The sequence below is a fragment of the Ambystoma mexicanum genome, chromosome 2q (assembly GCF_040938575.1).
Source record: "Ambystoma mexicanum isolate Mex_15411 chromosome 2q, UKY_AmexF1_1, whole genome shotgun sequence".
NCBI classification, from domain to species: Eukaryota; Metazoa; Chordata; class Amphibia; order Caudata; family Ambystomatidae; genus Ambystoma; species Ambystoma mexicanum.
This window is the reverse complement of record NC_090924.1, coordinates 447,536,681-447,608,769: the sequence shown is the minus strand read 5'-3', so window position 1 is coordinate 447,608,769 and position 72,089 is coordinate 447,536,681. Positions and strand designations below refer to the sequence as shown.

Sequence of the window (72,089 nt, the reverse complement as noted above, 5' to 3'; positions counted from 1 at the left end):
GCAACCAGAGGAAGAAAAGGTCTGCAGGGCTGATGAGAGTGAAGCGAGGAAAAAGAATCTTGATAAAGATGGAAGAGGCAGTGGATGCGATACCAGCAGAACACAGACTGTTCAGCAGAACTGAAATGTTTTGCTTTGAGGATTTTGGCTTTCTATAGTCTTATCTGTTTCTGGTATGTGAATTTGTCCTGTTGGTCGTTGGGATATTTTTCATAGGTTGTTTTACAGGTAAAGGATGGCTGTATGGGTCGATGGTGAGGCCATCAAATTAAATGAAATCTTTAAACATTATTAACAATTTATAGTGTAAACATATATGGGCCAAAATAACTAACTATGTGTTTTTGTGACGTAGGTTATGGAAAAGACATTTAGGCGTACGTGCAATGTAAGTTACATCAAGATGGAAAAATGTACTAAGTCACACACAGCAAACTCGCGGTACTTACACTTTGCACAAATCTCAAAGTAAGTCACACTTGATTCACCAAGAACAAAGGACGTATGCTACAAAATACGATACAACTACTGTCGGCGGATCACATGCCAGCGCAAGTGAAGGCAGAAAGCAAATAATCAGCCAAACATGACAAATATTTTCACTTCAAACACGAAAACAGTTTTCCCATGCACCCACACAATTTTGCCATCCATCTCTGTTGTCACCGCGTGAATCCACAAACTATGGTACATCTTGCAGAACACTTACACCATCAATTCCATGGACTAAGTTATGACACTTCACACATACCTCTCAACACCTGTGTTTGCTTAGTAACTACCCTCAAACGTACACTTACATGTACGCCGAGACACACAACACCCCTGACACGCCCATCAAAACCGGAACACACCCATGAACACACGCCAAAAAGAATGGACACCTCCACCGACACATCCACCAAAAATAGTCACACACCCACGAACAAGCCCACAAATCACAGGACAGAAACGCCCATACCACGTGGACCGGAGAGTCAGATATGCCACACAAAGCTCGCCACCGACATGTGTACATTATATTTAGGACATTCTGACTCAGACATTACGACATGACATAGCAGAATATCTGTCAAATGTCACATAAATGCCAGAACTCCTCTGACAATGGCAACATGGACAATACAAGACAAGACAGACACAGCACCGACAGGAAATACACATCACACAGAGACACAGACATATACCAACACATACAAAGAAACAAATACACAGAATTCACTCAAAGACCTGACCACACATCACCCCATCAAGACACCATGGATCCACATTCATCAAGCAAGGAAAAAACTCAGAAAAGGCTAGTGCTCTGACCATATGGTGGTCTGAACACTTTTGCACTCACTCAATGCACTCAGTACACACGGTTGCCACTACCAAACAGAATGACATACCCATCGCAATTAGCGTCAAACACCTCCACCACCACCATTGACAATCAATACAAACCATCACACCAGTGGCCCGAGTCGCTGCAAAGGTCTTGGTGCCAGCAAGATGGAAGGTGCAAAGGACGTCCAGTGAAAGATGAACTTCACCGAAGGAAAGTTGGACCTGATAGTGTAGTTCATCAACCGTAACCGGACCACCATGATCTGGACCCATGGACACTGCACCACACAGTCTCAGCAGCACTCCACTGGGTCAGACTCATTCAGGAGATCAAAGCCCTGGGCTTCGAGCAATGCACCCTGGATGAACTGAAGAAGAAGTGGAGGGACGGGAAGCAACGGATGAAGCTGAAACCCAGCATGTTCACTGTCACCCAAGCTCTCGGAGGAGATCCACCAGGCCCCATGGTTGCAACTGACACCCAGGGAAGAGACAACCCTGATCCCGCAGGAGGTGTGAATTGGCATATGAAACACTTTGACAAACACAGACTTCTGTGGGAAGCACATCACCTTTGCACAATCACTTACATCCACATCTCCACCACCCAAGCAACACTTGAACAATGATGGCAACTGTCTCAGAGGGAACACAACATGAATGTACACAGGCCATGACCCATACCCATTCCAAGTATACCACATCGTCCAACAGTGCGAAGGACAATCTACATATTGCCCTGGATGCAGATGCCTACAGAGCACCCATTGCCATTCCACACACTGGCCTCAATCCCTCATGAAAGACAACACCACCACACGCACATACATCACTTACTCCACAAAACCACACATAACTAAGGCACATGGACATCTCAGATGCACACAAAGGGAGCATTCCACCACACCACATGTGCCACTTGTGCACTGCCACAAATGAACATATCCCTCACCACCCCTACATGTGCCCTACACCACCACCACCAATCAAACCATGCACACACATGAGCCATACCCTGGCACACTCAACCATCCAACATCAATCAACCTGCACACATGGTACACGGCAACCACATGCAATGCACCTTCCCCTGCACGTATAGCCATACAATGAGCCTTTGGCCTGCCACTACACTAACACATAGAAACACCTGACACATACCCACATTGCCTTTACATGAACCACGCATCACTAGTGGCAGAACCAATACGTCCACAGGGGTCAATCATACATGGACGACAAAAGTGGGTTGTTGGTGCAATGGGAAGATACGTGTGCGACAGAAGCATGCCAATATATTGCAACATGTCACAACAGTATGTTCACACATGGTTAGTATGTGATAGTCATTAGGAAGACTGGCCTTCAAAATTAGGGTGAAAAGGCTGGTTTTACTGATGATTACAGCAGAAGTAGCATGGATCGTCCCTGTGTTTGCCAGGTTTGCTAGGTATTTGGACCCAAGCGTCTCATGAATGGCCATTTCATTAGGGCAATGCACATTGCACACCCACACAGCCCAGGCAGTGTGGGTGCAGCACAAAGTGGTTTCATTTGCTTTTAATAGTTGCATATTCATGTGGCCTTCCTTGTCTACATCATCAATATTCACGTGGCCTTCCTACCAGGCTCCCTGTGCTGTGCATACCTATGTGACCAGGAACACCTGCCCTTCAGCCTACTGTGATGATGCTTCCAAGATTATTAATCTGTCATCTTTCTACCCGGGCAGACTGATTGGCTTGCTTTCCCTCACTTTCTTGGCTGATACTACACTGCCATTCTTCTTGCATCACTGAGGAACCTCCTCCTTCTTGGCCACCACAAAGTAGCCCAAAGCAACTGGTGAGCAACATTTTAGGGTTCTGCGAGCAACATGTTGCTCCCGAGCTACACCTTGGGGATCACTGGGTTGGAGGATCATGCTGATCTTTTAGATGAAGTTCAGCACTCCCAATCCCTACACCGCTTGGAGCAGCAGCACAGGCTGGACCAGGTACATAATTTGTCTAGCAAGGTCCGTAATAAACTGGGTCTCCCCTTTCTGTACCCCAATAGGGTGGAATAGGGATGCTAGCAGAAGGTTGGCAGGAGCATAATTGACAAATTAGTGTCATGAAAGCCTAACTGTCCTCAATTACAAAAGTTCCAATTGACATTTTTGTACATACAAGATTGTTTTTTGTACCAATCATTTGCATAATTTGGTAGAAATATTCCATACTTCAATGGTATGGTCTGCTGTTTGTATGATCGTTTTTTATACCGAGCAGTGTACACTTTGCAAAGGCATCTCGGCGCTGTAAGAAACCCTCAAACCAGATACCTGGACCTACCTAATTACTGTAAAAAAGGAGCATTTTGCTATTAAAGCAAAACTCTGGTTTGATATATAGCAGATGTGAGTGGATAGATGCTTCCGCCATTTGGCTGCTTGTGCTAAAAAGGAGCAGCCACCCCATTTAACATATCCGGGCATTGGTGCAGTCAGCAAACCATTTGCTGCTGAATAAAGGGCTTGAGTTGTGATTTGGATAGGCAAAATAAGTGACCCTGTGCTGTGTGTGCCTTAATGCGTAATTGTCTTCTTCTGTTCCTATGAACAGTTAACATGTGGATCATTGACAAATAGGTGAAATGCATTGCTAACTTTCCATCCTTGAATTATTTGCATATGCCAAATTTGTACAGGCAAGATTTGTGTTTGAGGCAATCACGTATATTTATCAAAAATGTTCCATACTCCTTGGCAGTGGCTGCTCCTCACTTTGGGCGTGAGGCACTGCCACCATGCTTGAGTGGCTGGCTACGTTTTACTTGTAATGCATTGGCCGTTGGGCTCTGCAAAAAACATAGCTCACAATAATGAGAGGCAAGCAGGTTGTTGGAAGCCTGGTCTGACTCCTCTCATTATTGTGCAACATGTGCATACCCTGACTGAAAGGAGAACTAGGTACAACCAGTCTCGATATACATGTATTCTGTGGCATGGCATTTTCTATGGGTTGGAAATCTTGTATGGTAATACTAGCATATACTAGTGCAATCTGCATGGACATTTACGGGCAAAGCCAGCATGAAAATGTTTTTTATATTGCCATATGTTGTCGGCAAAGACATCATGACAATGCATTGGAAAAAAACTGATTGCAAATTGTGTGGCTTTTCACCCACATTTTCACAGAAAGTGTGCTGTAAAATGCACCATTTTAGCCTATTTCTTTAAAAATGTTGGTTCGGGCTTGCAAACAATTACTACCCTCCAATTTAAAAATTCACCAACCACTGCTCCCCATTATTGTCCAAGCGAAAAAAAAACTTCTGATACTTTGACGCTCGGGCATTTGGATAATGTGCAAGAAAGCAAGATAACCAAATTGTGCATGATTGAATACATTCTAAATGCCAATTACTTTCTTGTTTAAAATGTCCAATTATAATGCCAATACATTCCTCCAAATATCAAATGCTTGTATCTCTCTTGGCCTTGGGCAATGCTTGCAACACTCTTTGGCTTTGGGAAATACTTGATTCAGTCTTGGCTTTGTTAATGCTTGTTTCACTCTAGGCATGGGCAATGCTTGTTCCCTAAACTCACAATTAGTAATGTTCATTTACTTAACTTCAGTGTCACATTGTTTTTGACTGCTTCACAATTGTTTTTCGGTTAACCTTGACCCCAGAATCGCTTTTAGGCAAACACGGCCAAACTTTCATCTGTTTGCAAAGGTTTTAGTATTCAATGAACATGTTTTAAAGCATTTTACACTTACGCGCGTGAAATTAATGAAGTTCACTTATACACTTCTCATTGGCCGACAATCACCAGTCAGTTTAATATAGCTTTCACTCGTATGCAAGTGACTCGGCTTGGATACAGTTGCCTGCCTTTGTTCACGCAAGGGATCAGTAACACTAACGGGCTTCTGTCTTGCTCCCTTTGTGTTCTGCAGGGATGGGACTGCTTCGGGCCTCGTTTGGACACGCCCCCCCTCGGTGAAGGTATCTTCAGTCCTGGAACACAGTCAAAGAGCTCCTCTCGCTCCTGGGACCCCCGGCTGCATAACACTTTCCAGAAAGGGTGTCCGGCACGCTTCCTGCTGCGCAATCTCTGGAATCAGGTTCACATAGGGAAAAGCAGTCTTCCTTCAGATTTAGGGGAAACGGGATACTCTCAGGGCAGGCAGATGAAATCTGCTTAGTCAAAGTACTGGTGTCCCTTCTTTTCACCCACTTCTGCTTGGATTGCCAACACTGTGCTCTGCTTCTGCTGCTGCTACTGCTGCGAACACTCCAGCTACAGCTCCATCTAATGGGCTGCATTTGAGGGGCCCTTTTAATCCTCTCTGCTTCCCTCAGGTATGGGTCATTATACTTAACAGGTTGACTACTCCTGCATCATTGCTCTTGAGCCCCCTTCCTCGTCCCAGTGTTTAGGGTATTATGGGACTTGTAGTCCCAATCACTAGAACTAGGCTTTCTTGTCAGCTTTTTAATTTTAAATGTAGATGTAAATGTATTTCTCATATATGCATTTAAGGAAATGTCACATTTGTTTATTTGGAAAGAGGAAGGCAGTATTTTCAAGCTATTATTTATAGGTTTCCTATCACTATACCTCTGGGAGTAAGGGAGAATTTTGACCTTAGAAGTCTCAAACGGTCTTTCCTTCCATGGCGTATTTAAAGATGTCACACCAGCTTTACTCGCGTCCACAGGCTTAATGTGTGTTTCAGATATATCATAATGACAATAAGCCATTACTGTGTCTCATCGCATGGTATCACCTCACCATTCTGAGGTTTGTCTCCTCCCAGTTGATCCTCCCGCAGTACACTACCACCCAAGGTCAGGAACTGTCTGCCTTTCCCTGGCAACCCGGGAGACTTTAGGCAGGGTTTTAGTGAGGGATCCGCAGGATTCCTCACAATCCTCCTAGGGTTTCTCCATGATGTTTGTAGAAAGGAAACATCTTATGCCTTTGCATTCTCTTGCCTGCTTCTTTTTGTTTTTTTCTTAGATACTCAACATTTCTTCAAATCAGGTTTTAGGCTGTTAGCAGCTTCTGTCACTTTACTAAGCTCCTGGGGATCTGGATCTGCGTATACCATCAGGTCAAGTCAGAAGAGGTCACATAGAAATGTACTCAAGCTGAAAATGACCCAACTGTCTGTGTTTCTTGGGTGGACAGTGATATTGTCTATATAAATAACCCCTGTGAACCATTCCAAGAAGAAAAAATGCACACAATTGGCATCCGAGCCTCAGCTGGCTATCGGACATGCAACCCGGGAATATGCCCTGATCAAATATATCTTTGTTAAAGCGATCAATCTTCTATCAACCATTGTGAAGGAAGATAAGCTGAATAGAATGTATCCGACTCTAATCTAATGGAAATTAACCAGATGATACTAATCAAATAGACCTCTTTGTCACCAGGCAAACTTAAGGTGATTTCAGTATGCATGTTTGCTTGGAGCAGTCTGGGTTTCCAATGGTGACACAGTACTCATAACCATGATCAGAAGGGGCCTTTATGCATTGCCACTAATTCTCATTCTTCACAATGCAACAGAAGTTCAGCAACACCTACAACCACTCTGTGATACTCATAGCCCAAGCGTTTCCTGTCCTATTTTGGCACTGTGACCTAGATTAACCAGCAGAGGTAGATGTCTTGACCCAGAACGGGCACATTTCCTAACGCCTCTTGTCCATCACTACGCTTGATAGCTTAACTGTTGGGAATGCAATTTCACTCAAAAGACTACAATGAATCCAGTAAAATGTTGTGGGTGGTGTCCATTGGTTGTTCAATTAAAACCTAAATCCTGGGTTTTGCTCAACCAGAGGTTGATATGCCATCATTCATGATGAAGCAAAGACAGGGATTCATGTGTAAATCTATAACCATTACTTTGACTGAAGCTTACAGAAATACCTCATATTAGTACAATATTTTATTTTGACAGCGCCATTCGAATCAAATATCCTACATTCTTATCCTTTTCTAAGGTGTCCCTTCACACATTTGTAACCTTGATGTTAAAGTAGCCCTTGAGTTCTACATTGAAAGGACAAATTAAAAGAGTTCTGCAAGTCTTTTCATTATGCTCAGTAGAAATGCCATATTATCTAAACATGTTAGACATATGTTTCTAAAGGGTTATGGTCTTGTTTACTTGCTGGTGTATCTGGTAAGGATAGTTTGGCCTTTTTGGCAGAAATGTTGCTTTGTAGGGAGGTTTTGTCAAGGAGTACCTTTTGGATGTTGGCACACCAAGTGGAATCTTTGAGGCAGCTTTCTGGGGGAGTGACAGGGGGATTCGAGTTCGCGCAGGAGGAAGAATAGTTCTTTTGTACCTGTTTTGGCTTTGGCTATGTGCTTGTAAGCATGACTCTTCGCCTGAATAGTAGGTTGTTTGTTTGTTTTTGCTGCTATGAGGAACTGCTCTTTATTTGCTTTTGAAGGCGTGGTTTTCCAGGTGGCCTCTGCGGTGCGCTTAGTGGCCCATAGAGTTTTCAGGTCTTATCTACTAGGAATGCCTGTAGTGGTGTCCTTCATGCCCGATGTGGTGCAGGGTTTTCTCAGACAAGCCCCTATCACTTGGAAACTGATCTCAAATCAAGGGGCACCTAAAAAGGGACTGACATAGCCAACAGTACCACAGGGCTTATGAAGATTCAGAATATAAAGCAACCTGATGGGTATCTTGACCTCATACCACTTCTGATGCTCTCGGCTTTATGTGGTGCAGCTGGGGTTTAAGTGGCATGGCGCGCCTAAAGCCTGGCACAGGCAGGGCTTGAAATGTGGGCTTGAGTTGGGACACTGATTGGCAGAATCCACCCACTTCTGTCTACATACTATCATTGCCACGGCAAGGCTCCTCCTTCAATGTCTGGAGGTATACCATCACATTAACACACCTCTGTCATGGATCAGTGCAGAGTGCTGCCATAAGGAAAACCTTCACTTTCTTTAAATGTGGCTTTTTACCTTTTTGTCCTAAGTGGAGAAGGCATTTTCACTTGAATTATATATGCTCAAAAATTGAAGTGTAGATTTTGCATTGTTTGGATGAGGGACTGAATATACTGTGTACTTGACCACATGTGTTCTGCTTTTTTTGGTAGAGGGTGCTTTGTTCTCCATGTTGACATATATCACTGCAGCAGGCACATTAATCCCTTGAGTTATTTTACTGGGAATGACTGTTCTAAACTTTTGGTTATAAGCATAGCTCTGCAGCCAGCACAGTAGCACCCTGAGATACCTTACCTGGATAGGACCCTTCAATTACCTATTTTATTTGATTTGGTTATTTGATTGAATATTTTATATTGGCATATCATGTTGCTACTGATTAATTACACTTCGCATTGTTTTTTAATAGATTTGTCTCTCTTCCATGCTAGTTATATTTATTTTGTAAAAGATAGAAAACTGACTGAATCCCTTAGGCAGCTTCTAGTGACACAGACCACACCTTTTATGCAGAGTACTTGCATACTTATGTTTCTGAGGGCATTCGCCAAATATGCTTGTGGTGTTTTAGCATCCTGCTCTCCTCAATTTTTCAATCCACTTAAAATGTTAAGTTCTTAGGCAGAACATTCACGTGACCTATATCTGGACACCCCCTCCCACTCATGTAGACTAAGTGAGAAACTCTGAAATGGGATTGAATGACTCCTTCCAATGTGTCTGAACATCTGGACATAAACCTTCTACACCAAAGGATATGTGACAGATTACATAAAAATACAATGGAAATACTTGTGCTGTTATGTATTTTTAGTTTTAACCATGCTTGGTGATGTGGCAGGATGTTATGCTATGCTACATTAGGCTATACTATTTGATGCTGGTCTTCTATGCTACGGTATGCTAGATTAGGCTCTCTCTCCCATACATTTAGGCCTCAGACGCTCCTTTTGCATTTGCATCCCTCTGCCTCCCTCTGCACTCAGCTCCTCTGACATGCCCTAAGCCTGCCTGGTGCATATTAGACACCCCATAGCAAGACAAAGGGACACATCAAACCTTCTCTTCTGTTTGCTCTCTACAAGTATAGCATGAGCACCATATATGGCAGATAAGAATAGTGTTTCTGCGAATGCCGCTTATCTATGTTCCAACACAAATTACCTGCACGGCTTTGTCACAAGGTCACAAGTAAGATGTTGACAGTTATTGCCAAATGTCTGCAATGTCATGCCAAGTAACATCCCCCATTGTGAAACTGCTATAATATATTAGTGATTGCTTAAGATGTGCTATGTAACCTGCACTCTAAGGGAAGGCCCCCCAATAGCTCTGTGTGCTGACTGCGTGGACACTTGTACTGCTGTATTTTCCTGCTTATCAGCTGCACACTCTGTATGCTGTGTATTTGCTATCTAATACAAGAAGCTTGGTTTACCATCAGTCTGTGTCTAATCTCCTTATTTGCTGCAAGCTGAGGCTGATACCGAGGGTGTCCTTGGGAAGGGGCCCGATCTTGGCTACCACAGAATGGTACTCTGGGGTACAGTGTCTGAGCGTAATTCCCAGCCATGTAGTCATTAACATGGGCACTTAATGTAATGCATTTGATACATTCAGGAAATTAATAAAATTCACAATTAAGTGCAGAAAATAGTGTTGGTTTGGATCTCCAGGCTCCATGCCAGACCTTATCTCTATTATGATAATTGTGGGTACATTGTGTAAACCAAGTCACTTGGGCTCATTATGAGTTTGCTGGTATCCCAGGATGCTGGCAAATGGAATTAACGTTACTGCCATTCGGTCTGTTGGAATGCCCACTAGATTATGACTGGTGGTAGCTGGTGTACCTCCCCATTTCATGGCGTCGCATTAGATTCCATGGGGGTGTTTGCCGGTATTACCAGCACCTGGAATACTGGCGATTTTTGCAGGTAAGATAGCGGAATGACCTCCAGCTTTTAGCTGGAGGTCATTTCGACCACCTTACTTGGAAACTGGTAGTTGGACGGTGCGGTAACATGCCGGTAAATGTTAATACCGTCACATTAATACTTCACCGGCCAACCTGTAATGAGCCCCACTGTATTACCGACTTTCTGGGAAGTGTTTCAAGTGCTTCCTTTATAGTAAATAAAGCTGAAATAGCAATAATTGAAAGAACTACAGGAACTACAGCACTTCCTGCAAAGCTTGTAGTTGCTGTGTGATATGAAAGCTGCTTTTATAACTAGGTGAAAGATTTCTGTAATATGCATCAGCCTTGCGTTTAACAGAAACAAGCTTTTTGCTTCTCTGAAAAGATGTTGAACACTGATACCGGGCTGGTAAGCTGAACAGCTTTTCGGGCCAATGTTCTAAACAGCTTTTTGCTTCTGGTAGATATTATGCTAATAAGGGAAGTTGAGAGCTTATGCTCAGAAATGTATAAAAGGTCTGACTTCGGAAAGCAGGGCATGAGATTAACTGTGTGTAGCCCAGTTGGGATGTGGCAGACAAAGACAGGAGGCAGACGGAAGGTTGAAAAGACCGTCCAGAGGGAGTGGCACTACAGCGATTATCTTCTGTGAAGAAGAGAGGGGTCAATTCCATCACTTTTTCTTTCCTACCTTTTGAAGCCACTGAATTGGATCTTTGGCTTTTTTGAGGCATCTGAGTCCCCAAAGTACTCTGGCTATTAGCATTTGGGCAGAACTATTATTTTAGACTGTGCTCTATGAGGAATATTTGTACAGTTCCATGCAGGGAAAATAAGTTCACCACCAATGAACAGATTACATTCTTAATTGGGTGATGCTGGCACCATGGCTGATCCCAGACTATTTTGAAGCATTCTCTCCTATTTTCCTGCTTTTTGATAAAAGACCATGGTGATTTCACAGGTGGTTTTTTATATTTTTGGCACTTTTTCTTGGATTGTGCAGATGGCTACAGGCCTCCAGTCTTCTCCAGCCCTCATCTTCCTACCTTCTACAGATAGTGAGCATGAGAGGTTTTACCCATCATTGAGATCACATTGAGAAAGGTATTGAGGTATTGAAAGGACAGGTGCTTCAATGAAGGTCGCCTAGCAGGACCTGGTGAAGCAGGTGAGTTGTTTTTCAGGTGCCTATGATATCTCTGAGAAGGTTGATTAGTCTTGTTCTTGAATAGACATAGAGGCAATGACAATGATGGCTCCTTATTCATTAATGACTTTTCGCATTTCAAGTGTGTTGTGTGTAGTGACCATAATGGTAGCAATGTTTCTTTATTATTTATTTTTCATAATTATGAAAGATTTACATTGCACATGAGAGTGTAAGAAGCATTAATTAAGTGTTTGTTACTGAGAAATGTGTCCCAAATATTGTTAATATGAGCATGACATGTGGGGCACTTATTTAAATGTACTGTTCACTGATATGTTACATATGGTGCATGTCTTCAATACACACACAAAGGTATGAGAAGTAGACTATCAATAGAAAATAATGTGACATTAGTAATCCTTTCTTGTGCTGATGAATGGGAGTAGTTGCTCACTGCATGGGGTTGTTGCTTACTCTCTTTGCTGATGCACAGTGGCAGGTATATGCTTTACTCTACCTCTATTCCTACCACAGCCCCTGCTGGCAGGGGAGGGTCTTGGACACTCCCCTGGGGGTGGAGGGTGGTTTCTGGAGGTGGGGTGATAAGAATCACATCAGTGCTGCTTTCACTAAATTCCGGGTGTATCCCTTTGTGTTACCAGAGAAGCATTGCATAATTTTTTAGCTCCTTTGTACCATTATGAATCACACCAACTGTATGCAACCAATAAACATCTTGTTATTGCAAGCAGAAGAGATGTGACTGAGCAGTCAAACTCGGACTGCTCCTTTTTGGGCAAAATCAGGGATTTGAATTTGACATGTCCTCTTTCATAATGACAGACTTAAACTAAGAAATGATGGGCTGTTGCTCAACTGATGTAAAAGTAAAAGCCCCAGTATTTGAGAGCAGTTGTACTTTTGTGGATCTCTCTTGAGGCCCCCAAAATTGGTAGGCATGTCCAGACGTGCACCAGTTCTTCACTTTGACTTCACAGATGATTGCAGAGGCAAAAACATGACTGGTGGTTCTTTCTAAATGATGCAGATGGGAGGTGACGTAGTATTTCAGTCCAACCTACTTCTAGGGAAGTGGCATATAGCATGTTCTCTTTTACCATGACACATACATGCTAAAGAATCCTTAAATGTGACAGCATTCTAACATGGTGGTACTTGTTTTGCTTTGTTACCCCCTCCCTTGCCCTACTTAGCAAAGTAGGCAATTCAAACATTGAAGACTGCAATGTGTGGGGGATTTACCATCTCAAGTGCATGCCTTTATGACAAAACTGGAAATCAGGTACACAAACAGGTACAGATGAGGAATTCCAGAAATAACTGATTAAGCTGTAATGTTTTTTGAATGCTTCAGTACATCTCTGCCTGAGGAAGTGATCACAAGTTCACGAAAGGTTGCAAATAAATTACTTTGTTAGTCCAATTAAGGTATCAACTTATTTGTTTTGCCCTCAGGTTGAATATAAACCTCCTAAATTCCAGGAGGTAAGCAGTAAGTCCTGGGCCCACCTCGAGACCAAGTCCAGACGTGAGAGATTCAAAAGCATAAGCCACCCTGTCTTTGGTATTGGTATGCCTCGGCACTGGTGCAAAGGCAAGCCTCTTCCTTGTAAACAGCTGTGATGTTCATTCATACTGAATACTGTGTATGCAGTATACAGGCTTCCTATAAGGAAACTCTATCAAAGGGGTCTGCTGACTTTGGCTCACCAGATGTTTTGGAATACAACTCATTTACATTTACATTTTACATTTATTTATTTATTCATAAAAATCACAGGGAAAGCAATGCATTTTGGTACAAAGACCCTTACAGAATTTGCCATTCATAACAGAGCGGAGGACATGGGTCTTTTTCGATGGGGTGAGAGAATGTGACCTGAAGGCCAGATGTTGCAGGGTTAGGTGGAAACATGAACCAGGGATAAGGACAGGACAGAACGAAATAGGAATGAAATGGTGGAGTAAGTGCTGAATTAAGGATGGAGGGGCGACAGAAAAGTGCTACAGGGCTGTCGATGAAGGGTAGGGACAGATGAAACAGGGTGAAGCAGTAGTGTAGAGTGCTAGGAAACAGGTTCTTTAGAAAGAAGGAGACCTTTGAAGTTGGAGTTAAATAGTGGTAGAGTTGGAGTAGTACAGAGAGGGAGAGAAAGATTATTCCAGAGTAGGGGAGTGAGGAGAGAGACAGCAGAAATGAAAGGGAGTACAGGGGGCTTGATTTGTGGCAAGGAGGTGAGCTGAGAATGATCTTAACGAGCAAGGAGGAGAGTAGGGATTGAAATGTGCAGATAGGAAGGGTGGGGCAAGTCCATGAATAGTTTTGAAGATGATGAGAAGAAATTTATACTTAGCCTTTTGTTTCATAGATAGCCAGCCAATCTGGCAACAGGCAGAGGAGGTAGCGGTAAAGCGAGAAAGGTTGAAAAGTGTGTGGTCCGCCAAGTTGAGGACTTTATCCGGAGGTGAAAAAGCATAGCTGGGAAGGCCATAGAGGACACTGGCACAGTAGTCAGATCTAGAAAGGACTAAGGAGGAGATTGGTTGTTTAGCAGTATTGAAAGGAAGAAGATTTGATTGTTCTGATTTTGAGGTTAAGTCTAGTTGCAGTGGCAGATTTGGAGTTGAAGAGTGAGAAGTTGTGTGATGGGCCGAAGATGATACCAAGGTAATGAGTGGAAGCAAGAAAGGATGGTAGTCAGCAGAGAAGAGAAGAAAAGAGGGAGAGGAAGACACAGCCTGTTTGGCTGGGAAGTAGAGAACTTCTGTCTTAGTGGAGTTGAGCATGAACAAGTGAAACACCATCCAATATTTGATTGTGGAGAAATAGTTTGAAATTTCTGACAACAGCTAATCAGATAAGGACTGAAAGAAGAAGATCTGACTGTCGTCAGTGAAGAGTTAATAGGGGACGTCGTAGGAGGAGATAAGGGTGCCAAGAGTTGAAGCGCAGAGTGTGAAGAGAAGCGGACCATAGACAGACCTTTGGGGAACTCAAACAGTAAGGGGGGGGGGGGGGTGAAGGAGTATTCCAGGACACATGAAAGTATCTGGGGGCAAGGTATGAAGCAAACCAAGCAAGGGCTTTATCTCTGATGCCAGGAAAATGTATGTAGAAGATCAGAATGCTTGACTGTATCGAACTGACCACAAAAGTGATGGGTGGAAGGTTTCGAATGAATCTAAACCACTGGCAATTGCTCTGGGCCAACCTTCCACACCACCGTTTTTTAGCCCGTCTGCGCCATTGCAAAAGGGGACCAGCCATGTGCAAATCAGTCAGCAGCTGCCGCCACTCAAGGTAGCAGCCCAGCCCGAACTGCTAAGCCAGGTCCCCTCTGCACAGAAAACCAAGCAACCCCAGAAATGTTTCGGCCTTGTTGGACCTCCTCAGTGAGGTGCAGCCTGGTTCCCTGTGGCGCAGCGAGCAAGGGACCCACGTCTGGGCATACCCTCTCTCACAAGGAGAAACAAACTGACCACAAAAGTGATGGGTGGAAGGTTTCGAATGAATCTAAACCACTGGCAATTGCTCTGGGCCAACCTTCCACACCACCGTTTTTTAGCCCGTCTGCGCCATTGCAAAAGGGGACCAGCCATGTGCAAATCAGTCAGCAGCTGCCGCCACTCAAGGTAGCAGCCCAGCCCGAACTGCTAAGCCAGGTCCCCTCTGCACAGAAAACCAAGCAACCCCAGACATGTTTCGGCCTTGTTGGACCTCCTCAGTGAGGTGCAGCCTGGTTCCCTGTGGCGCAGCGAGCAAGGGACCCACGTCTGGGCATACCCTCTCTCACAAGGAGAAACAAACTGACCACAAAAGTGATGGGTGGAAGGTTTCGAATGAATCTAAACCACTGGCAATTGCTCTGGGCCAACCTTCCACACCACCGTTTTTTAGCCCGTCTGCACCATTGCAAAAGGGGACCAGCCATGTGCAAATCAGTCAGCAGCTGCCGCCACTCAAGGTAGCAGCCCAGCCCGAACTGCTAAGCCAGGTCCCCTCTGCACAGAAAACCAAGCAACCGCATATGGTCTTTCCCCTTCTGTAACGGCTTGGCAGGCGAAGAACGATGGTCTGGAGGGTTGCCCCGAGCAATGCCAGTGGTTAAGATTCAGTCTAAACCTTCCAGCCATCACCTCTTTGTTTTTGCTTTGTCACCCCGAGTGGGACGGGTATGCCCAGACGTGGGTCCCGTGCCTGCTGGGCCTAGAGATCCAAGCTACTCCTCACTGATGAGCCCCAACAAGGGTGAAACATGTTTGGGGATGCTTGTGGTCTCGTGCAGAAGGGATGTGACCATGCAGTTCGGGCTGGACTTGCCCTTTTGGGGTGGGGCCAAGTCTGATTTGCATATGGTCTTTCCCCTTCTGTAACGGCTTGGCAGGCGAAGAACGATGGTCTGGAGGGTTGCCCCGAGCAATGCCAGTGGTTAAGATTCAGTCTAAACCTTCCAGCCATCACCTCTTTGTTTTTGCTTTGTCACCCCGAGTGGGACGGGTATGCCCAGACGTGGGTCCCGTGCCTGCTGGGCCTAGAGATCCAAGCTACTCCTCACTGATTAGCCCCAACAAGGGTGAAACATGTTTGGGGATGCTTGTGGTCTCGTGCAGAAGGGATGTGACCATGCAGTTCGGGCTGGACTTGCCCTTTTGGGGTGGGGCCAAGTCTGATTTGCATATGGTCTTTCCCCTTCTGTAACGGCTTGGCAGGCGAAGAACGATGGTCTGGAGGGTTGCCCCGAGCAATGCCAGTGGTTAAGATTCAGTCTAAACCTTCCAGCCATCACCTCTTTGTTTTTGCTTTGTCACCCCGAGTGGGACGGGTATGCCCAGACGTGGGTCCCGTGCCTGCTGGGCCTAGAGATCCAAGCTACTCCTCACTGATGAGCCCCAACAAGGGTGAAACATGTTTGGGGATGCTTGTGGTCTCGTGCAGAAGGGATGTGACCATGCAGTTCGGGCTGGACTTGCCCTTTTGGGGTGGGGCCAAGTCTGATTTGCATATGGTCTTTCCCCTTCTGTAACGGCTTGGCAGGCGAAGAACGATGGTCTGGAGGGTTGCCCCGAGCAATGCCAGTGGTTAAGATTCAGTCTAAACCTTCCAGCCATCACCTCTTTGTTTTTGACTGTATCGAAGGCAGCAGAGAGGTTGAGAAGAATAAGAATAGATGAACGGTTTGCATGCTGAGCGGAAGAGTTGAAGTTGCTGACATTGAGGAGAGCTGGCTCTGTTGAATGCAGAGGTCAAAAGCCAGATTGAAAGGGTCACATGGGTTGTGATTATCAAGGAACTCAGTAAATCGATTGAAAACTACATGCTCTAGGATTTTGGAATAGTGTGGTAGAAGAGAGACAGGGTGAAAGTTGGCAGAGCAGTTGGGCTATAGATCAAGTTTCTCAAGCAGAGGGATCACAGTAGATGTTTTATAGGATGAGGGAAAAGTAGCATTGTCATGAAGTTGAGGATGAAAGTATGATGTGGGGCAATGCTGGGAGCTATGCTCTTCACAATGTGAGAGGACAGTGGGTCAGTGGGGGCAGAGGAAGGGATATCCTTGAGGATTAGGGTAAGAATCTAATCCTTTAGGGTAGGTGGGGGCACCTAGGTTGGGAGGACTGAGACGAAATGAGAGATAGAAGTCATGTTTGGCAGAAGAGTAGAGGAATAGTTTTGAAGAGCAGTGAGATAGAGTCAGAGGAGTGTCTTGACCTTTGCCAAGTACAAAGGATTTTCTGTGTTGTTGTTTTGAGGGTGCAGATGAGAGGTGTAATCCATGGTCTTGGTGGGGAGAATTTACGAGTGAGTGTAGTAAGAGGGTAGTGAGAATAGAAGAGATCATAAAGAGCAGTGTTTATGTTAGTGAAGGCTTCTTCTGTGTTTGGAATGTTCAGTTCAGCATAGGAGGAGAGAGAGTGGTGTAGGTCAGGGTTAGGGAGTTTGGAAGAGTGAAACTTGCACTTAGTAATAGTTGTAGTAGATGGGAAGGGTGAGGAGGAAGCAGGAGTGGAGATTGAGGCAAAGACGATAGACTGATCAGAGGGAGAAGTCGTAGTGGAGATATTAAAGGTGTAAAGTTGAGAGAAGATGAAAATAAGGTCAATGGAGTTTCCATTTGAACTGGTGGGCAGAGAGTGGACAGAAGGGAGTGAGCGGTTAAGTAGGGGAGAGTTAAAGTCAGTGGACAGAGCAGCAGAGAGAGAGGGGATGTTGAAGCCACCAATGACAATGAAGCTGTGATCGGGAGGGAGAGAGTCAATCAGTTAGGAGATGTGGTCAAAGGATTGACCTGCCGGACCAGGTAGCCGGTAGAGAGAGATAATATTTATGCTATAGGGGGTGGTGATTGTATTCAAATGAGGGAGAATTAGTGGAAGATAGGGAGCAAGAGAGATAAGAATTTTGGAGGATGAACACAGTCCTACACCACCACCCCTGCCACTAGGGCGGGTAGAGTAAGTGACAGTGTTGGCATGATCATGAAGGGTAGCAAGAGTTGCATAATCAGAGGGAGAGATCCAGGTTTCAGAAAGGATAATGAGGTCAAGAGAAGGAAAATGAGAAAGGCAGAAGTCAGAGGTAAAGGTTTTTTTTACTGAAGACAGACTGTGCATTGCAAAGAGCAATAGAAAGAGAGTGTGTTGGAGAAGCATAGCTACGTTGAGTCTGAGAAATAGAGAGGCGCCTGGGAAAAGAGGAAATGTAATGTAAGTACTTCAATTTCATATCATCATATCATCATAGTCTAAAACAACTGGAGAGCTGTATGCTGCAGACCCCTGCTCTAGCATGAACATAAGCATATCTGGCATTCTGTTTCTGTCAGGGATACACAGCCATGTCCTACTGTACCTTTCTTGCAAAATTATAGATTTAGCATTTTGCTACCTAGTTGCAGAACAGAGTTTGTAGATTAAGAACATGACCTACTTTTATCTACTCTTCCAGCTGCCTCTTCAGTTCTTCTGTCTGCTGGGTGAAGGCGTGTTTGCCTCTTGGCAGTTGAGAAATCAAAGACTCCTTTTCTTCAATTTGGTGGGCAAGCTCACCTTGCAGAAAAACGTTCATAATATATTTAATGCTTGAGCAAAATACTGACATCCCTGGCACTTCGTTTTCTGGGTATGTGCATTTAGAGTTAATACTACTCTACACTATCATTGTGAAATGGTCTGTGTAAATCCTAGCCTAAATAAATCTGAAAATCTGACAGACATTTTGGCAAGAAATATAACCTCTACAGAAAATTATAGATCGCTTATTGCCAAATATGCTGGTTTATAATTCTAAACTTTCTCCATGTGTGCATTATTACCTGACCATCCCAAGATCTAGAGCATTTAAATAAATAACACCACGTCTGAAATTGTCTTACATAAGTTGTGCATGGCCATTCATTTGATGTGTGCACCCAACCGTATCACGTTAAAATCTGAGGCCATATTACAGAAACTTTGCACTGGTGCAATTGTAGTTAACTACACGGCAAAAAAAGCCCTACTTCAAAAGCTATTTTGTATTGGAGTAAATGACTAACGCTAGGGCACTGACAGGATCTGTTTTTTTGCACTAGAGAAAGGTGCACATTTCTGTAATACTGTTCCTTTTTGCTAACAACTTTATCACTATTATCATTTAAGGGTGCTCTGAAGTGTGGTTCTCCCTCTCTGTCCTCAGTGCCCATTAGCAGAAGCATGTATTTTCATAATTCTTTATATATCTACGTTATGTTATGGTAATGGGATTTATATCGCGCACTGCTGCCATCTCACAAAGACAACCTAACTTCAATTACCACAGGTCCAAAATTCTGAATCAGAACTGTTGATCTTACTGTACAGGTTACACCACACAACAACAATAGTTAAACTTCTTATATTGGCCACCAATAATGCACAGAATATGATTCCTGACTTCTCAAACCACTCCTTGAGCCGTCTATGGCAGTGGTTCGAGGTATCTGAAAAGGGTGCTTCAAATGAACAACACTTCTCTGAATGTTTGCTTTACCTCGGGGACCTCGAAATTCCAACCCAAAGTTTGCATGGAATCTTTTCTCAGCAGGTCCTTACATTTGAAAAAGTACATCCCTAAGAATTCTACTCAGATGCTTACTATTTTTGGTCGGGAAACATGCCTTTGTGTTTTGAGGTCACTAATGAGACGCTGATATTCATCGTTATTTGCTTTTACCTCACTCAGTTGGTCCTCCAGTAAGCAACTAACCTTATTGTTAACCTTGACAAATGAAGAGTGCATCAGCTTTAGATGTTGCTTCACTAAATGTCCTTAGCGACAGATTGGTTTATACAGAACTAACTTCCCTTGAATTTGAGAACATTATCCATGTTGCTGGCCAGATCATCTATTTCCATCTTGAATTCGCTCTTCTCTTTTTCCAGTTTCTGTTTGACCCGCTGCAGGTTATCAATCTGTTCCCCAAGTTCTGCGACGCTGTCGGCATGCTTCTTACGCAGGGCGGCAGCGGTAGCTTCATGCTGGAGAGTGGACTCTTCCAGGTCTCGCCTAATTTTCTGGAACTCTGCTTCACGCTTCTTGTTCATTTCAATCTGGGCTGAAGTGGCTCCACCAGCTTCTTCCAGCCTTTCACTGATTTCTTCCAGTTCCCTGGAGAGATCAGATCTCTGCTTCTCAACCTTCGCCCGAGCTACACGCTCAGCTTCAATTTCTTCCTCAAGTTCTTCAATGTGTGACTGAAAGATTAGAACATTTCATTCAATAAATGGTCAGCACTCACATGAACATGGGTAAGTCCCAAACACCCAAGCACAGTGTCTCGGTCCACAGTCCCTTTCTGCCCGCTATGCACTCAAACCCCACAGCTCAGGACCCTCAGGAAGTTGGCCGTTGGAGTTCTGTGAATGATGTGCTTCCTCTTTTCCCCTTTTGTTTCCTTGCCTCTGTTCCCCTTTCAACCTCATCTCCCTCACTCATCTTTCTTCCTAAATGCGGAACTATACAAAACACCACAAACTAATAAATATATATATTACTGCTGTTCTAGTTGTATCATGGCTTATTGTTACAGTATAGAGTAAGTACCTGAAGCTCTTTGATTTTCTTCTGCAGCTGGGCTCCAAGAGACTGCTTGTCCTCAATCTTGCTCTGAAATGGACTTATTTTAAAGTCTTTTCTATTTTCAACACATAAATGTGTTATCATTTATTAGAATATATTACTGCGTTGCAGATTTGTATAATTGAATAACAGGCCAATCTGGCATATCTTTAAAGGGATGTTACATGCACATGCAGTACTAACTTTTTCAGTTTTTTATCATTTGCTGTTTATCGTTTTCACGGTCTATCACGCTTTCTTGAGAGAGCTTGAGGTCACCTTCAAGCTTCCTCTTTAATCGTTCAAGGTCCATGTGAAGTTTTTTCTCCTGCTCCAGGGAACTTTCAAGCTTTATGTTGTAAACCATGTCTTAGATCCGAGGTTGATAATGAGGAGTGATTTTTTTCAAATACACTTACTGAAAAATACTTCATTTAAGGAACAATAATAATGTCATGTTTTTTATATACCCCTTAATTCCAGATTCCCTCTTCTAGTGGTTGTATTTCTGTGCCGTTATCACCCATTTCAAAAGTATTCAACACATAGAACTTGGACGGATAAAAGTCTGATTCAGCCCTGCCAGGATTTGAGGCATTTGACTGCACTCAGATCCCTGAAGCAATATTTCAATTTGGTAAGTTTTCTTTCTGGCCCTCGAGTGCTCTGGGGTCATATTTGTGGGGTTTTCCTGTTTATCATTTGATGAGATGTTTAGTCAATAGTCTTGACTCCCATTGTTCAAAATGTATAGTGCTAAACTACCTCCTATTATAACTTATGGTATGGAGATGAAACTTGACCTGGATATATATTAAAGAAGCTGGGAGGATCATTGCTAAAATACTTGTGGGGTTTAACTCCTGGAACCCTGTTGCAAGTAATTAGAACAGAGTTAGCTTTGAGATTTCTAACTGCAGTTGTAATGAAGAGAAGGTTAATGATGTTTGCCAAGATCAAGTAGGAGCATGTGGCTTCGAATACATACGGTACCCTGAATAGATTGTACCAGGAAGGTGAATGTAAAACGATCAGTAACTTCTGTGGTGAATTTCGTGACTTCCTGGCATTGATAAATGTCAAAGAAAAATCTTTGTAGAACATGGCCATCTTTAGGAAGGTTGCATTTAATAAAATTGACCTTTGGCACCGTGAATGCAGCTTCTTACAATTGGATAATAACTCTTATCTTACTGGTTGTCTAAGAAGGTTCTTGGGTTTCAAATAACAATGAAAAATGGTTTCAACTGCCCAAGTAAGATGGTGTCTAAAATATTTATGATGTTTAGCTTAAAAAAACTCCCCACTTATGAAGTGATTGGAGCATGGAAATACATTCCATGTAGACAGAGGGGATTTTGAGTCTGTAAAAATGAGATGCACATCGACAAAATATGTCCTCTATCTATGCACTATGATGAATATGTACGTTTGAGAATTTTTATTTTTGGTCGTTTGTAAACAGCATTATGCTTTTAAATGATGGGGTGAAAATTGGAATACATACATTTTGGAATACAGCAATGTAAATGTAAGTGTTTGAACAAAGTAGTGCTTTTCAGCGATAGTTACATGTACAAGAACAACGTATCCATTGTTATGAATGACATTATTTAATGTAATGTAACCTTGATGTTTTATTGTATGTTTCTATTGTGTAGGGAGTTATGATTATATGGATAAAGCAGAAGGTTTAATTAAAACCATATTCCTTAACTTAATAAAAAATAAAATGTCCGTTGAATGTATTTTTGAAACAAATTAGTCTACTACCCTATGTTAGTGAACGACCCCTGAAAGTAAATACTCTAAAATTAACTTTGTTTTCATGTTTAACTTTTGCTCATGGAAGTGGCACTAGTAACCTGTACGGGAAGACAATATTGTTATCGAAAGTATATGTGTCTTGGCACTTTTTATGGCATTTGTGGAAGGATGCATATAAGCCTGCAGTATGGTCAGGTGAACCTAACAAAAAGTGGCACACAAATATCGGGGGTCACTGCTTGAAAGTTGTGTTGGCCTGTGAATTTGGGAGAAGAAAATGGCCACCGCCACAGCGCACGAAACAACCATATCCTCTCTACCTCTATTCTATTCCAGGACTTCCCTCCCGCCTGCATCACCTCAAGTTAGGTAAAAACTGTTTTTCTATGTCTAAGGTTCTACATGTTTACCAGACCACACTGCCCTGCAGTGTTCTACCAGACAACACTAAGGCTGGAGTACATATGGTACGGCCATCGTGGGGTTGGCAGCAGCCTGACCTTCTCTTGCGGGGCCCTAGCTGTTAACCTGCGGGCGTACCATGAACCTTTCCAGACAAGCATTTGGGAAAAATAAAAAAGTTTGTATGACCCTGGTCTACCAAAAAATTTTGTTGTTTCAAGCAATCCCTGAAATAGTTCACCCAGGCCTAGCCAGTAGCATGATAATTAGTGGCACATTCTTTGTTATCTAAATCTTGTTCACATAAATGTAATTTTAAGAAAGCTATTTCCACCTCCAATAACATCTGGCTCAAGCATGTGTTATCTACAGCCATAAAAAAAACATGTTAAACAAGTGTGCCTTCTACTACTTGATTGCTTAGCAATACACAGTAGTAGCACATTGCACTGAATTATACTACTGAGCTTATGTTGTATTTTCCCTATTGTGGAGAAAAGGTAAAGACTACTTATAACATGTAATTATTTGTTCTGCTGTAGAAAAACTAAAATGTTATAGCAACATGTTATGAACTTTATTGTGATGATTTATACAAAATTGCAATCCATTAAATGTGAAATGTTAAAAAATAAACGAGTGGAAGAACCTATCAGTAAAACCAAAGCCTTTTTTTACAGCAGTTATTTACTGGCCCATGATATCATGAGACAGAGGGAACTAAATCCAGGGTTGAATGATTTTCACTCATAAATCGACAGCAACTTTTTTTTTTGCCTCTGACAATGTGACTTCCATTACAAGATGCTACAATGATGATGGCTCCAAACACTTTCACCTAATAGCTTATTGAAAATGAAACTTGTTTTAATTGTTCTATAATTTTATTTTGTTTTATCCTGCCTGGACACTTATATCATCACTTGCACCCTCCACTTGCTGTTCCAACTTAGTTTTAGCTTTTGGCAGGTGCTGACGTTGTCTTCTTCTGCTTGGAGGTCATCCAAGATCTGCAGATGAGACTCCTGGAGAGCTTTCTTCTCCTTGGAAACATTTCCATTGTTGCCATCAAGAACTGCCATTTCCTCAGTTAGGTTTTTAACCTGGAAACATACAAATACATGAGGTTTACATTAATTTCTTCTAGTTATTTACTCAGTTTACCTCACTGCAAACAATGTATTTACAGTTGATTAGAAGGCAGTAACATTGGTTTCTGTGGCATGCTTTTCTTTCTCTACTTTGGCTAAATTGAGCGCAAGGTCATCAATATCTTTCTTCAGCTCAGAATACTCATTCTCCACTTTCAACTTCTTGGCCTTCAGTTCAGCGTTACTTTCCTCCTCATTTTCAAGTCTTTCTGTCAGCTCCTTCAATTTGATTTTTGATGAAACGTTCACATCTTTCTTTGCTATTTGCTATGTTTTCACTTTCCGATTTGATTATTAAATAGTAATATGTTTAGTTATATGTTCTATCAGCAAACACTCAACTACTCATTCCTTGTAGATATTATTTTTCACGTACGGATTCGAGATCATTCTTCTTCAACAGAAGAACCCCCATTTTCTCTTCAAGCTCTTTCTTTCAAGCCTCAGATTTTTCAAAGCTTCCTTTGTATTTTCAAAATCATGCTTCATGTTGGCCATCTGCTTCTCTGTCTCCGCACTCTGCAGAAGAGGCTTAATCTTAAAGTAAAGCTTTATCCATGGCCAGGCTTTGACATTCGTGAATGAACGAACATTGTATTTGATAGAAAAGACGGCTTCTCTGTTAGAGAGTGAATCATAGTTTATTATATACTGTGTATCCAACACCTTTTAAAATTCAATTCTCATGAGTTAACCCCTGCAAGCAGCATGAGTGCGGATGATGTGCTCTGCCAGCTTTTAATCTCTCCTCTCCTCTAAAACACCCAAAAGGCTAGCTTTGAAGAAGACCCTTAATATAGAAGGTGATCTCCAGGCAACTGTATATTCTAGCAATTTATCCTGTAAGTATATGATGTTGTACCTTTCTGTGTCCAAACATATACTGAGTATGGTTCACGTCAATGGATCCCAACAGCTTTCACTTGCCTTCTTGCTATCAATAAACTGTAATTCCAGAATGGCGCTTGCATTCAGCACTTTGTACCTTAAAGAATACATTGACAAAGTTAGTTCTGCTACAAATGTTTCTACTTGGAACAAATGCTCGTATGTTTACTTTAAACTCTTTAAACTCTTATTTATAGGGTGGAGCGGGGGGGGGGTGTTGTTTGATTGTTATTTCTGTGAAGTAATGGGTTTTTGATTGTATTAACCAATTACATACTTTCTAAAGCATTGCAAAATGTCATCTTAACTTTTTCTTCAAAAGCACGTAACTGTTTGCAACATCCAATACTTGCCATCGACATTTACAGCTAACACATGATGTGCCCTTTGTCACTATAGGATGCATTGCAGAGGGCAGCCTCCAACACATTTCTTTAAAACAAGCATTGCCAAAGCCAATAGCTGTGGCTTGTATGTAAGCATTAGGCATTTCGCAGACACTGCTATTAGATGCCCAGGTACTCACATCATTTTGCACCTGCTACCATCAATGGCCACTTAATACCATTACAACAGTGCTGGCAAGTACCCTTTCCCATGCCTACACAAGGGCCCAACTTGTTGCCATTGCCAATGCTTATTGTTAAATGTATGCAGAGAAACAATGCTGGTTTACCGGATTAACTGTCTATCCCTTGGTAGCAAATTCATTGCCGACCTTGACTCGTGGGTAGCACAGCACTTTAAGCATGGCGGCTGACTTAAGACCCATCAAGTAAGCAATTTTATCAGCAACTGTAAGTAGAAAAGAAGTAGAATTGGGTATTAATTTTCATTTATTTGGCTGTTGATGCTTACTATTCTTTAGCTGTTGCGCCCTGAAATGCAGGCAAAAAACAAAAGAACACATTGCAAATTGAGGCTATTGCAAGTTTGAATCTCAGCATGGCCAACTTGTCCCTTTATCCTTCTGAAGTTGATAAGTTGGTTGCCATTAAATTGGGCAACAATAATTGCTAATATTATAGTGCTTAGAAGGTGGATGCATCCAGCAAGAAGCTCAATATAAAATAACTGAGATTACTTTTCTTCATATTCATTGCATTCACTGGACCAAAATGTATCTGCTATGATAATATTCTATTAGGAGCTTTTGATGTGAAGAAGAAATGCAACCAGGACTGGACAACATGCAGATGCATTATTCCCAAAGCAATCCTGCATGCTGCAGCTGGGCTAAACGCGTGTGCTATGCAGCCCCAACACACTGCATAGCTGAGTCTGTCTTGTGAGGTAAAACAATGCATCTGTGGCACACAAATACTCACAGAATGTGTTTACTTTGATTTCCAGAGCCGAGGACCAGTGTCCTTAACACTGTGTCAGAGGATGTGGCTTTAAGACCAGATGATGGGGGTGGGGGGATAGAAATATGAACCCGGGACAAGATATAGGAACGGGATAGTGGAGGAAGTGCTATGTTTTATGGTGACGACATTTTAGGAGAAAGTAGATATCACAGGCAGCTGTTTGACTGTTTTTGGTAGATCATTCCAGAATCGTATGCTAGCAGTTAGGAGACATTTTGCGCTCAGGCAGAGATGTTGAAAAGAGCAAAAGATTGTAAAGACTGCCTCTGCATAGGAAGAGCCGCTAGACGGGGTAAACACGGCGGAGCTTGGCCAATAAACATTTTCCCCAGCAGGGCCAATGCAATACAGATGAGCGGTTGCTGGACTGGTCGAATCAAGTGTCCGCGTGAGCAAAGAGGAACATTTACCTCACCTGACCCAGTCTGCATGCAAGGCTGCATGCAAGGCTCGTGAACCAAACACGTGTGTGCCATACTGGCCACTTCGCAGCCACGTGGAGAGTGCCTCACAGGGCCTGCTGTGAGGGCACTTCCTATGGACTCGCCAGACTTAAAGAATGAAAACGTCCATTTGATGGCATGGGGTCACGAACGTGCGATGCTACGGTGCTTCTTAATTAGTACCAGGCAAGATGGGAAACGGAAGCGCTCAATTAGAGCGATTCCAGCGGCGAGCCCCGCACCTGCAGAGCGTGGGGGGAAGTGGGGGTGCCCCGCAGCTAATGATGTCGTGCTCGGGTCTGGCGCGGATCTTTTCGGAAGCTATCATCTGTCCATTCAGCCAGCGGCATTCACCCTGGCATGCCTCATTAAGTGGCTAGCGTTACTATTTCAGCCCCCGCCTTCTCTGTTGGCACTGGGGCACTGGAGCTATGGGACCTGTAAAAAACTGCTGCTATGCCTAGTATGTGTGCTACAATTTGGCGTGGCAGATTTCAATGCCACTTAATCCTTTGGTTGGATGGCTTGATAGAGCAGACGTGGGGTTTTCTAGCTCACACTATTTATGATATGAATACACATTGCCCAGCTTCAGTTGCGGGCATGCCTTTTGCCCTCAGTGGGGAAGATTTATGGAGGGCCTGTGAAGAGCTGACTTTGAGTTTGTTTAGTCTCCGTTGTGCATGGGAGGGTAGGTGGGGCATTTATTCTGGAACGGAACATGGGCCAATGTTCGTTTGAGGCCAGAAAGGGCGATTAGGTAAGAGGCCCTTTGTATACAGCTCACGAGGTTGCAGGATACCCTCTCATTTTCACACTGGGTGATGAACCTCAGTAAGGCCCTGCATTTGGTTACACCTGCGTACCCTGCAATGAATTGAACAACCGCAAATTGCCGCAGCCTGTGTCTTAACGGAGGCAGGAGAAAGCAATCACTGGCCACAGGCAGCCTTCGTCTTCTGGTAGGTGAGATCATTACTTTGAAGACATTGGGCCTCATTACGAGTATGTTACCGTGCCACAATGCTGCGAGTTCTGCCAACTGGTCTAACTAGGTGGCCGTACCGGCACCGGCGAGCAGAACATGATGATAGCAACAGTACCGTTATGAACGGTACCGCTGCTACCATCCTCCCCATTCCCATTGAGCCCTATGGGGGACGTACCAGCTCCGGTACCCGCGCAAGGGGAATTACCGGGTCTGCCGAGGTAGTAATGGCCCGGTGATTCCCCTTTCGCGGGTGCCGTAGTCGTAGACGAGTTTGGGGGTAGCCAAGCCGGCAAAACCGGCATCTTTACCTCCAACCTCGTAATGAGGCCCATTGTGTCCCCTTTCAAAGACTGGCTCCTCCCAGCAGCCAACCTACATCTGTAAAAGCACTAGCCATAATCCTCCACCGAGTGCCAGAGCCACAAAATTTCAACGGCTTCAGCGAGCTCACAAAAATAATGTGTAAATCACCTTAAAATGCAGGATTCTTCAATATCACCAGGGAATGGAGTGCATGTCTTGGGCGCGGCTCGCCCATAAGGGGCGGCGGGCGCAGACCTGTCTGGTCAGGGTGAAAAAGGATGGCCTGGAGAGTTGCCCAGACCTATGTCAGGGTTTGCATTTTGATCCCACAAACCGGGATGGACATGCTTTTATTTTTTTGTTTACATCTCCCACTGACGGGCCCATGCCATGAATTGCGCTCAGGAGCCTGCCGTACATTGCCGAAAGTAATGTATGCAAGGAGGTTGCCACGCAGCCCCCCGAAAATGCGCAGGTCACCTTTGTGAATAAGGTGACCTGGCCGTTTCTTACAGTGCACAAGTAAAAAAAAAGTGCATCCTCTGTGCTTTTCTTTACTTGCGCCACTTTATGAGAATCCGCCCCATAGTTTTCAAATCCCGTTTGGAGAAGTTCCTTCTAGTAGGTGTGTTCTGAGGAATGCCTAATGGGGTGCCCTACTGGTGATATTTTTCATGCTCCATTAACCTAATGAGTTTCATGATAAAGCCTAACTGCATAATTATTATTCCATAAAATTCCAAATAAAAATATGGCCTGATCATTAAAGATGTGGGTAATCACCTGCAGATATCACTACTTTGTATGTACCGGTATTCATGTAATTTGATTTACATAACATGATCTCAGCTAACAAGCCATGGAATGCCACTCAGTGAGGGGACAATGTGCCTTAAGCTGGGAGGAGCGTGAAGAGTCAGGCTGGGATGGGGCTGCAGAATATTCAGTAATGGAAGCAAGAGGGGAGGCGGAGGCAGGGGTTGGCAGCGTGCCACAAGGTGTTCTTTGGATATCCGGGGCTTCACTTGCTTCCTGAGGTGCCAGGGAGACAGAGACAATCTGACGTCAGTTGGTAGCCTGCGCCATATCCTGGGAGTGGTGCATGCAGCAGGAGAGGACCTGTCTCCAGCCTGGGGATGCCAAGGCTTCTGGTGTTGTGTTGCCCTCCGGAGATCTTGAGTTCCTAGGCTTGATAGGACGGGCTCTTGACTTGTGTAGCGATCCTGTCGTAGGCAAGTGTTGCCGGCTTCGTTTGTTCAATACTGCAAATATGAACAAAACAGTGCACCAGGAACATTGCAGTGCAATCAACGTGTTTCTGCACTATATGGCATAGCCAATGATTTTACATTCCTAGACACTGTTCATCCTTACATATCCGAGGAATTTTTAAAGCTGGAAGAAAGTACAATGAAAAGTAACACATGAGATTCACATACAAGTGAATCTTACCGTATTCTGGTTGGTTCCTATAATCTGCAACACCGTGGGAAGATGTATATGTAGTTGGTCCTCTCCCCAAAGACTGGAACGCCCGATTAAATTAATGTGACTTCACACATTTTAACGGGGCAACATAGTGATTTGACCCCAGAGGCAGGTTTTAGTAACTGAGTGCCAGAGGCATCCTAAGGATAAACGGGGCACGGGGCACAATGCGGGGCACGTGCTGGATTCTGCATGTCTCCCGTGAATTCTAATACTGATCCACTTCAACAATACGTATGTCATCAACTTCAGAAGGATGAAAGGCAGAGTCTTTCCTGTCCAGGTGCAAACCTGTTACCAGCAGGTTACCCGCAGGTCATTGCATCACATGCGTTAACCCATTGAGATCTCTTACTGCAGACTTTAATGTACTGGCTTATCTGGGTGATATTCACAGCTTCACATGGCTGTCTTCCTCATCTGACGCCCTTACCCAGCCTCACCCCAGCCTTCATTTCCTGCACCGTCCACCGCCTTCCTGTACTATTTTACATCATTTTTAAAGCTTTTTGCAATATGAAGAGAGCAAACTAGCTTGACCCTCTCCTGAACTTCCAATGGGATACATGACTCTGAGAGAAGATTCAAGTAGATTCAGACTGTAAGAAGGGTGTGCATGCTTCCCGCGTGGACTTCCCCGGATCATTCCGACTTGTTGTGATATCCCGGGTGCCCATAGTCATAGACTTGAATGTACCTTGCACCCTATGGGAGGTGACTTCACATCAGGTATAAATGTGGTTCTATCTACATGATTCTATCTATTAAATATTTGGCTCAGATTGTCTGCATGGAGATCGACAAACACAGTGGGCCTCATTACGACCCTGGCGGAGTGGGTTTACGCCAGCGTTATTCGCGGCGGACCCGTCCGCCCTACTACGAGTTTCCGTAGCGCCATGGAGCGTTTTCCGCCTGGTTTTTCCGGGCGGAGAAATCCATGGCGCTACGGGACCTTGTCGTTAATTACGCCACCGTATTTTGAGGTGGCGTAATTAACGCCTTCCCCACTCCCATTATACCCTATGGGGCAAAAATGGGAATGGGGAAGGGTAAAATGGGGAATGGGGATTTACCGCCCCGCCAAGGTCGGAATGGGGCGGAAAATCCGCCAACCCCCATGGCGCTATCGGCAGCTTTCCGCCGTGCTCCATGGTGCATTTTGCACCGCGATTTCCGCCAGGGTCGTAATGAGGGCCAGTGTCATTGAACTGCTTGCCAGCATGCGGGCATTATTCTTTGCTATGTGTAACATCCATTCGAGGAGCTTATTACACCCTTTTCCCTAGCACACTCCTGCAGCAATGACTGTGTGCATATCTGTAATACTCATTTTAATACAAGTCGTTTTCCACATGCACAAACACTGCATTAGCTTTAGAGTACATCCTTAATACAAACTGCGCCTTCTAATCGAGGACTCTTTCTCTGTGCTGCCACACATGCTTTGCTGCTCAGAGGGGGGAGGGGAGCAGAGAGGATTTCCACATCCTGGGAATACGCAAGCCTGCCAGACTGGTAACGGTATACTTTGGCCTGGGGAGCCTCGAACTCAGCAGGGCTCCCTGGCTTCCTATTATGCCATTGTGAATACTGGATGGGGCTCCTTTTCTTCTCTCAACGCCAGAGGTGGGCCCTCACTAATATGTGTTATGCCATGTTAGCAAGCATGTTGACTGTGTCCGTCATCACTATAGTGGGCCTGCAGTGCAGAGGCTTGTCTGGAGAGTGACTTGTTGTCCCTCCCCCACCCGGGGTAAAAAAGACCTCGATCTGCCGAGTACAGGAAAAGGGGAAAAGTTGGGAGGATAAGAGAAGTGGGAGTAGAATAGAGACAAAGGGCCTGATTCATAGCATTTTCCTATGGGGCTGCACCATTGTACAACACTTCTGGGACCCAAAGAGACCAACACTTGGGAGAGGGTTACTGGGGTTTATGGTAAAAGGTCCTATTGTGGTCGTATGTGTAATCATAAGCAGAGGAACAAATAAATGTTGATCAGGGAAAAAGAGAGACAAAAACCCGCCCTTGATGCCGAGCAACTTTCTGTGAAGGCAGTGTGTAGTACATCGCTTGCGTGCTATTAGAATCAGTCAGTGCATTTTGTGTGATGGTCTCAAGCGAGCCCTCGAAGTGTGGAGTCTTCCTCACCAGATGACATGGTTAGTGTCCCTCCCCGCAAAAGGAGAATCATTTATTTGGTGGTGACAGAAATGCCAGAGCCAAGATTGGCAGTGTAACAGTGAATGCGGGGAACACAAAACAGTAAGCAGGGAGGGGAGTAAGGGATTGATCCTCCAAGACCCGTACCAGCGCAGGCAGATGATGAGGAATGAGACTTGGTGATCACTGTCAGGTGCTGTCAAAGCGGAATGTTTTGTTACCATCTATAGCAGGAAAATAGACCCTGAACTCCGCATCCGCGGAAGATGTGGCCTCTATCTGCAATCTAGAGGAACATGTGCCTCGTGTGCACAGCTAGTCCAGGAGAAGTAGCCATACCTGTCATATTGAATTGTAGTTTAAACATTTGGGGAGGGCATTCCTACCCTGCTCAAACTACCAAGTATACAACAGAAACACGGCCCCCACACGCACCACAGTACAGTGCAATGCAATGGCTAGTGGTTGACATCTATCACCAACGTAACAGCTGCCATACACTTTGTCAAAAGAAAGACAGGTATAAAAAGAAGCCAAAGTATAGCATGGAGAAGAGCCCTGTGCGAAATGAGTTGATCCACTGAAGCATAGCAAGTATTAAGTAAACCTATGGTCATCCCCAGAAGAAATAGGCATTACAGCATGCACATCACATTCATGATGAAGTCAAGGGTAATTTTTGTGAGCACTGCATCAATTTAAGAAAGGGCAATATAAGATAATGTTACAGGCGCTGCATGAGTGGGTCCCACGTGTGGCAACTGGAGCCCCAGGTCTCTCGTTGGCCAACCAATCCTGCAGGACCTCTGTCTCATAGCTCCAGTCACTCTCCAGGCCACAACGGAACCCATTACCACTCTTGCGCTCTCCTTTGCTGGCCTGCCCCCTCATTTGCTGGCCCGCTGTCATAGTGTATCTGCACTGCAACCCAACGAAGCGAATAGTACAAACTTTGGAACAACGAATATGCAACTGGCACTGTAAGGGTCTCCTTACAGATGATGAGAAAAGTTTTTTGTTTACCAAGGAACCTGTCACGCCGATAATGTATTTTTTGCCAAAGGTTCACAAAGACTATGACACAATACCAGAAGGACGACCAATCCTAATTGGGATAGGTTGGGCAACTGAAAACATTTTTCAATATTTGGACAATATCTTGAGACCGAGGGCCACCAAACTGAAAGCTTATCTAAAGGATACAACAGATTTCATTCTAAAACTAAGATCTATAGAATGGAAGAGCAATTACCGTCTAGCAAGTCTTGATGTTAAAGCTTTGTATACATCCATTCAACATACATGGGTGATAAAAACTATTGATCACACATTTAAGGAAGACTCTGCATCAATGTATTACCAGATTCAAATGATCAAAGAAATGCTGGAACTAACTTTTGAGTGCAATATCTTCAATTTTAATAACTGCTACTATAGACAGACTAAAGGCGTAGCAATGGGCACCAAACACGCCCTGGCTCTAGCAAATATCTTCATGGGACTATTCGAAGACACCATTATCTTCCAGGACAGATCATATTAACAGGAACTTGTTAAATGGATGAGATACATCGATGATGTTTTAATTATATGGAGAGGCACAGACCTGGAATTTGCAGAATTTACAAATAGGATCAATCAAAACCAATTGGGAATCCAATTCACAGGCATCTGCGATGAGAAAACCATTAGCTTTTTGGATCTGACGATATATGTTAAGAAAAATCAACTCAGAACCTGCACCTATAGGAAACCGACAGAAGTGAATTCAACTCTGCATGCAGAAAGCTGCCATTATAGACCAACCATCCTGAATATACCATCTGGAGAATTTATCCGAGCGAGAAGGACCTGTCAGCCAATGGACTCTTTTGAGAAGGAATGTACGTTATTAAAGTCAAGATTTCTAGCTAGAGGCTACTCAGAGAAATGTGTGAAAAAAGCCTTGGACAAGAGTCTAATAATTACACAGGAACAAACCCTAACACTAAAGACCAAAGTGACCGAACAGATAACAGTTGGGTTCATTACTAAATTCAGCAGTGACCATAGAACTTTGAACAAAATTCTATCCAAACATTGGTATCTCCTTAAATTAGATGAGAACATTGCAAACGATGTTGATGAGAAACCAAGGATCATTTTCAAACGAGCAGAAACATGGGAAAAATAAATTGAGCCCGTCTAAGCTACCGGATCCAGTCTTAGAACCATCATAAAATTGGTTAAAATCACCAAACAATGGATTCAGGAAATTTGGAGAATGCACGATGTGCAAGTATGCACACATGAAAACAGATACATTTATGGGTACGAACAACAAGTTTCTAAAGATTCTACAACCCATTAATTGTAAAACAAAATACGTTGTATATGGAATCATATGTGTCTGTAATTTGGTATATATAGGCAGCACAATAAGAGAATTAAGGACCCGGGTACGAGAACACCTAGCCAAGATTGTGAGTCAAGACCCAAGATTACCCCTTGCCTGCCATTAGCAGGAAAAACACCAAATTGACAAAAAGGCAAACATAAGATTCATTGGCCTTAAGAGAATCACACTCGGCAGAAGAGGGGGGAACAAAGAAAAGAAATTACGGCAGGCCGAGGCAAGAACAATTTTCAAACTGAACACAACAGTCCTCGTTTTGAACAAGGACAATGAAATGGTGTCTTTTCTTTAATATGATTACCTCTAATGTTGAATGTATTTTTTCATGCACACACGTGAGTAATCGAACACATATATGGCCTAACAGTATAAATTAGTTGGGACGGTCAGTTGACAACGAGACTGTCCACTGGTCTCCATTGTTATTCTTCCAAGCTCTGTTATCACATATCCATCGGATATGGTCATGACTAGACATCACATATTATTTAAATCTGGGTCACATGGATATTTTGCATGTTAGATGTCCACGTATAAATACAAACATGCACTAAATCAACAAACTAAACACTATATCCGATTTTTTCTTGTTCTCTTCCCTTGCATCCTTCCCATCACCAACCCCTCTTTTTATCTGGCTTTGTTTTCATATTTACATGTTTTTTATTTTTACTATACTATTGTATATGTTTACCATGCCATTGCACAATGGTGATACTAATTGTAATTGATATCTTAGTTGAGCAGCCCTGATTTGAAAAAGGCCTTAAGAAAGGCCGAAACACGTGACATCAAGAAGGGCACCTCTTTGTATATAATAAATCACTCTGCAACTTTGGGCGCAGTCTCCTTTCTGGGTCTTACTTTATACTTACCTGATTTGTGGTCTATTTTGGCTACACCACAACCCAGGGAGACGCAACCTATTGCACAGAACTAATTTGAAAAAGAATACAGATAGCATTGGATTAAAAATGTTGCCATGTTAGACCAGACCTTCAAAGCCAATAACTTTTGAAGCTCTGGTCATAGTGTATCTATTGGTATTGTATTGGCTTTGGTTGCCACAGTCCTGCCTGTCAGAGTGACCCCCCTGCAAGATTGTCTGTCGCCTACAACTGCACTAAAGAAGGTCAGCCCTAATGCAGATTACTGTTGTGTCAACATGTTTGCACTGTCCCAAGGGCCACTGCCTTTGAACCCAGGATCCGTACTGTCCCATCAAACCATACCTTGATACCATAGGTGGACATTAGAATTCTAAGCAATATTCACAAACCAGCCGTCCATTGATGCAGACTCCACAAGCCGCCAAGAGATAATACCCTTGTGGCAATCCTGTCCTACTGTCATTTCTTGATTACTTAACAACTAAACCTTTGTGCAGGGCTGATCCCTTGCTACTACTAATTTATAAACCCCTGTCTCAGGTTGTCCATTCATTATTTAGTATATTAACCATTTCACCAGGCTAGGAGAATTGAATAGCAATATCCCAATGAGAAGGTTTGTAGGGAACGATTTGAACAGAAAGGGGTGGTGAACGGTTGGGGAAGAGGGTCAAAAACCCCTAGGAGGCATCCAGAAGTTGATGGTGAATAGAAAGGCACAAAATGACAAAACGGTGAGAATGTGTTTCCACGGACGGTTTGTGCAAGAGGGAATAAGTAGCTCTAGGGTTAAAATTGGAGGGCCATAAAGGGGTGTGGGAGAAGCCCAACACAAAATGGCCAGAGACACAACTTGCTTGTTTGGAGAGCATTTGGTGTTTTCACAGATCTATTACATTAACAAATGCATATACATTATATATAAACTTCACTAAGACAGTGTTTGCATAAAATTCGATTTTCACACTCCTCTAGATGCCAGCTAGGAGTAGGACCAACTGGGCCCCATGCCACTTCATGTATATTAACCCTGGAGTTGGCCAGAAAGTGCCAGAAGACCCTAAGTAACACAGCCAAACATCATGGGTCAAGGGCAGGTCATCTGTATAACCTAATACCTAAAGCCGACCAAACACCAAAATCCTCAGGTCTTCTTTGACCCATTCCAGCTTCCTTTCTCCTTGTACACTTTTGGGTGTGAGCTAGCTTTTTCAAACTTCAGTGTTAGCCACGGGAGACATAACTGTGCCAACATATGTATTGTATTGACTGGCTATTGGTGGTTCAGCACAGAACTCACAAAGAGAGCTCAGTGTTATTGACACAATGAAAAGCAGGGCGACCTCAACCCAGAGAAGGTGCACAATGATTATAACCATGAGTTATACAGTCACAGGTACAGAGCAAAAAAGAAAACGGCCATGGTGAGTCAGAAGTTAAGATTATGGGTGAAGAAGAGTAAAACTAGCAGGGCAAATGGGGAATTTATACCGTGTATAGGGAATGGCCAATGTATGAAAACATATTTTGAAAAACGTCCTGGTAATAAGTTGCAACCTCAACATATGCAACCAATGGGAAGGGCTTAAAAGGGTTAGAATTAACATATGTTGTGAAGTGGGTAAGATTGGGGGAGTTGGAGTTATGGGTGGGACCTCCTACCCCCTAAAGAACAAGCAATTGAAATAAAGTACAAGGAGATTTGAAATAAAACTTTTAGTAGGTTGACCTTATTACCATAGACGTTTTCACATGGAATGGACAACTAGTGTACATTACCAAAAGGGAAACTCTAGACATGTTTGGGGGTAAAGCTGATCAATCCTTCAATCTCCTGGGATTACATTGTAGCCCAAGGGATAATATCTGCACCCATTAAAATGCTCCAAAGATTGGGGTCATTGTGCTTTGATGCATCATGAAGACAGGCCTGCCTTTAGGGATCCATACTACGGCGTCGGCTGCTAGAATGCTATTTTATGGTCCCAGTTACGAAACAATCCCTTCTTTTTTATTTTTTATTTTTTTATTTAACGTGTTATACAGTGATACCAAAAACAGCTTTTCAACACAGCATTAAAACAAACATCTATGTCCACCCCCTCCCTCCCCTTTGATCCCCTCAGCATGTACTCAACAGGATACTTCCACTGCTCACAGCCAGTTGTTAGCATAATAGTTCCCCGTCTTAGTATGCAGTTTCACCAGCCCAGACTTCTACCCAATCCACCCTCAAAATCCCACAGCCAGATCACAGCCAGCCAATCTCTCCCCCAAGTTTGCGAGTTTAATAGTGAGGGGTCACTCACACCATCCCCTCTAATCCCACTCTACTCAGTGGACCTCTAGGGCTTTCAGTATCAGTGCTACCTTTTTCCACATCACACTAAAAAATATAATGCAGGGTTTGTTGTTCCCGTTCATCAAGAGGAACCAAAGCTCTTTCTCCTCTATGACATTGCAAATGCCAGCTGCCTTCAGGGCACTCATTCTCAATACAAGCAGAGACTCGAACTTCATCAAAAGATATCTGGCTGTTTCCAGACAAGGTTCGCTGCACAATCGGCAATAGCGTTGGTTTTGCAGGATGTTAATCCATGCCCCCATGATTTCTAAGGTAGTAACCACGTTCATTTTCAGCCTCAAGTAGTCCCATACCAGAGCGGTACCCACAAACTGCTGGAGATAACCCGGTGGGCCCTCTCTGTGCATGATGTATTCAAGAAACTGAGTGCCATTACACTTAGTCTAGAGTTCACGAATGTGCAGATCATGATGAAAAGCCACAACCTTCTTCTTCATCTCAGCTGTGTAATGCCGAAAACAAAGCGTCAGGGGGTCCTCCGCAGACATAGAGGGTCAACTATTGGAGGCAGAGATCATTTTTATCACAGTACAGCATGGCATATATGGCCTTTGGTACACACAGCCTCCGAAATAAGATGGTTTAGACTTCCAATTGGGGCTTTGGCCAGTTTGCAATGGGTGTACAGGTTGGAGAGCTGGGCTCTTGTCACACACAAGGCCATGCCCAGTTCTAAGTATATCACATTTCAGTGGGTGTGCATGTCGGAAGACAAAACGCCTTCTTCAGGAGCTAGCCTTCTAGCTTAGATAGCATAGCTATATTGTCCATAGACCAGCTTTCCACTCCATACATGGGGATGGGTAATAGTTTGACGAGTATAATTGTGCCAGAATGCCCACAGAATAGCTGCCGACCTTTTTTGTCAATTTACTCAAGCGCCCTATAAATTGGGCACCTTTCAATTTAAGATGATCCATATGGCAAGAGCCAGATACATTTCGATTGAATGTAATGCCAAGATACTTGTACTCATGGACCACCTCCAGCACAATACCATCCAATTTCCATCCCGTTTTTTGGATTTTAGTATGACGGGGCTAAAGACCATAACATTTGTCTTATTGGTCTTGATATCCATGGAGTTGCTGTCTGAGTCGGTATTCAGGCAATCCAAGGAAGCCTGTAGGCCTGCCGCGGTGAGGTGCATGAGCACCATATCATCAGCATACCCCATCCATAATAATGGGGAGGTGCCCAGCTTAGGCACAATTGAAATGGGATTGTTCAATGGCAGTCCCATATCGGCTAGGTACCAATTAAAAAGAAGCATGGCCAGTTTGCATCCCTGTTTTAATCCCTGGTAACTGGCGATCCAACCTGACGTCCTCCCAGTTTGATGTAGCCGAATTTTGACCCGTGTCCCCTCATGAAGGGCAATAATCATTGAGAGCAGGCCAGCAGACCAGTTCGACAATATTTTTCCATAGTCGGTCCCTAATCACTGAATCAAAAGCAGCGCTAAAGTCAAAGAATGCCACATAGACTGTGCTTCTCCGATACCCCATGCCTGATGTATGACAGATGTTAGTGTGAGGCAGTTAGTAGTAGTTCTTAATCCGGTTTGAAAACCAGTCTGATTTAAGGGGATAAGATTTGCACCTTCTGCCCACTCCCATAGCTCACCTAATAATAGGGAGGAAAAGATCTTGGATGAGGTGTCTAGCATTGCAAGCAGGCGATAGTTACTTGGGTCCCCATGGCTGCCCTTCTTCCAAATCAGCACAATAATACTCGTGTGCCATGATCCTGTAATGGTCTGGCATTCTTCAACCCAATCCCTTCTGGTTGCAATGTTTTCAGAGTGGTGCAGGGATGCTTACAGCATCCTAGAACCCACTCATCAGTGAGAAGGCATGTTCCATAAGTTCAACCGGAGATTGCCAGCAGTAAGAAGGAAGATGCAATTCTTCAGGTTTAATCCTCTACACATTCCCCAGGCACAGGGGTATTACAAAATGTCACCTCCGGAGACAACGACAGCTTTAGACGGAAAGATCCAAACAGGAGTAACTAACACGGGGAGGAAGAAGCAACAGCAGCTTCAGAGAAATGACAGTAACTCATGAGGAAAGACACAACATCTTCAGATGTGAAGATCCAGGCAGGGGAAGGTAACAACCAGAGGATGACACAAGAGCTTCAGACTGGGAGATTCGAGCAGGAGCAAGTAACACGTGGAGGAAGACACAGCAGCTTCTGACTGGAAGATCCGAGCAAGAAGCACAGGAAACAATACTGGGAGATCCAAGCAGGAGCCTGTAACTGTCATGCCGCGGCAGGGTTGGCGGAAGTGGAATCGCTGGCGGTTCTGTCCGCCGTAGCATTCCGCTCCTCGTCTTCCGTTTACCGCTCTAGTCGTTGTACGCGTCCGTGACCCGGAAGTATAAAAATCCTCACTTCCGGGTCGCATACGCGTTGCAACGTTTTCCGGGTTTCCTCCTGTGTTGCTGCCGCTCCATCTCCCGGTCATATTCTTGACTTTCTGCATTTAGTTTCGCTGTTTTCCACTCAGCTGTTTTCCACCCTGCCCAGTGCTTGGTCTCGTCCTTGTCTAGCCTTTTTCTCCTTATTTTCCTTTTCCTTCCTTTTCTCCTTGCTAATTTTTCCCCTTTTTTTCAAATTGAATCTACCGGTTGCCAGACCCCTGCCTGCCTACCGGACTGCCTGTGATTATCCTTAGTATCTCATTGAACTTACCTGTTGCCAGACCTTTTGCCTGCCTACTGGACTGCCTGTGATTATCCCCTGAGTCCGTTGGATCTACCTTATTCCAGATTCGGTGCCTGCTCATCGGATTGCACTCTCTTCAGCTAACTCATCTTCTGGGATCCTCCACCTGCAATACTACGTCTAGGGGTTTTTTGTGCCTTCCGGCTTTTTTCCCCCTGTGAGGCGTTCTCGGTAGGATAACCCCCGTTGCCCCTATCTTAGTGGCACGGTGGCATCCTATCGAGGGCGTCCTTATCTTCACAAGAAAAAAGAGAAGCCTCCACGACATAAGGACGGAAGGATTAAGCAGAAAGAGGAAGGTGAGGAGTTGGGGGAAGGGGGAGAACTTGTCATCTCATCAGAAGAAGAAGACATAACTGACAATCGTGACAGTTTGCTACGCCAACAAGAAACTGAGATGGCTACCCCCCAACAAGTTCAGGAACTAGTAGCCGCAGTCCAAAACCTTAATTTGGAGGTCCAGAATCTTAAGACAACCAACGCAGCATTGCAACTAAGAATGAATGAACGGGAGCGACCCTCTGCAGACCTACCTTCATACCCTTTGGTTTCAGGCAAGTTTGATGGATCACCGAAACGAGTCAAGGAGTTCTTAGATGCCTGCAATCTTCACTTTTCCTTCCGTCCGCAAACCTTCACATCAGATCATGCCAAAGTAGGATTCATGATTACCCATATGACGGGTAATGCCCTGGCGTGGGCCACCCCTTTGGTTAATCAGCCAGATCCTGTGCTGCAGAACTACAATGATTTCAAGACCCTGCTGCAGCAAACATTTCTACGCACAGAAAGTACTTTTATGGCCTCGGAGGACCTTTTAGATATCCGCCAGGGAAACACAGATCTTCTCTCCTATATCACTACGTTCAAACAGATAGCCGCCGAAGCTGGCTGGCAGGAACAAGCCCAATATGCCATCTTCCGTCGAGGGTTGAGAGAGGAACTCAAGGACGAATTAGCTCGTATCGACCGTCCATCCTCCTTTTCAGATCTCATCACGGCCACTCTTCGGATCGATTTCCGACTCTCGGAACGACGGTCAGAAAGAAAGAAGAACAAACTCTACAGTCTCCCTCCCTTAGAAGCTCAGATACCATCTTCTCAACCACCTTCACGCCAAGGCAAAGAAGAACCGATGCAGATCGATACTGCTTGTGCACCACTCACCCCGGAAGAACAGAAGAGACGACGGGATGGCAACATGTGCATGTATTGTGGAGCCTCTGACCATCTGTTACGGAACTGTCCTAACGTTCCTCCGAGGCGTCCGGGAAACGAGCGCCCTCGGTGAGTATGGGGACGCACTCCCGAGGGGCCATTCCTAGTCCTTATGCAACTTTGTCAATAGCCTCTTCTGGTTTACTAGAGGATTCTAGGTTGATGGTTCTGTCAGTCACTCTTACTGTAGGCAGGACCGAAGTCCCAACTCAGGCTTTACTAGACTGTGGTGCAGCCGGCAACTTCATAGATACCTTGTGGGCTAAGCAAAAAGGTATAACTCGTCTGGCCAAACAGGAGGATCAGAAAGTCGAAGGAGTGGATGGGGAACCTTTGATTTCCGGCATGATCACGCATACCACTGAGGAATTACAACTATGTATCCAGCAACATACCGAAAGGATCTCGTTTGACATAATCCGAGCAGCCCATTTTCCTATCATACTAGGGATAAGCTGACTACGAAAGCACAACCCTCACATTGATTGGGCAAAGAACGTACTCTGTTTTCAGTCCACCTTTTGTAGATCCGAATGTCTGCCTGAACCAAAGTTTGAGACAGTACAAACTACCAATGTTTACGACTCCAGACTCATCCATTGTCTTCCACGCCATCTACAAGAATATACAGAGGTAGTAACAGAAAAGACGCCTAGTGATCTTCCTCCACACAGACCAGAAGACTGTTGTCTGGATCTTGTTCCTGATGCACTGGTACCGTTTGGTAGGATGTTCCCTTTATCCCTCAGAGAAAAACACTTCCTCCGGGAATATTTGGATAACAACCTGGCCAACGGACTTATAAGACCTTCAAAGTCACCAGCTGGAGCTTCACTGTTTTTCATCCCGAAGAAGGACACACAAGAACTGAGACCCTGTATTGACTACAGGGGTCTAAACAAGGTGACCATAAAGGACAGATATCCCATGCCTCTTATCACCGAAATTATTCAAGCTGTTCATGGCGCCACAATCTTCACAAAATTGGATCTTCGGAATGCATACCATCTCCTCCGGATCCACCAAGGGGATGAATGGAAGACCGCGTTTAGGACCCCTTATGGGTTGTACGAATACCAAGTGATGCCCTTTGGGCTTGTGAATGCCCCATCTGTGTTCCAGCGCTTTATGGACCGGCTTTTTTCGGACCTGCTGTGTCAGACCACGATTGTCTATCTCGATGACATACTGGTTTATTCAAGAACTCCGGAGGAACATGTTGTCCATGTCAAAGAGGTCTTCCAGAGACTAAGAGAAAATCACCTCTCAGTCAAAATAGACAAGTGTGTTTTTTCTGCAACATCTATCCCATATTTGGGTTTCATATTATCAAGTCAGGGTGTCGCCATGGATCCCCGCAAAGTTTCTGCCATTTTGGAATGGCCTTCACCTAAATCCATCAAGGAGGTACAAAGATTTTTAGGTCTGGCAAACTTTTACCGGAAATTTATATCCAACTTTTCCCACCGGATTGTACCTATTACCACGCTACTTAAGAAGAGCTCCAAACCATTCTTTTGGTCCAGCGAAGCTGAGGATAGCTTCCACAATCTCAAGGAATCCTTCTGTACCGCCCCCATCCTTCAGCAGCCAGATCAAGACCGGCCTTTCATCGTCGAGACAGATGCATCTTCATCAGCTATGGGGGCAGTTCTTTTGCAGGAACATCAAGGTGAGGAACATCCAGTCTCCTATTTCTCCAAGACACTAAATGACAGCCAAAGGAACTACTCAGTCATAGAGCGTGAATTATTGGCCATGAAGTCAGCCTGTTTAGAGTGGCGTCATCTCCTACAAGGAGGTAAACACCCATTCTCCATCAGAACAGATCACAGAAATCTACAAGTTCTGCGACAGTTCGAGTGCTACAACACAAGACAGGCCCGCTGGGCTCACTTCTTTGCCCAGTTCGATTTCAACATTACCTACATCCCAGGGCCACAGAATATAGTCGCGGATGCTTTGTCTCGCAGAGGAGACTATGTGACCGAATCCGACAGGACGCCGGATCTTATGTTCCCCTTGACGAGGAGAATAGGTGTTCTGTCCACTTTCTTGAGACAAGTGAAAGAAGCTTCAAAGGGGGGTTTTGAGTCGGAGAGTCACCCACAAGACCTCGTCTATGAAGTCAAGGAAGGACTCTACTTTGTGAAAGGAAAATTATATTTACCCACTTCAGAATTTCGGAGATTGGCATTAAAATGGTGTCACGACTCCAAGTTGGCGGGTCATCGAGGTATTAAGGGCACATTGGAATTTCTACAGAGGCACTTTTATTGGCCAGTGATGCGCCAAGACGCGGCCAGTTACGTACAATCCTGTGTGACCTGTCTTCGCAGCAAGAGTTCTCGTCTAAGACCTTTGGGCCTTTTGAGGCCTAATCCTGTTCCCGACGGTCCTTGGGAAGTTGTATCTACTGATTTCATCGTGGACTTACCTCCTTCTGAAGGAAGCACATGCATCATGGTGGTGATAGATTACTTCACAAAAATGGCTCACTTCTCCCCATTACCAGGGGTACCAACAGCAGCAGCCATGACCGAGATATTCATCAAAGATGTCTTTCGTCTCCATGGAATACCAAAGAAGATCATCTCAGATCGAGGTAGCCAGTACACTTCTCATTTCTGGAAACATCTCTGCAACCGTTTGAGTATAGAGAGAGCTCTAACATCAGGTTTCCACCCTCAGTCAAACGGACAGACGGAACGTTTAAATGCCACCCTAGAACAGTACCTACGATGTTATGTGAACCTTCAACAGGACAACTGGGTTTCTCTACTACCCCTGGCAGAGTTCTCCTACAATAACTCTTTCCAATCTACTCTCGGTTTCACCCCTTTTTTCTGTAACTATGGCTACCATCCCCGGGCTATACTACCGGTCTCTAATGTCTCCACCTCTTTACCCACAGTTGACTCCACTCTCGCCTTGTTGAAAGACGTCCACCTACAGGCTAAACACAATCTTAGCAAGGCTCAAATGAGATATAAGGACCAGGCCGACAAACATTGAAAAGCGGTGCCTGACTGGGGGGTAGGATCTCAGGTCATGTTGTCCACCAGGTATCTACCACGATGGGCACACCCTTCCAAACTCTCCCCTAAATTTCTGGGCCCATACGAAGTCACACAAGTCATCAACCCGGTGGCCTTTCGTCTAAAATTACCCAAAAGCCTTCAAAGCGTCCACCCGGTGTTTCATGCCTCACAACTCAAACCTTTTCTTGCAGACATCTGGTCTCGCAAAAAGAAGAAAACCCCCTTGCCTGCTACTTCGACCCAGGAGGAATTTGAGGTAGCCCAAATCTGTGACTCCCGGTATCGCCGGGGAAGGTTGGAATTCCTTATACGGTGGAAGGGGTATCACTGGTCGGAAAACTTTTGGGAACCAGCCTCTCAGGTACATGCCCCACTGTTGGTCCGCAACTTTTTTCGCTCTCATCCGGGGAAACCGGGGGGAGGTCTCCATAGGAGGGGGCATACTGTCATGCCGCGGCAGGGTTGGCGGAAGTGGAATCGCTGGCGGTTCTGTCCGCCGTAGCATTCCGCTCCTCGTCTTCCGTTTACCGCTCTAGTCGTTGTACGCGTCCGTGACCCGGAAGTATAAAAATCCTCACTTCCGGGTCGCATACGCGTTGCAACGTTTTCCGGGTTTCCTCCTGTGTTGCTGCCGCTCCATCTCCCAGTGATATTCTTGACTTTCTGCATTTAGTTTCGCTGTTTTCCACACAGCTGTTTTCCACCCTGCCCAGTGGTTGGTCTCGTCCTTGTCTAGCCTTTTTCTCCTTATTTTCCTTTTCCTTCCTTTTCTCCTTGCTAATTTTTCCCCTTTTTTTCAAATTGAATCTACCGGTTGCCAGACCCCTGCCTGCCTACCGGACTGCCTGTGATTATCCCCGGTATCTACTTGATTCTACCTGTTGCCAGACCCCTGCCTGCCTACTGGACTGCCTGTGATTATCCTTAGTATCTCATTGAACTTACCTGTTGCCAGACCTTTTGCCTGCCTACTGGACTGCCTGTGATTATCCCCTGAGTCCGTTGGATCTACCTTATTCCAGATTCGGTGCCTGCTCATCGGATTGCACTCTCTTCAGCTAACTCATCTTCTGGGATCCTCCACCTGCAATACTACGTCTAGGGGTTTTTTGTGCCTTCCGGCTTTTTTCCCCCTGTGAGGCGTTCTCGGTAGGATAACCCCCGTTGCCCCTATCTCAGTGGCACGGTGGCATCCTATCGAGGGCGTCCTTATCTTCACAAGAAAAAAGAGAAGCCTCCACGACATAAGGACGGAAGGATTAAGCAGAAAGAGGAAGGTGAGGAGTTGGGGGAAGGGGGAGAACTTGTCATCTCATCAGAAGAAGAAGACATAACTGACAATCGTGACAGTAACACATGGAGGAAGAAACAACAGATTCAGACTGGAAGTTCTGGAAGGGGTCAGATAACACACAGAGGAAGACACAACAGGTGTAATCACAGGTGAGTAATAAACAGAAGAAGACACATCAGCTTCAAACCGGAAGCTCTGAGCAGGATCCAGTAACACATGGAGGAAGACACAACATGTTTATTTTATTTATTTATTGTTTGTTTGTTAGGTGCTTATACAGCAACTACATTCTGTTTCAAAGCATCCCCAGGGCAACAAGGAGGTAACATGGGAATGAGAGACATTTATAAACATAAAGATATTGACGACTATGCCTTGTGAGTATTCAGAATATGCAAGTGCAGTATTCAGAATGTGCAAGTGCAGTTCCGAGCAGGAGCGAGTAACACACAGAGGAAGACACTGCTTCAAACCAGAAGATCTGACCAGGAGTCAGTAACACATTTAGGAAGAAATAACAGCCGCAGACTGGAAGAACTGAACAGGAGACAGCAACAAATGGGGGAAGACACAACATATCTGAGCAGGACTGAGTAACACACAGAGGAAAACACATCAGCTTCAAACTGGAAGATCTGAGCAGGAGGCAGTAACACTGGGAGGAGGACACAACAGCTACAGACTGGAAGATCTGAGCAGGAGCCAGTAACACAGGGAGAAAGACATAATAGACTCAGACTAGAAGATCAGAGCAATGGCGAGGATACAACAGTTACAGGTTGGGAGATATGAGCAGGGATGAGAAGCATGGATATGAAGGGACATGGGCTTTGGTCTGATCAGAAGGCAAAGTAGCTGTAGTCCAGAAGTTCAAAGTAATGACTATTATGTCTTAACTAGATTCCAATCCCTTCCAAGGGGAAGTCTTGTCCAGGGGGGATCCTCTAGGCCCTCCCTTGGTTCGTCACAGCTCCATCGAGTGTAACGTCAAGGCCACTATGGTTTCTACTGGCATTTCCTCCAACGGACCAGTTGGGCATGGTACGAGTGCTTACACCAAAGGTCTTTCGAGGCATATAACTTATCTGGGCCTTCCTCTGAGACCTCCACCAGGGCTTCACATTCCGAGGGTCCCTGTGCCTCATACTGGCGCTTCTCCCAAGGTCTCCTCCACATCTACTAGGATTTGCATGCCAAGTCTTAGGTGAGTGTTTAAGTAAAAAGTAAAAAACTTTCCAAAGCCTCAACTGTGTCGCAGCCTCTGGTTCCTAAACTGGTGGCTCAGTCTGAAGCACACTTGGAAGCCATGTTTTTCTCCATTTATTCAGCATCTGCCAGGTCTTCACCCCAATTTTCAGACCAGTCTTCACCTCAGATGTTTTAGCATTTCTCACATGCTTCACAGAGGGAGGGTCCTTCAATGAGGGCTGACGCTGAGTTACCTTCGTTTGGCACCACGGCTTGGTGGTACTCTAATCAGCCTTGAATTGGCTCATTAAGGTTTTCTAATCCATGGACTGCTCAACATCCTCAGCCTTCCTGTTCTCTGGCCTCTTCAGCCTAACGGACACTGGTGTCTGCCTCCACTATGACAGGTGGTGTGGAAGGACAGATTTGTGGAGAAGTTTCAACACATCATGCATTTACTAGCTATGCTAACATTGTTTCAGATGCCTCTACCTCTTCTACCACCTATCCCTCTTTCTCCTCTCCCTGCACGACCTCATCCACCAGTGTTTATTCATGCTGAGGCAGTAGTGGAGAGAACTTGTGGATGGTTGTGTTCTAGCAGGTACCTCACTGAAAAGGGGTGAGGTCACCTAGCCTACTGGCGAACCTCCTGAACCACAAGGGGAGGCTCTTCAGCCTTTAGATTCTCTCTAACACTATCCAGACTTGAACATTCAGGAGCAGAGGATGAGATATATTTGTCCAGATTATTCACAGTTCCAAAAATGAACCCGGCAACCCTGAGGGCAGGGGTGGACCTGGCTCCCCACAATTCGTTCATTACCTTCTATGAATTAAAGATGGCCAGGATTGCTCAAACTCGTGCCTTTTTGTCTGAGAGGGATTTATTGTGCACAGCGGATTTGAAAGACGTTAATCTGGATGTTCCTTTTTGGCACACACTGAAAATGTGTTGGCCTACCCCTGGCCGGGGTTCACTACCAATACAGAGTTCTGCCTTTCACGCTCAATGTGGCAGCAAGAGTGTTCACCAAACTTATGGCTGAGTTGGGCGCTAAAGGAAGCCATGCTTAACAGTGTATGTATGGCTGGTCTCTCATGGCTCCAGTGGAAAGGAATTCTGCTGCTCTGCAAGTTCTTGAAGATCTGCTCTTGGGCTGAGCCTGTCAATCAATTAATAAATGTCTCAGTTATCCCTCCCTCAGTCTACCCAATAGGTTTATTTTAGGATTCAACCAAAGATCTAGTCTTTTCAATGCAGACAAAGAGGCAGACTCAGGACACCGGTTCAGCATAGTGGTTGCAGAGGCCCATGGGACTGATAGTGTCCTATGTTTTGGAGGATGGAGAACAAGGTTTTAACTGCACCTAGCATGCTCACGTGACCCCTTGAGAGATTCTCAGTCTACCAGGGTTTCAATCCCAACTTTCTGACATCAAGATCTGATCTGATGGTCCAGGGAGGAACATTTATGTTGGACATGCCATTTCCAGATCCACCTCAGGATATTATGATTACAACACAGTCTTCTCTTCTGGGTTGGGGGCTACCACTCACAGATATTTTTATTTGTGTTTGTTGGTCTCTGGTGAAGCAGATGGATCATATCCCTGTGCCATCTTTTTAGTTCTAACAGCTTTCTTCCTTTAATTGCAGGGAAGGTGGTGTTGATTCAGACCAACAACACCTCTTGTATGTTCTACAACAACAAGCAAGGGGGAACAAAGTCCCCTCCTCACTGCCGTCCAACACTGGAGATTTGGGAATCAGTCCTCCAGCATCAGTAGACTGCCTCAGGCCACCATTAGTGGGGGACTCCTTGGGTGGACATGTTCACATCAGGGTCCAACGCCAGAGGCAGGAAGGGGCCTGGATTGTCTTCCCTCAGGCATGCTCTCAGCAATCTCTGGTTCAACAGATTAGTCTATTCTTTCCCGCTGCTCCCACTTATTCCTAATGTTGTAGCCTAGTAGAGGTTGACTCGAATTCCTATCTGATTCTAGTCACTCTCCACTGGCTAGCCAGTTCTTTGCTCTCTGACCTAATGCTGCTTGCTCTAGAAGACCTGATAGTTCCCCCAGTCTTATCTCAGTTTGAGATCACACCTCCCCTCAATCATTGAACTTGGTGAGCTGCCTTATGAAATGTTAATCCTGGTGCACCTCCGTCTTTCACATTTTAACTTAAAGATTCTTCAGGCAGCTAGAACATTTTGAACTTGCAACTAGTACAAGAACAAATGGTTGAGGTTCTGCCACTTGTCGATGCGGTAAGGCTTCAATTCCCTCAAGTGTTTTTTTTCATTGGGTTTTATTCTTTGTTTTACAACTGTTTGAGCCATGGGTTCCAGTGAATTCGTCAGAATAATCTGTTTATGGTTAGATGACATTTCGAGGGATTGACTCATCTTTCTCAGTTAAGGCACTTTGCCCTGGCTGGGACCTCAATGTTTTGCTACAGACTCTTTCACATAGACAATTTGAACCTACGGCAGACATTATAGTCACTTGAAAGGTGACTTTCTTGGTGCCAGTTAACTCAGCAAAGTGCGTCAGTGAGATTCAAGCGTTGTCCGCTTGAGAGCTTTATACTACCTCTCACAGAGACACGGCCGTGCTGTCGCCCATCTTTAATGTATTACCAAAATCGTGTCTGCTTTTCATATCAATTAGGAGATTTAATTACATGTCTTCTTCCTGAATAGTCAATCAGAAGCAAAGCAAACGTTGCACTGCCTTGATGTTCTGAGTGCCATGAAGTTTTATCTTGACAGATCCACGTTTTTTCGAAAGGACGATAACCTATTGGTTTACCTATGGTGGTTGCTGACCGTGGAGGAAGATATCTAAGGTGTATATTGAGGGTTGATCATCTCTTGTATTTTCGAGTCTTGCTCCCTCCATAGCATAGCTGCTCCAACGAGCATTGGTGCTCATACAGTTAGGGCTAAGGACGCGGCATTGACGTTGCAACGTCAAGTTCCATGTAACGCTTCCGCCAAGGCAGCCACATGGGCATCTCCATCTGCTTTTTGTAAGCATTACTGCATGGACACTATGGCTAGGTCAACTGCTAGATTTGGCCAGGCTTCTCTGCCAAACCTTTTCGCTGGAATGGGTTCCTTCCTCCATGGGCCACAGCTGCTTTACAATTTCCCATAAGTACGGAGGAAAAGGGATGGAATATAGAGGTGAGTACAGGTTACTGAACATATTGACTATTGTATTTGTAGTCCAGAGTCCCCTTTCCTCCATACACCCACCATATGTCCCCCTAATTACATGTAGATAGCTGTCTCGTCTAACACAAGGGAACATAGGAACAGTCAGGTATTGCTGGTGCATGGATTCGGTGTGTGTCAAGGATCCACCCGCAAAGAATTTCATTTGGAGGAAATGTGGTTGTGCAAATGTGCTTTTGCCATCCCATCTGCAAAGATGGGGGTATAGAGCACTCTAAACTAGGATTACAACAGCCACTGTAGTGAGAAACCTTTACTTATTTTCTTACAAACATTTATAGAGAGTGCACCATATGACAAATGATTTCCAGAGCGCTGTATAGGCATGCATAAAAACATAATTGCCAATAAACAGAAGTAGGAAAGAGAAGGTACGCTCCACCAAACATAAAGCTTTCTCTACTATAGTTTAACCCCCACACACTTGTTGAGAAAAACAGTGCACTACCATTCCAAGTTATTCTCTGTGTCAACAGTTATTTGGGAAAAATAAAGGTTTTATATTCCCTCCGAAAGACCATCATAGGAAAATCCTTGTTTACTATGATACTGTGATATACAACTTACTCCTACGTCCTGTCCCGTTTCCTCCATACTTTTGGGACATTCCGTCCAGTGGGACAGGACCGGAGCACTTTTGTAAAAGAGCATCAAATTGAAATATTTGTCCTTCTTCTCTTTTTATGCGGGGTACCGCTCGCAGCCGTAACCCTGCCCTCCTTAGCTTTGCCCTGCGCATCCCCCCACAGTCCTTTTCTCCGCGCGGTTGAGGCTGGATGCACTTGCATCACCGGGAAGACCTTTTTCTTTCCCATTGTCCTTCCCTCCTGCTCCGGTTCTGCGGTCGCGTAGTCCTCCGTCTATGCCGGATCGTTTGGGATTCGTGGCTTGTTCCTCTTGCGAACGGCGCTTCGCTAGGGCAGATCCCCATTCTCTCTGTTTGGAGTGTCTGGGACCGGATCACCGTTGGGCCTTGTGTTTCTACTGCGATTCCCTTTCGGTCTAGGCACTTCAACGTCATCTTCATCGGTGGGAGGAGATCTTCTAGAGAGTTCCTCCTTTTCATTTTTAACTCTTCATCAATGGAAAGAAGAGACGCCTGGTAAGTTCCTTACTTTTCAGGGCACCCTGGCTGGGGGACTCCTTGCCGGGGTCCTCTAGGTCCGGGAGGGACTTCAAAAGCTCTGCTACCATGGTTTCTCCTGAGGTGCATCGCAGGCCTAATAGGCGTACCAGGGTATTCTCCAAGGTTTCCCACAAGGGGGCCTGCTGATACCAGATCACGATCCGAGGTTCACCAATCAGATGCTAATAGCCAGCCTAGTCGTGCTAAGGCGTTGGGTACCGGAGTTCGCTCCGAGGTCTCCTTGTTTGGAGCTCCCCCCACAGACACCGGGGTGTGCCCCGAGGCCTCCGTTAGTGCTTTCTGTTCCGAACCATGGTTCGAGGCCCCTCTCGGGGTAGCTATAAAGACCGGACTCTGTTCCGAGGTTCCTCTTATCGAGGCTAAGCTGTGTACCGACAGAACTGAGAGACCTGTCAAGGTCTTGTCTGTGAGATGGATTCCTCAAATTTCCTGCTCTCGCAGTGTTACCAGTTCTGTTGAGGGGGCACAGGGAGAGGTTGACGACAATTTCTCCTCTGTTTCCAGCTTGGCCGGGTTCCTCTTTTGAAGGCTAACTCAAAGGGTCATGACAGGATGTCCAGTAAACATCCTAGGCCCCACAGTACCGGCTCTGCAGAGGATCCTTGTGTCAAGGCTAAAGTTTCGATCAAGTCACCTGACCAGTCTGTGGAGATGCCTGCCTCATCCATACATGTGACGCAGTTCTCCTCAGATGTTAACAAAATGGCGGGCCTTCCCATGTGATCTACATCGGCCATTTTGGATTCTTCCCTTACACCCACACTATCGACGGAGGGTGCTAGGAATCTTCTTTTTGGTGAGCAACCGTTTCCAAGGGTCAGTGTGAACCCGTTCCGTCCTTCTTATGACTGTCGCGCTTGGATGCCGCTACCACATACGGTCTGGCTTCCTGGCAGCCTCTTCATCAGAGGATGCCTTTTTTGGGAGGTTTCAGAGACTTATGCACTCTGACCCCATAAGGGAGTCCTTTAAGAGCCTTTCTTGTAGCTTTGTCCCTAGGGTTTCCCCTGAGATGCCCCAAGGGCCTAAAAGGCATACTGGAGATTCCTCCGAGGGTTCTGACGGACCTGCCAGTACCGGACATTGATCCGAGGTTCACCATCACGGTGCTCAAGTTAAGCCCAGTTTGGCTGGGTGCTGGGATACCAGGGTTCACCCTGAGTTCTCCATCTGAGGGTCTTGTCGGTGAGGTATTGTCCTCAACCATCCCACGCTCAGGGTCATGGTGGTACCGGTTCTGTCGAGGGGGCAAAGAGGGGGGTTACCGACTGCATTCCCTCTGGTACCGGCTTGTCCGAGGTTCCTCCGTTGGAGGCTAATTTTGAGACTGGTTCGAAGATGTCGACTAAACATCCGAGACCACCCAGTACTGGCTCTGCCGAGGATCCTTGTAAAGCTTAAGTGTTACTTAAGTCCCCTGACTCCCCTGAGGAGGCAATTGCCTCAGCTACGCATGTGACGCAGTTCTCTTTGGGTGGCGACAAAATGGCAGCCCAACCTGCGTTGCCTACGGCGGCCATTTTGGATACCTCCCTTACACCTGTGTTCGCAATGTCTGGTGCTGGGAGCATTCCTTTCGGCAATAGTAACCCGTTCACCCCTTCTTTGACCAGCGTGCGTGGGCTCCGCTGCCTCATGCTGTCTCGCTCCCTCCTGTTTTTGCTCCACTGATCTATGTGGACATAGCCGGTGGTGGACCCTCCTGGCAACCATGCTCCTTGTGTTCCGGGGGTAGGTCCCTTACGAGCGGTTTCTTCCTCTTCGACACCTAAGTCCTCGGCTGAGGATGAGTTTTTTGGGCAGTTTCAGGTGCTCATGCACTCTGAACCTATGAGGACGTATTTCAAGCGTCTTTTTACTCCTGTTCCACCCTGGCCACGGCTGCTCCAATTCGGTTTTTCTTTTAAAACCTGAGTCGATAGTCATAGAGGACCAGTCTTCTGTTCCCGCCTCGTTGGGTTGAGCCTTAAGCGGATGAGGACGGCGATGAGCAGCCCCGCTCTGTGAGAGCATTCCATGACCGGGAGGGGCTTGTGTAGCTCTGTTACCAGGGATTCCCCTGAGGTGCCTCAAGGGCCTAATAGGCGCACCAAAGTGTTCTCTGAGGGTCCCTCAGAGGATCTGCCAAAACCGGGCGTGGTTCCGAGGTTCACCATTTGGGTGCTAAGGTTCAGCTCAGTTTGTCTTTGGCTCTGGATACCAGGGTTCGCCCTGAGGTCTCCATTTCTGGAGCTTTTCACACTGATACCGGGGTACGCCCTGAGGTCTCTGTTTCTGGTGCTTGTCACACCGAGCCATGGCTCGAGGCCCCTTTTGAGGGAGCTATATGTCCTGAGTTAAAACCCAAGGTTTCTATAAATACAGTACCAACGGAGTCATACGATCCTCTAAGGGTCCTGTCGGTAGGGTACATTCGTCAACCGTCCCACGCTCAGGGTTGTGGTGGTACAGATTCTGTGGAGGGGGCAAAGTGATCAGCAACAGGCCCTCCAGTACCGGCTCTGCCGAGGTTTCTCCATTGGAGGCTAATTCTGGGTCAGTTCCTAGGATATCCACTAAACATCCTAGATCTGCCAGCACCGGCTCGCCGAGAATCCTTGTTTCAAGGCTAAGTGTTTCTTAAGTCCCCTGATTCCCCTGAGGGGACAGTTGCCTCATGTTCTCCTATGACGCAGTTCTCTTCAGGTGTTGACTAAATGGTGGCCCAACCTCCTTGGTCCATGGCAGCCATTTTGGAAACCTCCCTTACACCAACTTTCATGACGACTGTTGCTGGGAGCGTTCCTTTTGGGGATGAGCAGTTTTTCCATGCTATGTGGACAACAATGGCCTGTTTGTCGTTCCTGGCGACAGCTTCAGCTAAAGCCCCTTGTACACAGAGGTCAGGGACCCAGACTCGGTCCTTCTCTGGGATCAGGGAGTTTCAGGGTCGCAGTACGCGCCGATCTGAAACTCCTGTTGGTAGCCCCGCCTTAAGCGGCAGCGGCATGGTGGTTGGTTTTTCTCTCGCTCATCAGCCTCCTCTACAGGGACAGGTAATCTCCCTGCCGACAAATCACCAAATTATATTTTTTGTCGGTCATACTACACTTCAGTGGTGGGATGAATCTCGTCTCATCTGGAGGCGTGGCAAACCATCACGAAGACTGGTGGGGTTTGTCCATCGTTTAGGCGGGTTTCCCTTGCCCTTTCCTCCTACCCCACCCTTCAAACCTCTCTTCCGACAGATCTGGATGCTCTCCCTCAGAGCAGAGGTACATAAACTTCTATACCTCAGAGCGGTGGAACCAGTTCCCCTCATGAAGCAAGGGAGGGGCTAGTACTGCTGTTCTTTCACAGTGCTCAACCAGGCTGGCCTGCGCACTATCTTCGATCTTTCTGAGAGAAATTCAAGTTGATCACACCCTGCCAAATAAAGTCCTCTCTTCGGAAGGGCGATTGGCTCAGTATGGTGGTCTTCCAAGATGTGTAAATGCACATTCTGACTTGGAGCCCGCATATGAAATATCTGCGGTACTCTGGAGCACGCATATGAAATATCTCGGTTCTCTGTGGGAGCAGAACACTTCAGATTCGGGTTCTCCTTTTTGTCTCGGCTCAGCGAGATGCACTGGAAACTCCTCTGAGGGCCCCGCAGCAGACTCCCAATACCGGAACTTCTTCCAAGGTTCCCCATTTGGGGCTAAGGCTGGCCCCAGTTCTGCTGTGGCTTTTGATGCCAGGGTTTGCCCTGAGGCTTCTCCATCCGGAGATAACTGTACCGAATCTTGGCTCAAGGCCCCTCTCAAGGTGGCTATAAGACCACGGTTAAACTCGAGGTTCCCCTGCTTGCAGCTAAATCGGTCACCAACAGAATTGAGATGGTGTACAGTTAAAGTACCTAAATCAAAAGGATCAAATGCCAAAGGTGAGAGTGCATTCGACCGAAAACAAAAGGATTGAATTTTTTTTTTAAATGTTTATTTATTTTTTTCCCCCTGTAGTTTAGCTAAAAAAAAGGTGTTTTTACACCAAAAACAGGGGTTTGGGGGGGACCCCGCCACAAAAAAAAAAATAAATACAAAATTCGATCCTTTTTTTCGGTCGAATTGACTTGACCCTTTTGTCATTCGACCCTTTTGAGTCGATACTTTGACCTATAACCAATTAAGAGTCCCTCATTGAGGGTCCTGGCTGTAAGGTATATCCCTGAGCCTTTCCGTGCGCACGGCTGTGGTGATACCAGTTCTGTTGAGGGGGCAAAAGAAGGCGGTCACGTACCACAGGCCATCCATTAACGGCTCTGCCGAGGATCGCCCGCTAGAGGCTAATTCGGGGGAAGCCCCTGATGTATCGAGTAAACACCCTAGATCTGCCAGTACCGGCTCTACCGAGGTTCCTTGTTTCCAGGCTAGGTTGGCATGCAAGGCCCCTGACTCCCCTAGGGAGACTATTGCTTCACTTGATCCTGTGACACAGTTCGCCCCTGGTGTGTGTGATAATAGTGGCCCAACCTCCGCGGGCCACGGCAGCCAAATTGAATACCTCCCTTAAAGCAAGGTTTTACATCAACAAGTAGGGCGACACAGAATATCCTCTCCTTGTGGATCTTGTCATACAAATTTGGCCTGGGCCATCCAGTATATTGTTTGGCTCCAGGCTCCACACATCCCGGGTCGCCTCAATGTGACCGCAGATGAATTCAGTTGCCAGTCGGCATCGGTTACGAGTGTGAGATGAACAGCAATATCATCTCCAACTTTTTCCAGCAATGAGGCACGCCAGAGGTGGTCCTCTTTGCAGCTTGTGGCTCAACATGAAAGCTTATGCTTTCCCCTCATTGCCTCCTATGTATTGGTCTCTCTGTAAGCACATCGAACCGTTGCCAAAGAAGCTATGTGGGCTTTCCCACCAGCTTTTGGTAAGCATTACTGCTTAGACCTGGGCTCCAGAGCCGATGCTCAATTCGGCCAAGCTGTTCTTAAAAACCTTTTTCAGTAAGGAATTTCCATCCACCTGTATTTCCTGTGAGGAGTGCTTGGTAATCTCCCAAAAGTATGGAGGAAAGGGGACGGGACGCAGGAGTATAACAAAGTTCCTCACCGTAGTGACTATCTTACTCATAGTACATAGTCCTCTTTCCCCCAAACGCCCGCCCGCCCGCCGTCCCCTCTAATAAGTATCCTCTATTATTGCTTAAAGGTCTCAGACCTGGCGATAGAATAGGGCGATGCGTGGGGCGGAGCTAAGGAGGGCACGGTTACGGCCGCGTGCGGTACCCCGCGCAAAAAGAGAAGGACACAATTTTCAATTTGATGCTTTTTAAACAAAAGTGCTCCGGTCCCGTCCCACTGGACGGAATGTCCCAAAAGTATGGAGGAAAGGGGACTATGGACTAAGAGTAAGATAGTCCTTACGGTGAGTAACATTGTCAATACCCACTATACAATAGAAACATTGCATACTTCTCAACACTTGAAAATTGAAAGTCTCTCGGTTAACGAACAAGCAAGCAAGTCAATTCCAACTTGGTTTGTAGAGGCGCTTTAGGTGCGAAAGGGTTCCACCCAAACCACCAGCATTTTATATGATGGGAAACTGCACATATTATTTATTGGTTTTTTTCTGGACTTTTCTTAGCAGAACAAATGCAACTTTACAATACATAGCCACCAGCAATGTGCAGAGAGGAAAGACACATTGGAAAACATACATAGTGTTAGTTTTATAAAGGCTGAAAGTAGAATCACGGTTCTGTAGAAATCAGCCAGAGGTATAGCAATACTAAACAAGCATGAGTCAGTTAAGCAGAGCAAAGTACGACATAATTGAGAGTGTGATGAACAAAAAGGAAAGAAGAAAAAGAAAAAAGGAGAAAACACTGCAATAAACCCAACAACATGCATACAGACATGAGGGAGGTGCTTGGAAAATAATTAGTAACAACTCAAATAATTCCCCCTTTATCAGCTGATCTAACTCAGAACACAAGCATATCAATTTACATTACAAACACATAACTCTTTAAAACAATCACAAATAAGTTCATAGACCCATATTTTTCCACTTCAAACATACTCAATGTGCTTGTATCTGGACAGTGTTGGGGTGTCATGTTCAAATCACAGCACCTCCCAAACTATTTAGATTGCGTAAAATATACTAACATGTGGGTAAACTGTAGAGGGTGGTGTATGGTGAAGGGGCGAACCTTATGGGTGGAGGTGACTGGCAGGAAACATATGTATTGTGGAAAGTCATATAAGGGAAACTAATCATTCGCTTTGCAACAGTGTCGTGTAGAATACATTGCATGCATGTGATATTTATAACATTAACTAACATTGTATTTAAGAATAGGCCTAAATCCTTGCAGGCAGTGTTGGAAACACAGAACAACAAGGCCCCTTCTCTTGCTCCATTATTCCATTCCATTTCCCAGGCACAGCAGGGAGCATACACGTACATCCACATACAAATGTATTTAGCTAGAACTTTGTACAATTAGGTAGGAATGTGAAAGATGTCCAAGAGTAGGACTCTTAAATCTCTCATGAACTGGATGGATTATTGGGACATGCAGGGATCTCAGGCCAATCCCTCGGGAGGAGTAGCTGATAAAGGGGGAGCACAGAACAACAAGGTCCATGAATTATACCAGAGAGAGCAAAGCGCTATGCCAATGTCTATAAGATTGCAGCAGGGAGGCATGATGGGGCGCCTGTGTGTATGGGATGAGAAAAAAGTAGCTTGGTTTGCAAGGACCAGGACGACCTCAAAGTTATATTCTGCGCTCATGTTGACAATCAGGTGCACATCTCGTGGTTAGGTTTCAAGACAGGGTGGTGCATTTTCAAGTCTAACCAATCACTTTACAGTAACTCGAGATGAAGAAGTTATTACCCACTTGTGAAGAAGATGGAGGAGAAGATGATACAGCCAATAGGAGAAGGGTCTATATGTGAATATTAGCATGTAAACAGGTCGTAGCCAATGAGGGTGGGGCATGAACACTGTATATTGAATACAACATGGATGACGATTTTTACGCTAATTATGTGTTTGCGTTGACGAAGTGAGAGAGCTCTGTGGCAGTGGACTTATTATACCCTGTTGCCATTTTTCTCTTTGTATACACAATAAAGCTCTTGTTCTTCTCAATAAAAGGGTGCACCTAGCCTTTTTCCCTAGAAGGTTGTTTTTTCAATGGGGGCGATGCTCAAGATGGTGGCATTGCCCAGACTGTTGCATTGCTTCATGAACATCCCATACCCCGGCAATTCTTTACTAAGCTAGATAGCATATGCAGGGAATTCTTATGGCACGGGATGAGGAACAGAGTAGCCCTATGGAAACTCCAAAACCCGCATGAGAAAGGAGGCATAAAATTACCTAACTGGGAAGTATATTATGTAGCGAGCCAGTTGCAACATGTAGCCAAATGGCTCTCTGCGGAGTCCACCTTAGAACATGAGCTGCATCAGGGAGATTGCTCCCCATACTTTTTGAGAGAAATGATATGGTTACCCAAGAGGGAGCTAAGAGGCCGCCCGGGGATGTTGGACCTTGGGTGGGTGATGTGGCAGAGGCGTGCCGGTTGATGGACAAGCTGGCCCTGTGCTCGCCGCAAATCCCACTGGTTACAATGACGGGAACAGATGTGCAACTTAGGTTAATGATTAGGAAGTATTGGGAACCGGTGGGAATAGCAACATTGGGGGATGTGTGGCAAGAGGGGAAAATACTGGAATTTGAGGAGCTGGTGGAGCAAACGGGGTTGAGCACTGGGCAATATATTACATACCATGGGATGGTGCAACGAATTAAAGATACATGGTCCGAAGTGGAACTTGCAGAGGAACTGGACACCACATTAGATGTGATATATGATATAGCGGAAGGTGGGCATGAAACGTCTAGAGTGTACGAGATGATGATGACTCAAGTGGGCAACGAGGTGACGCCACTTAGACTGGCCTGGGAGGAGGAAGTAGGAGATGTGATGAGTGACGGGATGTGGGAAAGGGCTCGGGGGTATCACAAGAAAGTGTCGAGAAATGCTAGGTTGCAACAAATACAGTTGTATATAACGCACAGAGCATATCTGATGCCACTGAAGGTAGCTAAATTTAAGAATGCTGGAAGCCAGGTGTGTCCCAAATGCAATGAGGAAAATGCAGGAATGGTGCATATGTTCTGGCATGTCCGCAGATAGCAGAATATTGGAGAGATATAGCACAGAAAATGGAAGACAAGGGAATCCGCATGAAGGTGGATACGGCGTGGGCTTGTTTGTTGGGAGGGTTCCCCAGACCGCGTAAACTTAAACATGTGAGCGAATTGAAAGATGTGGCATATATATTGGCGAAGAGAAGGATTGCAATGGGATGGAAAGCGAGCCACAAGCACAAAGTGGAGACGTGGTGGAGGGACTTGCAAAAGTGGGCGGAGGCAGAAACAGTGACATGGCAGGAAGCGTGCAAAGGGGACATAGAAGGTGAAGCCGGAGCCCTAGAGGGTTGGAGACAGCTAATAGCAGAGCTATTTTGGCCCACGTATGATGGACCAAGTGATTATGATTCAATAAGCATGGAGGGAGAGGTCTCCCCACCACAAGAGGTGGAGACTAACGATGGGAGAAAGTAGGCTTGGGTGGGGGGTGGGACGGGAAATACAGTGGGCGCAAAAATAACAATGTATGTGTATTTACGAGCAAGATATGTAACCACTGTAAGTTGAGTTGGGTTTGTTATTTGTTGTTTGAATAAAATCAATAAAAATTGTTTAAAAAAAAAAAGGTTGTTTTTTCAATGTCTGGTTGTTGTGGAGTTACCCTACACCAATGAAGCATATCAATAACCCAGTTTATCCTTAGCGCACATATCCGTCTGTCACACTCTCAGCACATTTTTTGCAGCACAGGTAAGTGATCTATACATACAAATCCAGGAATGTGATGTTAAGGGGACAGGCTTCAAAATAAAATAAAGAATTACAATCAACAGCATCTAGGGGACCTTCACCTTCAGCACCAGTGCAATCCACTCAAAAACATCCACCCACAAGGCTTCAGCATGAGTACTGCATATGTGCCAATATTGCTTCTTGACTTCTGACTTTTGCAGACCAAACGTGATCTACTATCAGCCAGCAAGAGTTAAGGGCCAGTAATCATGCAACACAATGCACTGCATCGAGTATCTAAGATGAAGAATGCTGACGATTTGTTTTTAACATTCCAGAAAATGGTATTACACACTTCACTTATGTTTATCATGCCCAGGTAAGCTTTCCATGGTGCCTTCTCCGCTTTCGAAATCCTGTGCAATCCTAAACTGAGGATATAACCCTCTGCAGCATCCCCACACTGGACACACTTGGTTGTCGAAGCTAATGAACCTCTGGTATTTTCTGCATCCCAGGTAGTCAAGGTGTTTAATGTCTTGGGCAGTTTCCTCTAATATATTGTGTTTTTTCTTTTCTTCTCTTGAAGCGTCTACTTCAATTTCAAACATTTGAATGTCCTCTTACTTCTGCCACTCCATATATCATCCCTACTAGGACCTCTTAGGTGATCCAGGTTACCAGTAAGGCTTATAATTCCACTGAGTGATGCCCGATAACCGCATTACCCCACAAGGATGCACAGGGATGGAGCAGGAAGTTATCTTGCAACGAGGGCATACTGCCTCTAGTGTTTTTATTTTTGCGCTCACAGTTGGAAGCACACTAGATGAATATAAATCCTGTTCCATGTTCAGTAGCGCTTTCTGGCTATAAGGTTGTACAGAGCTCTCTTCCCACCTCAGACACTTCAAGTCTTCCCTGTCACTTTCTCTTAGCCAATATCTTGTCACTTGTAGGAGAAACACTCAATGATATTTTATCAACCTGCGGAACCACCCCTGTGCCCCCTTTTCATTACCCTATTGACCAACCACACTTCGCCCTTTTTTTCTCCTCCACAAAAACTCTTCCAGGAACTTGTACATTTCTCCTTTTGTCATCTAGCCAATGGAAACTACTACCAGTTTCCAAAACATACTTCAGGGTGGATTTCCAAGGTAGTGGGTTCAAATGGGCTTTGGAGAGGGTAAGATGTCTATGGGTTGAACTAGTTAGAGTTGTTTCTAAAATAATTCCATCTTATATTAACACAATACTGCTGCAAGTTAGAACAGACATGCAAGGACAGCAACACCTGATGCCTCCTCTTCGGGAAAAAATTGGCACTGTGAAAATAGGTGTGGTCCCAAAAAGCACATTTTTAAAGCAATGTTTTTAAATATACTGTATAAAATGTATATGTTTGAGAGACAATGAAGATTGCCCGTGCTTACAGCGCAGGGTAGTCTTGATTCTATTAAAGACACAGAGGCGAGCATTATGCTTTTCCTTCTTTATTACTGCTCTCACAGCATTTCACATTTTAAACATTGTTTAACTTTTTAAAACTCGAAAAAACACGTCTCTGGAGATCCAAACAAAAAGGGGTCATAGATTTTCAACTAGAAAAGTAAAATGTCCCATGAACTACACATCCCCATCATCCCTGGGTTCTGAGTAGTCCTGGGCTGCTCCTCCTGCCCTACCAGGATCTGCCCTTGTCTATAAGTAAGCCTCCTCCATGAACCTACTCCTCTTTCTTTGGCAGCGATCGCCGCCTTAATCTGAACACCAACAGTCAACTGAAATCTCATTGATCAACTGCAACTGTCTCTCGTGTCATAGCCCTGTCCTGCTGACGACTAAGAGGTTCTCTCAGAATTTCCACTCGTGATCCTTGTTCTACTCACCGCTCAGGTCGTCTTCTGTTCATCTCCTGAAACAAACAGAGACGCTATCGTAAGGGTGGGTAATGCGCAGACATATATCTCATCAATACATTCTCTATATACACCCACTTGCGGATATTCAGGGTGCAATATAATGCTCGCCTGTGTCTTTAATAGAATCAAGACTACTCTGCGCTGTAAGCATGGGCAATTTTCATTCTATGTCAAGACAGGAGGCGAGCATTATGCTTGTTCAAAGCTGTCTATCACTCGATTCGCTATCTGAGAAATAGTCTTAAAATAGAAAGTCTTAAATGTTGATTTGTTAGACCAATCTGCCGATTTCATGATATCCTGTAAGGGTACCCCTGAGTAAAGGCTCTGGATGCCATTGTGCCCCTTACAGAATGCACGCCAAACTTCAATAAGTTAATACCTGCCCAATGCATAACCTCTCTGACCCATCTGGCAATCGTGTATGTTGCTACTTCATAATAGGGCTTCCTGCGTGCAATTAGGAGCTGAGTGACTCCTCTTGGCCTCACCTCTGCCATGGCTAACTCATAGGGCCTCATTACACGGATGGCGGTAGGGATTTACCGGTACCGGTAAAATACCGGTACCGGTAAATCCCTACCGCCTTACTACGAGGTCCCTTTGCGGGGTAGGGGATTTAACGCCTGCTTTTTGCAGGAGCTAATTACGGCACAGCAAAATTGCGGTGCCGTAATTACCGCCTTCCCCATTCCCATAGAGCCCTATGGGGCAGAAATGGTGAATGGGGAAGGGCAATGGCAGAAGGGGGATTTACCGCCCCTCCAACCTTGGAATGGGGCGGTAAATCCCCTTTCCGCCAAGGCGGTGCCGGTATTTTACCGGCATGAGCCATGGTGCTAGCCATGGCTCACCGCCTACCGGGTAATGAGGCCCATAGTCTTTGATACACTGCGCTACGCATAGCTTGCTATTGTTAGGGAAACATGGGTATGAAATCATTGTAGAGTCTGACTTCGTCCTGCTCCCTATGTTGAAGGCTACCCCTTCAGAATCGAACATATTTCTGTCTACCTCTAGCGCTTTAACGTCCAACACTCTCCTACAAGCTATTAAGCAGAGAAAGGTGAGACCGCGAAAGTCTCCTATTATCCGGCCAAGTTAAGAATAGCTGAAACACTACTTGCACGTCCCAGAGGATGGAATATCTATGTTCTGGCGGCTTCCGCAACTGGACTACTTTGAACAAATGCAGCGCCGCTGGGTGCTCTCCTACAGGTTTCCCTTCCACCTTGTCTTGCCCTGTAGATAAAGTGGACCTGTAAACTCCGACTGTCCTGTAGGCGCAGCCGTCGTTAAATCTCTCTGCCAAGAAATTCAGTGCGTAAACTACAGGGGCCGAAACGGGATGAACACAGAAGCTTGCACAGTACACGGACCATCGTTTCCACACGGCACCATAGCTTCTAATGGTGAAAGGCATCCAGGAGTCTCTAATGCAATCGGCAGCGAGTTGTGACATGCCTGGCAGTTCCCATCGCTGCCTGAAACCCTGCATGCCATCAGACGCTAGACGACCTCCTCCTGGAGGGTGAAGTTGCCTGCTCGGGCCCTGCATGATGTCCCTCCTGTGAGGAAGTATCCTCGGGAAATCCGTGGAAAGTTGCATCACTACTGGAAACCACGGCTAGGACTTCCATAACGAGACTACTAACACCAACTCTGCCTGGTCCCTGCGGACTATTGTTAGCACTCTCGTCAGCATGACAAACGGAGGAAACGCACAGTGAACTGCTCCCGTCCACTGTTGCAAGAACGCTTCTGTCCACGCTGCTCCTGGATCTATCGTCCAGCTGAAGTGTTGGGGGGTTTGGGCGTTGATCCTGGATGCAAATAGATCGATGTCTAGGGGACCACAGATCTCCTGGATTTGCACGAAGATCTCTGGGAGTAGCCTCCAGTCACTGGAGTCTAGCAGATATCGCGAATTCCAATCTGCCACAATATTCTATACTCCTGGGAAATACTCTGCAGACACTGATATCTGATGTTGTAAGCAATGATGCCAAACATCCTTTGCTAATAATGCTAGCATCTTGGAGGAGGTCCCTCCCAACTTGTTTATATATCGGACGGCTGAAATATTGTCCATCTTGAGAAGGATGCAGCAATAGGCTCGGCCTTTGGTGAAGGCGCGTACAGCGAAGGAACCCTTGTAGGAGCTCTAGACAATTTATGTGAAGGCAAAGCTCTTCTTTGGACCATTTCCCACCTGTTTCTAAGCACCCGCACTGCACTCCCCAGCTGGCTCTGCATGCGTCTGACTCTATGACTAGGTCTGGGGAGTTTCTGAAAATCACCTGGCCGTTCCCGGTTTCCATGTTCTGTAACCACCAATGCAGCTCCGTAAAAGCCTCCTGATATAGAGTAACAAACTGCTGATAACCTAGGCCCTTAGATGTCTGATCTTCAGCCTCTGAAGAGCCCTGTAGTGCAGCGGCCCTGGAAAGATTGATTGGATTGAGGCTGCGAGGAGACCCACTATCCGAGCTAGATTGTGAAGCAAAATAACTTTCCTCGGGATCCCCGACGTCAGCTCTTATTTTATCACCTTCACTTTGTGTGTCGGCAACTCGAGAGAGGCTTTTCTGGTGTGCATGACGAACCCTTAAAACTCTATCATCTGAGCGGGTTGAAGGTCTGACTTTTCCACGTTCACGACAAAGCCAACAGAGGATACTAGGTTGCATACCCACCTGGCCTGATCTCGTAGGATGGCGGCACTCTGGTCCAGAATAAGGATATCGTCCAGGTAGACGTTTATCCTGATCCCTCTCTCCTGAATGACTGCTGCCACTGATCGCATAATCTTGGTAAAGGCCCATGGGGCTGATGCTAGCCGCAAGGGTTGGCACGTGAACCTCCAGATCTCTTTGACCCACCAAAAGCTAAGCTATCTCTGATGATCTACTGCTATCGGAATGGTAAAATACGCGTCTTTGAGATCTAAGCGGACAAGCCAATCCCCTGTCCTGAGGAGGTCTCGTAGAAGGTGGATCCCTTCCATCTTGAAGTGCCGGTACGTAATCCATTCGTTCATACTCTTCAAGTTGATCACTGGTCTCAACCTTTTCCCCCCTGTGCACCAGTTCTGAAAGTATCTTTGCCATTCCCTTCGCCCCCCCAAGTGGAAAACTATGATCTACAATGAGAGAAAAACCTGCACATTTACTACTTCCTCTGAACCCATGGGCTTTAAAGGATTGGTCCTGAGATATTGGAAGGATGTAGGCTAGGAGATGTGTGATTTTTTTTGGAACCCACTGGCTCTTATTTCTGTAGCCGAATTAAGGGATATATGCTGGTCGATTGGCCTCTATCTTGGCCGACCCTGTTTAAAACCATGGAGTAAAGATCTTCCTTAATGAAGTATAGACTATACCTACAGCAGTTAGAGTATTTGCATATTTTCCCAGATTTTTTACTAAATTATCTCCAAAGAGATTCTCCTCAGAAGTCGCTAACACTGGATTCAGCGGGATCACCCAATTTTTGACTTATTTTAGGTAGCACACATTTTCTTCTGTAATGTAAGATGTATTTGTTTGTGTCATTTGGGCCAACTGTACACATGTACTTATCTCCTCAGGATCAGGGACGGTTGACTGAGAAATGTTGCTTGTTCCGCTGACTCCAAAATGTGTATCTAAGGGCCAGTGCAAGGACTCTATCCAGGCATGCAAACCAAGCTTTATCGCCTTACCTGAAGACAAACATATTTTAGAAACAATGTTTGGAGTTTCCAAGTATTTTTTTAGGGATACTAGGGAATAGACACTTTTTTAACTCATTTTACATTTTATCACAAAGGGCCTCATTACACGGATGGCGGTAGGGATTTACCGGTACCGGTAAAATACCGGTACCGGTAAATCCCTACCCCCCTACTACGAGGTCCCTTTGCGGGTTGGGGGATTTAACGCCTGCTTTTTGCAGGTGTTAAAATCCAACCCGCTAAGGGACCTCAGAGCTAATTACAGCACCGCAAAATTGCGGTGCCGTAATTAGCGCCTTCCCCATTCCCATAGAGCCCTATGGGGCAGAAATGGGAATGGGGAAGGGCAATGGCGGAAGGGGGATTTACCGCCACTCCAACCTTGGAATGGGGCGGTAAATCCCCTTTCCGCCAAGGCGGTGCTGGTATTTTACCGGCATGAGCCATGGCGCTAATAGCGCCATGGCTCACCGCCTACCGGGTAATGAGGCCCAAAGTCTGTCTTATGTCTCATGAATGAGTCAACACAGGTACCTACATAAGGTAAGTGGCCCCACTTTCTGAAATTGTGATATCTAAGGTGAGGGGTCAAACAGCAGAGCTACCAAACCGTCATGTAACCCTGGAGAGCCTTCATCTGCATTTTCAACCAGCTAGTGGTCAACCGTGTTTAAATCTGCCCCTTGGAATAAAGACAATCCGGCCATCCGCTGGCAACAAGTCTAGAGACATCAGCAACTTAGCTCCCTTAGGCAGTCTCTGGCCTTTTGTTTGGCAAGGGAATCTTGTGAAGGCTCAAGGTACTTATATCGAAGACGCTTCCATCTCCACCGTTTCCCTAGGGTTGGTGGGTCAGGTAATACACAACATGCATTCCCCTCGTGTTCTATGTATTTCCTCTTGCTTTTGTGCTTTCTGAAGGTAGATGTAAACACCTCATGGACCTTCGCCAACCTTTTCCATTGGAGACAGAAGAGGGCCTCTGGAGAGGGTTTTAGTTACTCATCTATCAGTGCTTTAAGTTATTTCAGTCTTAGAGGAAGAATCAGCCTTTTCCATGGCATTTGCAACAGAGGCATCAATGAAGTCGAAATATCATCCCTGTCAGTCTTCTTTTCCTGTGGGTAAATTATTTCTCAACCTGGGCTTGTGAGAGGAGGAAGGGGTCCTGGGTTAATTGCTCAGTGTTGTCTATCCATGCAAAAGACCCTTTGGAAACTCTCTGTTGCACAGTAAGACCAGTTCTCCTTTCAAATCATGGGCAGCGCAAGTAAAACGAGAACACTCACCTGGCTCTTATGTCTGGAATGCCAGGTGCAGGCCTCACTTCCCTGTGCAACAAGCTCTGTGCGAAACTGCTTATGCGGACGTTGCTGGAAAATCGCTAGGTGCTTTCCTCCAGTCCAAGCATATGAACAGCAGTGCCCAAGTTAATGAAACAACACAAAGTAGATGTACTGTGCCTTAATCTGCCTCAGCAAACAGCGTACCTAAACTATAGAACATATTAGCACTTTCAAAAGAGAGACACACTGCCATACTGCCATGCACTACCGAGTTCCGGTATCTCGTACCTGATATCCCAGCGATGCTGGCAGGGGCGCCTGATGAGGTCACTTGGGGTGGGCCGTGGGGGGGGGGCATCCTTTTTATAAGGGTGGCCATGGCCCCCTTTGTTCTCCCCCCTGACGGCACCACTGGCTGTCTGCAATGAGTCCATGATGGTGGTGGAGTGGGCTCTGACTCACAGCACAGTAACACAGTGTTCTGGGCCAATGCACTGTACACAAAGTGAAATGTGCAGGTGGACTGGAACCATCTCCCTGCACCACAAACAGCACCCCAGGGTTTTCCGTGGGCAAGGACAGTGCGAGCACTGATCCGAGGTACTGGGATGTCAGAGGTCAGGAGCAATAATGAAATGATGAGCAGGAATAAGGGTGGGCAGGGTGCAGTAACAGGTAGGATAGGGAAGGAAGAAGAGAGGTCCAGGCAGGACAGAGCAACAGAGAAACAGGGCAGGAAGCAAGAAATTCCAAAGAACATTTAGATCGAGAAAATAGGTAAGCAGCATGCACACAAGGAGTGCTGAGATGCACTCAGCAGAGTGCCTTCTGCCCATATATAGGAGCAGTTTGGAAGTGAGGCTCTCCTGGAGGTTACCGTGGTAACGGGTCAACAGAGGGTAGTGCGTATGGTCACTTCTAAAATGGGACCTTGCTGCGCATGCTGACCGCAGTGACGATGGTGGTGCCCATGGGCACAAGAAGACGATGTCCGCAACAGCATCCGAAGAACCAATACAGCGCCAGCAGAGGTAATGGCACCAGACTGACTCCAGGTAAGTAGTTGCGCCCTGTGTGCCAAAGGACATGGTGAGCGGCATGGCACTGCATGACAGTCTGCTTCCCTCTCAAATCAGCAGGTGCACCGGGCTTTGAAGGGAATAGTTTTTAAAAGCGAAGGATCAAATGGGAGGCATGAACATGCAAAGCCGGTACCAGGTTCACAGCGAATACCCCTTCCAGTGGAAAAGACATTGCAGGCGGCACCACCAGGCGGGCATCACAAATGGCCTCGACCTCGGATTCCATGTTTTCATCCACCACAACCAGCTCCGGAAAGCACCTAGAATGTCAAGAATGATCAGGATGCACCAGCATCATCAAAGAAACATGGGAAAACCGGGTGGACGCGCCAGATGGAAGGGAGCTAGAGGCGGTAGGCGACAGAGGACAGACAATGTGTGATCCAAAAGGGACCGACAAAGTGCAGAGTCAATTTACGTTGACTGTCTGTGTCCACAGATTGAGAAAGGGCATCTGCTTCCTGGTTCTGTGTACTGGGTATGTAGGTGATTGTTAACTCGAACTGGGAAAAGATAATCTCCAAATATTCGTGGCGTCCATTAAGACAGGTCAGGGAAAGCATGTATTGCAAATTACAATGATCTGTCTGAACAGTAACTGGATGTTGTCCACCTAGGAGATCATGTCGCCATTCCTAAAAAGCTTCTTTGATAGCCAGAAGTAACTTTTCAATGACGGCATAGATCTTTTTTTGCTGTGGGACAGTTGGCGTGAATGGTACGCAATCGGGTGTTCCTCCCTGGTTTCTGTGTTCCACTGCAATAGAGCAGCTCCCACCGTGGTTGCTGAGGCATCGACCTCCAGTAAGAATGGTTGTTCGCATTGACTGAAGAATGGGGCCCTTAGCAAATTCACGTTTTAGAGCCTGGAAGGCATTAACTGCAACGGAATCCCAGAGGAAGTCATGCCCCTTCCACAAAAGCCAAGTGTTATCTGCCAAAAGCCAAGCAAATCCGGATATAAAACGGCAGTAGAAGTTTGCACATCCTAGGAACTGTTGACCCGCCTTGGCATCCCTGGGTCTGGGCCAATCCATTATTGTCCTGATCTTCTTTTGGTCTATGTGTACACCATCATCCCCGACGATATATCCCAGGAATTCAGGGCTGGCTTTATGAAATTCACATTTCTCTAGTTTTCCGTACAGCTGGTGACGTTGTAGGCACTCCAGAACAGCAGAGCCATGACACACGTGATGTTCCAGGAAAAGAGGAGAAAACATGGATATCATCCAAATATATCCATACAGTGACACCCAGTCGATCAACAAAAATGGGGTCCATAAAGCATTGGAAGGCCGCTGCAGCATTGCGCAGGCAAATGGGTTTCATCCGATATTCGTAGTGCCCAAGCACGGTCTAAAAGTTGGTCTTGCACTGATCGCCGGATTTAATTCAGACTATGTGGTAGGCCCCTTGTAGGTCAAACTTGCTGTAATAGTGTGCCTTCTGCAGACTCTTCAATATATCCCAGATGAGGGGGAGCGGGAATCGATCCTTGACGGTTATGTCAGTAGGCTGACGTAGTCGATGCAGGGCCATAGGGTGCCCTTGTTCGTTTCGTAGGCAAAAAAAAAAGTGGTGCGCCTGCAGCGAAACAGGACGGTTGAATGTACCCCAGCTGAAGGTAGTCCTGCAAGTAGTTTTGCAATTCCACTCACTCCTTGTTGGTCAGGGAGTAGGTCCGGCCATGAGGAATCGGCTTACCAGGTAACAGACGGATTTCACAATCAAATGGGCATTGTGGGGGGAGCGGAATCGCCTCTGGTTCGGACAACACATTGTGATACTCCTGATTTGCGAGCGGAAATTCCCAGCAGCATAGAACCCTCTGGAGTTCTTCTTGATTGCTGGATTGGGTTGAAACAGTGGTACGGTGACCAGTGCCACACTAGTCCAACACCGGCATGTGCAGATGTCTGAACCATAAAGTAGCTTCCTTATCCCCCAGTTAATGAAGGGATTGTGGAAAAACAGCCAGGGAGGGACTAAAACTAAGGGAAATGAAGGGGACTGAATGGCATCAAACGTAATGGTTTCCTGGTGTTGGTTAATGATGAGGGTTAATGGGAGTGTTTGCTGGCGGACTGGGCCCAATGCCAGTGGAGGTCCATCTATCCATTGGACATCAACTGCCTGGTTTTTCAGTTTATTGGGTATCTTGCTTGCCTCCAGGAAGCCTATATTGATGTAGTTTCCAGGAGCCCCGCAACCCAAGACTGTTGGTACACTACGATGGTTGACGCTGGCTCCCCATCTGACCTCTGAAAGAATAACGGCTACAGAGTCTTGGGCTGATGACTTTCATTAGGAAGTGAGAGTGTTCCTTCTGGGACTGCTCTTTCCTTCCAATCTGACAACAAACCTGCTTGTTTCCCCCATCTTGGCAGGATGGACTGTACAGTTGTTCAAAATATGAAAGCTGGCACCACAGTATAAACATAACTTGTTCAGCTGATGCCTCTTTTTCTCTTCATTGACTAGAGTGCCCCAGATTTACCCCAACTGCATAGGCTCTTTGGAAGGTTTGGGTTTGGAAGGGGTTCCCCACACTGGTTTGTGGAATGAATTTGGGCATCGAAGAAGAAGGATCGTGACGTCTTCTCTCAGCTCGGCGTCCCGTTAATCTGTGGTCAGTCTTAATCACAAGGTCGATCAAGGCCTGCAGCCTATCGGGCTCAGGAGTATGGACCAACTCATCCTTGTATTCGTCTCTCAGGCCACGACAGAACAAGGTTTTTTGGGTTACCTCTGGCATAAGGATTCAGCAGCAAGCTGGTGGAATCGACTAACATACAGTATCACGTCTACTATAGAGCTTCTTACAGCTACATATGGTGCTGCCCAGGATAATGCATGGCCTGTTTGCTTATTCAGGATGCATCCAATCTTTGCCTTGTCGCTAGCAAAATGTACTTGCCAGAACATGAATTAGATGCAACAGTGGTTTTAGAATTCTGTCAGCAGACGGGGATCTCCATTATACTTCATCGAGCTGTTGTGTGCCATGACACTCTCTGCCATGGGAGTCATGGTGTTTTGAGTGATGGTAATCCTAAATGTTGCATTCACCAGTAATTCACCTCGCAATTCCTGCATTGCCTTAACTGTAATTCTCCCACAGGTGGTTGGTGTCTCAATCTGTCATGCACTACCGAGCGTACCTGATATCCAAGGGGTTTTGGCCGTCTGCGATGCGTCCTCGTTGGTGCTGGAGTGGGCTCTGACTCACAGCAGAGCGACGCAGTGATCTGGGGGGCAAATGCACCGTACACAAAGTGAAACCTACCGGTGGACAGGGTTTTCCGTGGGCAGGGCAAAGAAGCAAGAAACTCCAAAGTACATGGAGACACAGTAAAGAGGTAGGGAGCGTGCACACAAAGAGTGTTGAGACGCCCTCAGCAGAGTGCTTTCGGCCTGGAAGCAAGGCTCTCCTGGGGGAGACAAGATCACAGTGCCACCAAAGGCCCAATAAGTGTTGAATAGTGTACAAGTATTTATTATCAGGCAAAGTGCCTGAGCTTCGTTTAGGGTGCCAAAATAAGGGCGAATAAGCCAGGATTTGGCGTGTCAATGATGAAGCTGCATCAGCACCACTTAATGCTTTCCAATGAGAGCCTTGAGGCTGGAGATGGGCAAAGGTCCATGCTGGAAGGACATAAAATGGAGCTGCCTGATGACACAAATAGTTTAACGCTATCCCAAGACAGACACGCCAGAGTGCTTGAGGTTTGGGCGCAACAGCTTGAAACTCACAGAAGCTGTGCTCCAAATATTATGGTTTTCCAACAGAAATGTGCAGTAGAGTTCTCACACTACTACCAAATGGCATAATTCCAGGGGTGGACTGGGAACCACAATAGGCCCTGGAAATCATTTTCAAAGTGGCCCCATATTACACATTTTCAGCAAGCCCAGCCCTTTTCCTATGAAAACATTTGGAAATAACAGAGGTTAACACACAAATGAGACCCGGGGTGCAGAGGCCTACCGGGAAATCTCCAGAGTTCCTTAAAGGCCAGTCCACCCCTGCATAATTTACACATCAGAGTTGGATGGACAAATGGTGGAGTGCCAAATGTGGATACAGAAGGTTTTGGTCAACATAAAACAACTCAATGATAACTCAATCAAGCCCTTCCAGGAGCTACAGGAAGACTTTAGTCCCATAGGCGAGCCATGGCATTATCTCTGAGTTGGGGTGGCTGTCTGAAATAACAG

General features: G+C 45.5%; 1 pseudogene; it reads right to left on the bottom strand.

The window, feature by feature from the left end:
- Positions 1-19,731: 19,731 nt before the first annotated feature.
- On the bottom strand, positions 19,732-32,370 carry LOC138568754 (myosin-4-like; annotated as a pseudogene).
- Between the last annotated feature and the right edge of the window lie 39,719 nt (positions 32,371-72,089).